Source organism: Papio anubis, chromosome 8 (genome assembly GCF_008728515.1).
Source record: "Papio anubis isolate 15944 chromosome 8, Panubis1.0, whole genome shotgun sequence".
In the NCBI taxonomy this organism is placed as follows: domain Eukaryota; kingdom Metazoa; phylum Chordata; class Mammalia; order Primates; family Cercopithecidae; genus Papio; species Papio anubis.
Genome location: NC_044983.1, coordinates 107,207,299 through 107,279,387, shown reverse-complemented (window position 1 = coordinate 107,279,387; position 72,089 = coordinate 107,207,299).

The window sequence follows — 72,089 nt, the reverse complement described above, 5'->3', positions numbered from 1 at the left end:
TTGTACATATTTATGCTTACAACATGATATTTTGATACATGTATACATCATTAAACAGCTAAATCAAGCTAATTAACACACACATTACTTCTCATACTTCTTTGTGGTAAGAATGCAAAATATACTATCAGTAATGTTCAGGTATAAAATACGTTGTTATTAACTATTAATCAGATATTTCAATGTGTAAGTTGCATACAACAAATTCAGCAATGTAAAATGTACAATTGTATGAGTTTGAAAGCATGATATGAAATATTTCTACCACTGCAAAATGTTTCTTCATGACCTTCTGGTGTCAATCTCTCCCCTCTACTGCTCCTGGTAACCATTGCTCTGCTTTCTGATAATACAGTTACCTTTTCCAGAATGTCACATAAATAAATCATAGAATTTTTAGTCTTGTGTCTGGCCTCATTCACTTAGCATTTTGAGTTCTATCCTTGTTGAGTGTATTAGTAGTTAATCAACATTTAATTGCTTTTAAAGCTGTGCAGAATTATATTGCAAGGATATACCACAATTTGTCAACTCACAAGTTGATAAACATAAAGCCTTTTTTTCAGTATTTGGATGTTATAAATAAAGCTGTTGTGAATATCCAGATATGAGCCTTCATGTGAACACATCTTTTCATTGACCTTGAGTAAATCCTTAAGGAAGGATTTCTGTGTCTTACAAGAAACTGCTAAAGTGTTCTGCAAAGTGTCTATATCATTTTGCATTCATACCAGCCACATGTGAAACTTCTTGAATTTTATCTTCACCAATATCTGTGGGTGTTAGCTATTTTGATTTATATTTAGTGGCATCTCATTGTGGTTCTACTTGGCATTTCTCTAATGAAGAGTAAGCATCCTTTTTTTAAATTTGTTTATTTCTTAATCTTATATATTTTTTCTAAGTATTTGCAGATTTTTCATTTAAATTTAGTTGTTCATATTCTCCTTGTTGAGTTCAGAGTCTCATATATTCTGAACAGGAGTCCTTTTGAAGAATATATTCACAGGAGTTATATCTGATGGTCTGATGCTTGTCTTTTGTATTGTAATTTGTTATTTTTTTAAATGCTATCAGATCCAGTTTTGAGGATGTGGCTAGAGGCAGATCTGTTCCACTTCTAGAGCAGCTGATTAAGTCCACATGACAATCACTTGCTTTATTGGACTCTTGTTTTCTGGAGTCACTATGCACCTGCAGTAATTGCCCCAAAGCCAGATAACAGACAATTAGGGGCAGCCTCTATGCCCAGAGCCAGTGAGATTATTTAAATTAGTCAATCCACCAGGAGCCTGTGCAACCTAGCTAATCCTATCCCACTTGCCATGCATAACCTGCTCCCGAAAGTCCCAGTTTGTTGTTAGCCTGTCCCTGGTGCAACCCTCTTTTTGGCCCTTCATGGCAGCCTTCCCTCATTTGGAGCTGTAACAAGCAGTTTTGCTATTTATTTATTCAAATATCACTGTGTTGTGTTCTATGATCAAAAGAATCTTCAAATCTTCTAATATACCTCTCATTCCACTAACGGTGTCTTGACAAGTAGTAGAATGAGTTTTCACTTCATCTTTCTAATGGTACAGATTTCTTTTGGGAAAGCATACTACCTATATTGGCTCCATGCATTTGGAGTGGACATGGTATAAATCTCAGGTGGAGGAACATGTCCTGATTGGGTGAAGCAAATCAGTATATTCCATGTCTTTGTGTAAACTTCACAGATGGGAAAGCGATGCTATTAGAACCACAGAAATGCAAGACAATGTTTTTGGGTTTTCACTGAAATAAATACTCACTGTCTATTTGGAAGGAGATAGAAGAAATTTTCTTCCTCTCTTCTTCATGTTCTTTCATTTCAAGGTCTCTGTTTCTTCAATTCTTTGATATTTGCAAATATAGTTTTGTGTGTGTGTGTGTGTGTGTGTGTGTGTGTGTAGAATGGCTGTGACTTGATTATTCATATTGCTCCATTGTTTTCTAACGAGTGTCAGAATGGAGACCTCTCATCTCACTGTGTTCCTTTTTACTTTGTAGCTAGGTAGTTATTTCTTCTGAAAGTATAAAGATTTTCTTCTTACTCTTGGAGTTAAATAATTTTATTAAAATAAACCTAAGTGTTTTCCTCTATTCATTTACCTTGCAAAGGCTTTTAGTGCCCAGAATCAGGTCTTGTTCCAGCTCAAGAATATTTTTTTCCTACTCATTTAATTCTCACCTCTCTAGCTGTTATTTGTTTTTCTCATTTCATTATTCTGTTTGGTGTGTGCTTTGGAAAATTTCTTTCATTTGAACGAATTCCTAATTTGAAACTCACTCAGTAACTTAATTTGGTGATCATTTTGTTTCCTGATTTTTAATTCAAATAAAATATTACACACAAACTTAAATAATTATCTCACTACCTATGTACCTATTATAGAAAACATTTTGTGCTATAATTGAATTGTCATATGTGTTCTTATTTATTTTGCTTTAAGTTATTCTCTCTCTCTTACAGCAGTCCTATCTTGCTATACTATGAGTATTCTGTTGTTTTTCCTTTTTTTTTTCTCTCTTTTCTTTTTGTTTCATAGTTCTGGTTAGGTTATTTTCCTTTGCCTCCTCATATGCCACACTTGGAGTTGAGATCTAGATCCAGAGATCCTTAACAGGTAAAAGTCTGATGAGATGAGAGAAGGGCAAAGCTCTGTCCTGTGAAGTGGTGGAATGCCAGTCATCAAGTTCACTCTATTTATTTTATGCTCATTGATTAAAGCTTTCTATTTTCTGGACTTACCTTCTGCAAAGGTGGTGGTATTATTTCCTCAATGATAGAGAGAATTCAGACCACCAGCTCTTCCCCACAGCTATCTAGGAGTCTGGGATACCAGCAAAACCATATATGGACATTCCCAGGTCAATCTCTACTTATAGAATTTCTCTCCCTGCCCCCTCCCCAACCCACCCCACCCAATCTGAGGATTTTCCATGTCTGGCTCTCATTTCATAGGGGAAAATATTTTTCATCAGTTCTCTGTCTATATTCATCATCTGGCAGAGCATGTTGCCTCCACAATCCTTCTGTGCCATGTTCCTGCCAATCCACAATCACAAAACTTAGGGGACCTGGTTGCTGATTGAATTGAAATTGAGAGTAGAGGGCAGCCAGTAGACTGCCACAGGGCCATGTTCCCTGATCTCCTCAGATGTTAACTCATTTTTCTCTCCAGATAGAATTTCTAGTGTTGGTTGTCTGAATGGGTAGGAAAAAGAATCCCATCAAAGTGAAGGAAATGTCATGAACAAGATTAAAAGTGACCTGGTCTGTGTAGAAGTCACAGAAACTATCTCTTTTATTATCACTTGTTAAAGTTAGGTTTAGTAGAACCAGATTGTGAAGATTTTTGTTAAAAAGGATATGGAGTTTCATTTTGATCTAGTTAGTGATGGGTTTTCACTGAAGGCAGTTAAGAAAAAAGAATCTCAAAGAAAATGTATGAGTTGGAATCAGAGAAGAAAATTGTCAGAAAGATTAATCACTATGTTATTTTAATTAGGTGGAAACTGGTGAGGGTAGAGTGGGAAAAACTGTTAGTGGTGACCAGTGTCCACACACAGTTCCCAGCCTGCCTAGAGGTGAGGTCTGCCATGTGACTAGCAGAACAAAGCAATGTGAATGGAAGGACAGCGTGTCACTTCTGGGAAGGGCAATACAGTATCTGGGCTGCCACTGCTCCACTCTCCTTTTTTGGTCTTCTGGGTAGATGGCGCCATAGTGATCCTTAAGCCCTGTGTCAACTCTACCCACAGGAGTGCTCAGCACTTAACACACTGTGGCATGAGGGACAAATCAGCTTTGGTTGTGTCTAGTCCCTAGATTGTGGTGTTTATTGTTCCAGCAAAGCCTGTCCTTTTCTGAATAATGCACAGAAGCTCATCCATGATGGTATCATTGTGGATGGGAAAGGGAATAAGCCAAAAAGAATGTTGCTGAAGTACAGGACAAGCTGACTGGCTGGCTGAACAGAAAGTATGAGCAAACTTTCTCTGTTCCCTGCTGGCTTTCACAGCTTCTGCTTCTTTCACCCTTGGAGTCCTGATGCTTCTTCCTGCTATTCACTTCCATTTCTATGGTGGATTTTTGGTTCTTTTTGGACTGTTTTAGTCCTTTGTTTGTATCCTGATAATGACAGTAATTATTCATGTGTTACCATTTTTGTTACCAAGTGTTGGCCCTTTCCATTCACTGATGAGCCTCAGAGACTGGAATTGCTTCAGCTCCAGCTGTCCTGACTGGATGCCTGCTCTTCACCAGTGTCTTTTTCCAGCTGTCCTCACAGTAACAAACTGTAAACAAAATGCCTAGGAAGCTGTCCTAAATTTCAAAAGTGATTTTCTAACTTTTCATTTTTCAATACTTGAGTTCAGTTTTCATTTAAGCTATGAAAAATATATTGCTATGAACATTAAAAATGTAAATACATAATTGTTACCAAAATAAAGAAAAATAATCATGATCCATGGTAAAAATCTATATTGCATTTTCTCCAAACATTTTGCTACACATGTTTTATGAAAATTATAATATAACACAGTCTCATTATTTTTCAAGAAATATACAATTAAGAATGTTAATTCAAATTTTAGAACTGATCAGAGTATAATAAAAACTGATTTTGAAGTTTAAAATTTTATAATAAAAATAATTACTAGGTACTTAGTTGGTTTGATTTCTTAATATAATTCTTTTCTTAGTCAGATGCATGCAGCTGATACAGAATTGTCAACATAGTAAAATCATCCTTTTAATGAAACTAAAATTAAAGAATAATATATAATACTTTTTGGGGCTTACTATGTGCTAGAAAAGCACATAACTTATAATTCTCTCATTTATACCTTAAATCAACATTATAAATAAGCTATTATTATATCCCTTTTTTCATATAAGAAATGTGAAGCATAGATATTTATAAATGTTTGGCTCAGGACCATTGCACAATGTGTCCAGGAATTTCCTGAACCACATTGTGGTTGTTTTCTCAATTCCAGAATGTATAGTTCAAACAAATATATTCAGAAACATGCAAAATCCATACAATGGTTCCTTGACCCATGAGGTGGGTTATAGTGGCAGGAATAGCCAAGGGAAGCTGCTAACACTGCATTTATCCATCAAAATAAGCAAATTCAATACTGCATTCCCAGAAGCACTACTGAGGTTATTCTTTCCATCAAGGGCAAAATGGCACAAGGATGATGACGCCCCTCATATCCCCACCCTCCTTTACTTCACCTATTTTACCTGTGGTGAAAGCATATGGTCCTTGGAGAATGACAGTGGATCATTATAAACTTATTTGGGTGTTGATTCCAGCTACAGCCACTGTCCCAGATATGGTTTTGTTGCTAGGGCAAATTAACACATCTTCTGGCATATGGTATGCAGTTATTCATCTCATGAACACTTTCTTTATACTTGTTTTAAAAAGACCACGGAGGACAGTTTCCTTTCAGAAAAGTCAGCAATACAAAATCATGATATTGCCTTATGACTGTAATAATATACCAACTGTAAGTTACAGTGTAACATACAGAGATCTCAATCACCTTATATGCCACAAGGCATCATACTAGTTCATTATACTAATAACAAAATGTTCATTGGACCAGGAGAGAAGGATGTTACAACTACTTTAGACTTTTCATTAAAAAAAAAAAAAAAAAAAAAAGCATACCGGAAATAAATCTCACAAAAATTCAGGAGTCTATATCTCAATGAAACTTCTGGGTATCTAGTTATCTTGTCTGTGTCATTTATTGTTTACAAGATGAAAGACAATTTGTTTCACCTGCCTGTCCCACCACTAAGAAAGAGGTCACACCTCTTTGACTTTTGGAAGCAGCATATTCCTTGTTGGTGTTGGCTATTCACAACCAATCACCAGGTAACCTATCAGGTTGCCCATTTTGAGTGACATCCAGGTAAGAGAAGATGCCCAAACAAGTACAAGTTTCTATATAAGCTGCTCCATCATTGGGCCATATGATCAGCATCTATGATGGCGCTTGTGGTGTCTGCAGCAGTTAGCAATACCATATGAAACTAATGGCAGGTTCCTAAAGGTGAATCATACCGCAGACCTTTGAGAATTTGGAACAGTGCTGTGCTATCATCTACAGATAACTATTCTCCTTTTGAGATGCAGCTTCTTAGCTTGCTACTGCACTAATAGAGACTGAAATCTGGCCATCATGAACTAGATGTTTTCTGACCTACCAAAAATAATGCTAGGCATGCTCAGCAGTACTCCTACATCAAATGGAAGTGGCATATTCAGGATCAGACTCAAAACAGCCCTCAGGGCACAAAATAGTTGCATAAGTACGTGTTCTCAGTGCCTACTCCTGACAAATTGCTTTTTCTCTCTTGACCACTTATGACCTTATTAAGAGTCCCTTATCACCAGTTGGCTGAGGAGGGAAAAATGAGTATGGTGTTATAGATGGATATGCATAATAATCTGGTAAAACCCGATATCAGGTGATGTCAGTATTACTGTAGTCCCAATGCAGAGTGACTATGAATGACAAAAGAAAAGTGGGGGAGGTATCCCCCCATTGGAGAGAACTTCAAGTAGTGGCACCTGGTATTTGCTTTGCCTGAATGACATTATGGCCAGAGATATGATCCACACTGGTTCAGGCCTAGTGATCAATAACTTGATGTGATGACCCAGGACATAGGACAAATACAATTCAAAAATGGAGGTTCGGCACAATGGCTCACACCTGTAATCCCAGCAGTTTGGGAGGCTGAGGTGGGCGGATCACCTGAGGTCGGGAGTACAAGACCAGCCTGACGAACATAGAGAAACCCCCCATTTCCACTAAAAAAAAACAAAAAACCAAAAAAAATTGCCAGACATGGTGACTCATTCCTGTAATCCCAGCCACTCAGGAGGCTGAGGCAGGAGAACTGCTTGAACCCGGGAGGCAGAGGTTGTGGTGAGCTGAGATCACACCATTCCACTCCAGCCTGGGCAACAAGAGTGACACTCAGTCTCAAAAATAAATAAAAATAACAAGGAGGTCGGGGTAAGAGGTATGTGGTTAAACCTCTCTGAATGGACACAGCAGTAAAGTATCTGTGTCTCACATAACGCTCACGAAGGAACAACCTCAACAGAGGAGAACTTTAATACTTAGAAGACAAGACCCATTGTGAAGATGTCGGTTATCTCCTCCCAGGAATCCTTGTGTAAAATGTGGTGAAACTCTTTCATTTGAACACTGAGGTGTTTTGTTTATTTTTTCCCTTCTTTCTTGGAAATACTATTTTCAATTTAGTTTTTGGCTTTCGCCTCTTTTCAAATAGTTCTTTCTTCATTTGGAACACTTGTTTTTAGGTAGATTCATTATTTTCCATATTTATGATCTTTTCTTTTTTGAGACAGGGCCCAGCTTTGTTGCCCAGGCTGTAGTGAAGTGGTGTGATCATGGCTTACTGCAGCCTCAACCTCCTGAGCTCAAGTGATCCTCTCACTTCAGCCTCCTGTAGCTGGGACTACAGGTGTGTGCCACCCATCTGACTGATTTTAATTTTATTTTTTTGTAGAGACGGGTTCTCACTATGTTTTCTAGGCTGGTCTTAAACTTCTGGGTTGAAGTAATGCTCCCCGTTTGCCCTTTCAAAATGTTGGGATCTTTGCTTATATTTCTTTCTTTCTTTGTTCTTTTTAGTTGCACTTTGGGAGAACTTTTTATATTATCATATAAATTTGCACTTTGTCACTTCTATTCTTTATTGTCTTCCATTAGACTCAACTCTGTCATTGCATTTTTACTTGTACATTTGAATTTCCTTTGAATTTTGCTCATTTGCTAACATATTTTAAATGATATTTGGCCTGTAGTCCTTATATATCTTCCAACTTTTTCTGGTCTTGTTTTGTAAAACCATGTCTTCGGACTTGCTAGAGGGAATTACAAATACATTTCTATTTAGTTGTGAGTATACAATGTTTAGTGGTGTTTGATTGCTCTTAGTCTACAAGGTGGTGAAAATAATTGTGATTTATTTTCCCTTTCCTATGTAACCTTATGCTGATTTTCTTTTTCTTGTACTCACTGTGTATTGAGGGTGCATCAGTCTTGGTTTAGTGCTTCCCAGAAAACAAAACAAAACAAAACAATAAGTGAGTATATAGCACTTGGCTCTTCTTGGGTACTGTTAGCATACCTGGAGAGCTAATTCAAGTACCTTCCCAGAATACTTACACTGTAGACATTTTTAGCCCTCATGTAAGTAAAATTCTTGTCTTTTAAAAATGATCATAACAGAGGGTGAGAAAATATCTTTATAAGAACAATAGAATGCATAATGGATACATATAGACTTAAAATCCTTAAGTAAGGCAGACAATCCTATGAAGGCATAAAAAATATAAGAATCTGATGTAAGAAAATCTAATGTTTAAATTCTGTTAAAATTTCTATAAATGCAAATTTAACCCATTTATGCCTGAGGTTGCAATGTTTTCAATTTTTACAATCAGACCTTGGCGATGACCTTGAGCAGCAGGATATAAATAATTCCCACATGCTCATCATTCCAATAATGGAACAGTAGGAATAAAACAAGAACATATATAAAAGATCAAATTGTTGCTTAACTCCTATTTTGATCCGTAAAATGAAATTTCTTTCTGCTTAAATGAATTTCAATCTAATTAGCAATACCAGATATTTTTGTGCACTTTGTAAATCAAATTACCAATAAAAGTACTTTTTCAGAGTAACATTTGTACAGTTTTTTCATAGCTATTGAACCATTTTACATTCCCACCAACCGTGTACAGGGGTTCCAATTTCTCTAAATTCTTAACACTTTTTAAAAATAATAGCTATCCTGTCAGGTATAAGGTAATATCTCATTGTGGTTTTGATTTGCTTTTCCTTGATGATTAGTAATGTTGAACATTGCTTTTATATCCCTGTTGACCATTTGTATGTCTTATTTGGAGAACTGTCTATTTAAATGGAAATGCTATATAAAACTGCATTCAAACAAGCCCTTGATAACACAGATACGTTACATTTATTTAAAAAATTAGATTATTTGTTGTATTGCCCATTTTTAAAGTCCTTTGCCCATTCAATTGCATTTTTTGTTTTTTTGCAATTGAGTTCCAGGAGTTTTTAAAGTATATTTTGGGCATTAAGTCTCTAATAGATACGTGGTTTGCCAATATTTGCTTCTATTCTATAGGTTGCCTTTTCACTTCATGGATTGTTCCCTTCTCTGTACAGCTTTTAGTATATATGTACAATGGAATATTATTTAGCCTTATAAAAGAAGGACACCTTGCTATATGTGGCAACATGGATTAACCTGGAGAAAATTATGCTCAATGAAATAAGCCAGTCACAGAACAAATACAGCATGATTCTACTTATAGAAGGTATTTTGGATAGCCAAACTCACAGAAGCAGAGATGGGAATGTTGTCTGGCAGGGGCTGATGGGAGGGGAAAATGGAGAGCTGTGTAATTAGTTATGTAAGATGTTTACTTTCCAGTAATTTGCTGTACAACAGAGTGCTATTACTTAATGATACTCTATTGTACACTTAGAAATTTGATGAGAGGGAAAAAGAAAAGAAATTTGATAGGAAGGTAAATCTTCTGTTATGTTTCTTACTTTAAAACTTTACTATTATGAGCTGGTGTGGTGGCTCACTCCTGTAATTCCAGAACTTTGGAAGGCCAATGCAAGAGGATTGTTTGAACCCAGGAGTTTGAGACCAATCTGGTTAACATAGTGAGACCCTGTCTCTACAAAAAGTTTAAAAATTTGCCAGATGACATTCCTATAGTCACAGCTACTCAGAAGGCTGAGGTGGAAAGCTTGATTGCTTGAGCCTGGGAGGTCAAGGCTGCAGTGAGCTGTGATTGTGCTATTGTACTCCAGCCTGGGTGATAGGGTAAGACTCTGTCTCAAAATAATAATAATAATAATAATTAAAAATAAAAATAAAATTAATTACAAAAATAAGATAAAAGTTTACAATTAGGAATTATAGGATACTACAGTAGTTACAAATGCAATAAATTAGTGTATATGTTTTATAAATGGAAATAATATTTATAAATAAATTATAAATAAATGTCAAAATGCAGAGTCTTTAACTTTTTTTTTGTTTGTTTTTTTTGGAGCCAGAGTCCCGCTCTGTCGCCCAGACTGGAGTGCAGTAGCACAGTCTTTGCTCACTGCAACCTCTGCCTCCTGGGTTCAGGCCGTTCTCCTGCCTCAGCCTCCTGAGTAGCTGGGACTACAAGCACATGCCACCATGCCCAGCTATTTTTGTTTTTGTTTTTTTTGTTTTTGTTTTTGTTTTGTATTTTTAGTAGAGATGGGGTTTCACCGTGTTAGCCAGATGGTCTTGATCTCCTGACCTCATGATCCAACTACCTCGGCCTCCCAAAGTGCTGGGATTACAGGTATGAGCCACTGCTCCCGGCTGTCTTTTAACTTTTTTTCAAAAACTGCCCACTAAAATATATGTTCCTATTGTAAAACCTTCCAAGCAATAATACAAAATATATATATATATATAAAAATTCTGTATATGTATCAAGCCTTCTTTATCCAGTCTCTCACTGATAGGTATTTAGGTTGATTTCATATCTTTGCTATTGTGAATAGTGCTGCAATGAACATACCTGCATGCATGTGTTTTTATAACAGAACAATCTATATTTCTTTGGGTATATACCTAGTAATGGGATTGCTGGGTGGAATGGTATTTCTGTTTTTAGGTATTTGAGGAATCACCACACTGTCTTTCACAATGGTTGAACTAATTTACACCAAAGGTGTGTAAGCATTCCTTTCTCTCTAAAACCTTGCCAGAATCTGTTGAGTTTTGACCTTTTAATACTACACAGCCATAAAAAAAGAATGAGATCATGTCCTTTGCAGGAACAGGGATGGAACCGGAGCCCATTATCCTTAGCAAACTAACACAGGAACAGAAAACCAAAACCACATTGTTCTCACTTATAGGTAAAAGCTAAATGATGAGAACACATGGACACATAGAGGGGAGCAACAGACTCTGGGGCCTACTGGAGGGTGAAGCATGATAGGTGGGAGAGGACCAGACAAAATAACTAATGAGTGCTAGGCCTAATACCTGGGCAATGAAATAATCTGTACAACAAACCCCATGACACAAGTTTACCTATGTAACAAACTTACACATGTAACCCTGAACTTAAAATAAATGTTTAAAAAAAAAAAAGGAAAAAAAAAACATGTTTACATATCTCTTATCTATCTGGTCAATTTGACTTCCCTCTCTAGAGACTCACAGTTTAGTATGTATCGTTAAGGGATTTAAAATAAATATATAAGAAACTGCAAATGAACACAAACATAAACCATTAAAAAATTAGATTGTATTTTACATATTGTTTATTGAATCACTACTAAATTTACAACATAATAGAAAATATTTGGTTAATTTTTTATGACTGAGCACTGTTTAAAAATATGAATGTTTTCTATATTTATACAATTTAACCATTCAGAGTTGAAGGATTTTGTTTGCTTGCTAATCTAATTTGTGCTACAGTGAACATGCTAGTATCTTTAACAAAATTTGCAAATAATTCTTTAAGAATGCATCCTCTAAATTTTTATTCTTAGTAAAATGTTATATTAATTTTAATCTTACCAAAAAATATATTTCAAAATAACATTGTCATTTACACTTTTTCCGATGCAATATCAAAATCCTCGTTTTTAAAAATTCTCACAAAATTTTATCACTTCTTTTCCTCACTCTGATGGGTGAAAAAAATTTGATATTGCTATTTTCAATATTCTGATTACTCTTAGGGGTAAATATCTTTCCATATTGACAATTAACATTTTTCTTTCATCTTTTCATTGCTAATATTCTCTAATTATTTTACAAAGATGTTTTTCTTTCTCATAAGTTTATAAAGTTTCTTTACATATTTTGCATATCTGATCTATTTTAAATCTTTTCTTATCCCTTTTGTTTTGATTTTATTTATGAAATATTTATACATACATAATTTTTAAATGCTATATTTTTTCTACTTTTTTCATAGTTTTTTTAATTTTGTATCTTGCCTCAATAACTTTCTTACCCTTAGATTATTTTTCTAATATGCCATCTTTTCTTCTAGAGTTTTTAAAGTTCTTCTCATTATATGTAAATATTTAATCAATTAGAAATTTATTTGGGGCTGAGCATGGTGGCTCATGCCTATAAACCCAGCACTTTGGGAAGCTGAGGCAAGTGATGACTTGAGGTCAGAAATTGGAGATCAGCCTGGTCAACGTGGCGAATTCTATACTACTAAAAATACAAAAATCAGCTGGGCGTGGCAGCACATGCCTGTAGTCTCAGCTATTCAGGAGGCTGAGGCACGAGAATTGCTTGAACCCTGGAGGTGGAAACTGCAGTGAGCTGAGATCAGGCCACTGCAAGCCAGCCTGGGTGACAGAGCAAAAATCTGTCTCAACAAAACAAAACAAAACAAAACAAAACAAAGAAATCCTATTACTGGGGCAATAATAGGATTTATGGATCTTACTTAATTTTTCACCCCCATTGTTATGCAATTGTCCCAAAGTTGTTTACTAAATTGCATCAAAGGTTTTAATATTAACTACTTATGAAAAATAATATGCCATCATACAATTTCACTGTAACTAAGCATGATTTAATTTAGTTTACAATTTAAGGAAGAATTCTGTAGCACAGGAAAACAATTCAAAGCAATTGCAATAGAGGCTAAAAAGTTTGACAATGATTTTAGTTGAAATTCTAAAATGAATTGATCTGCTGTACCTCCAGTGACTTTCTTGGAACAAGTTATTTCTAAGTAATTTTATTTTCTTTTTGATTTTGACTGTTGAGTTTAATATCCTTGATTTCAGGACTTAGTCTAAGTATTTGCACTCTCAACATTTAGTATAGTTTCTATAGTGGATGAGTATTCAGTAACTATTTACTAAAATAAACTGAAATTATAAACATAATTTATTTGAACCATATTTACTATCTTTTAAGTGAGTAATGATAAACCTAAATATCACTGTGATAACTAATTAGAGTTCAGGAAAACCAAGAATTCATCATGCAAAATAGGTATAATATCAACTGTTATATATAATTCTTATATATACATATATATTAGCAATAAATAACATCTTTAACGTCACTATTAGACAAGATGGTTTAGTTTTTAAAGCTGTGAGTTCTGTGTTCACATGTTGCGTGTATTACCATTCTGATGACATGACACTTGGATTGTTATCTTTCAATTGACATTTGTTTGAAGGCAATGGAAACCACTTTTCCAAATTCTATAATTCCTTCTGCATCTAATTCAAAGCCATGACCTCAATCAACACATCTGCTTAAATAAATATATCTCGTTAAAATAGTGGATAAGAACTCAAAATTCATATACGAACATGTATTAACTAGATAATTGGTTCACTAAACTAAAATAATAGGTTTCTTCTTAAAATGTTTTATATTGTTCTGGCTTGCACTGTTGAATGTTTAAGAACTAGTGCCATCTTTCATTTTTACTTATGCTTATGTGGTTTCAAAAATGAGCAAGGTAAATTTTCTTAAAATATGAGCCAATAATAGAGAATTATTCAAATAAAAAGCAAATATGCAAGCATATCTCATTGTTGATGTGCTAGCATACGGCCTTATGAGACCTGAGATAAATTGTGATTATAATGAAGTCAGAGTAATACAGATTTTAAAAATGATCCCACATTCAGCAGATTGCTAACCACTGCATAAATTTCACAACCAGTAATTCACTTTCTCTCATCTGAAAACCAGACAAAACTAAAATGAACTTTAGGAAAAGGAAATTAACTCTCTGTAAATTGTTGTAAAAAGTCATTATTAAAATTCTTCTTTCACAGTATCACATAAGTTCATTTTATGTGATTCTTATTGTTCAATTTAAGTAGAAAGTAGAAGCAATTGGCTGTAGTAGAAAAATATAGGTATGAGAAACATTCGGTTTTGGTATGACTTGATTTTATAGGTTCTAAGTTTTAATATGATTCTTGATACGTTATAACACCTGTGAATTTTAGTCCTAATATCACTTTCTTTCATTTCACTTGGTTAATTTGGGGACTGGATTATAGAAAATATTTAAAAGTCGATTAATTTATAAAGTGATAGGTATAAATTATTTGGATGTAATAATAATAGCTAACCTTTAAGGACAATTACTATATGTTTTTTTTTGTTGTTGTTTTTTTTTTTTTTTTTTTTTTTTTTGACGGGGTTTTGCCTTTTTCCCCCGGGGTGGGGGCGTGGGCGGATCTCCGCTCACTGCAAGCTCCGCCTCCCGGGTTCACGCCATTCTCCTGCCTCAGCCTCCTGAGTAGCTGGGACTACAGGCGCCTGTCACCTCGCCCGGCTAAGTTTTTGTATTTTTTAGTAGAGACGGGGTTTCACTGTGTTAGCCAGGATGGTCTCGATCTCCTGACCTCGTGATCCGCCCTTCTCGGCCTCCCAAAGTGCTGGGATTACAGGCTTGAGCCACCGCGCCCGGCCAACAATTACTATATGTATTGCAAGTATAAAATTATTTAATTTTTATGACAACCTTTTGAACTACTATTATCATTCTCATTTTATGGTTGAGACTATTGAAGTATTCCTCCAGTAGCTAAATCATGAAACATTCATGTTTTTTAGAAAAAAAAATTTAATGTACATTTCAAAACAGACTTTTATATATGTGCGGTTAATACTATTCAAAGAAATCTATAAATTCAATGCAATCCTTATCAAAATTCCAACAGCCTTTTTGGCCGGTCATCAAATTCATGTGGAATTGCAAAGTGCCCCAAATTGTCAAATAATCTTGAGAAAGAACCAAATTGAAGGACTAACTTTCCAAGGTTACTATAAATCTATAATAATCAAAATAGTGCGATACTGGCATAAAGATGGACATATAAACCAATTGAATTGTTGACTGTCCAGAAATAAGCCTATATATCTATGATCAACTGATTTTTGACAGGGATATCATGATCTTTCAATGGGGAAAGAACAATCTTTTTAACAAATGATTCTGGGACAACTGGATCCATGTACCAAAATCAAAACAAAACAAAACAAACAAAACTTCAACACCTACATCACACCATATATGAAAATGAACTCAAAATGGAAAAACAACCTAAATATAAGAGCTAAAGCTATGAAGTTCTAAGAATAGTATGTAGGGCTAAATCTTCATGACTTTTGGTATGGCAATGGATTCTTATTCTTATATATGATACCAAAAACAGCAACAAAAGACAAAATAAATAAACTAGACTTAATCAAAATTAAAAACTTAGTTCCATTACAGAACATTATCAAGTGAATATCATCTACAGAATCGGCCAAAATATTGCAAGTCACATATTAAATATGGTTTAATATCCAGAATATGTAAAGAACTCCTAAAACTTAGTAACAAAAAAAATTCAATTAAAATTGAATAAAAGACTTGAACTGATCTTTCTCCAAAGAAGATAAATACTGTGGATTACATTGTGCTCCTCCAAAACTGATATATTTCTAGTTCCCAGTGTGATTGTATTGGGACATAGGACCTGTAAGGATGTAACTGCAGCTCAGTGAAGTCATAGAGTGGGGCCTGTAGGATCTGTAGCCTTGTAAGAAAAGGCAGAGATAGTTATCTTTGTCTCCCTCTGCATGTGCACAATGAAAAGCTTCTGTAAGCATACTGCAAGATGATGGCTGTCTACAAACCAGAAGAAGATGCCTCAGAATAAAACTTACCTTGCAAGTATCTTGATCTTGGACTTTCTAGCCTCCAGAATTGTAAAAAATAAATTTCTGTTGTTTAAGCCAATCTGTGGTATTTTGCTATGGCAGCCCAAGCAGACTAATAACAGATTTTGGTACTGTGAAGTGAAGTGCTGCTGAAATAATTACCTAAAAATGTGGAAGCTGCTTTGGAACAGGGTAACTGGTAGATGCTGGAAGAATTTTGGAGTACGTGCTAGAAATATTGACGTTAGTGGCATTTCAGGTAAGAACTCAGAAAAAAAGAGAGATTGCTGGAGAGAAAGCCTGTCTTTTTAGAGAATATATAAATAATCCTGAATAGAATGTTAGTAGAAATATGGTCATTAAAGGCCATTTTGGTGAGGTCTCATAGTGAAATGAAAAACAAGTAATTGGAAACTGGAGAATAGGTGATCCTTGTATGAAAGTGGCAAAGGGGCTACATTGTGTTCTAGTGCTTTTTGGAAAGTAGTACTTGGAAGTGATAAAACTGGATATTTTAGTAGAGAAAATTTCTAAGCATATGTTGAATGTGAAGCTTAGGTTCATTTAATGGTTTACAGTAAAATTCAAGAAGAGAGAGATAAATTGAAGGAATTTATAAGCACAAAGGGACCAGAACTTGAGGACTGGAAAAGTTATCAGCCTAATCCCATTACAAAAACTGAGGAGGTTTTGGTTAAAGAGAATGCTGAAAGTGTGGCTGACAATTAGTATCAGTATGAACCACAAATTTAATCAGCCAGGGGTTGTGATGGAATTATACCAGTAAAAACACTGCCAGCAGACTAAGAAAACAGAGAAAATTGACAGAATGAAGGAGGGTTGGAAACATGCATTATCCTTCAAGAAAAGGTACCAATGACTCCAAAGGGGGTTCAGAGATCATCAGGACTGCCTTTGTGGTTTGAAAGAGCATTGACTGCAGTTTCAACAGTCCAGATGGTCTCCAACTGAAGCCTTGAATTTAGTCAGTGGGTCTGGAAGATGGAGTCTGGAGCAGAAGAAGATTATTCTCCAGTTTTAAGATCTAGCAAAATTTGCCTTTCTAGGTTTTGGATTTGCTTCTTTCTTTTCAATTCTCTTTTTGGAATGGAAATGTCTGTCTATGCCTGTCCCACCACTGTATTTTGGAAGCACATACCTTGGGTTTTGCAAGTTCACAACTGGCAAAAAGTTTTGCCTTAGAATTAATAATACCCCAAATTTTACCCATATATGACTTAGATGACATTTAGATGAGGCTTTGGACTTTAGGCTTTATACTTAATGCTGGAATGAGTTAAGACTTTTAAGTTTATTGAGATAAAGCGTATTTTCGTGTGATAATGATATAAATATTGGGAAGCTAGGGATGGAATGCTATGGACTAAATTGTGTTCTCCAAATTTATATACTGAAGCCCTAACCCTCAGTATGATTATATTTGGGATAAAGAAGTAATTACAGTTAAATGAGATTCTAAGGGTGGACCTGATAGGATTAGTTTCCTTACAAGAAGAGACAGGACCAGAGAATTCTCCCTCTCCCCCTCCCCCTTCCCCTCCCACTCCCTCTCCCTCTCCCTTTTTCCCTCCCCTCAAGAGCACTTAGAGGAAAGGCAAGAAAGCAACTGTCTGCAAGTCAGGGAGAGTTTCCTCACGAGAAAGCAAGCCCTGCAATACCTTGATCTTGGACTTTCAGGTCTCCAGATCTGTGAGAAAGTAAATTTCTGTTGTTTAAACATACAATCTGTGGTATGCTATTTTGTTGTGGTAGCCCAAGCAATCTAATACATTATGAAAAGCATATGATACCAGTATAATATAATACCAATGTAAATATCAATAAACATGTGATAAGATGCTCATTAGTCATGAAGGAAATGCAAATCAAAACCATAAATGAGATACCACTTATACCTGTGAGGATGACTATAATAAAACAAAACAGTAAAAATAACTGGTGGTGGTGAAAATGTGGACAAACTAGAACCCTTGTACATAGAAGATGGAAATATAAAAGGGTGCAGCCACTGTAAAAAGCAGTATTGTGGTCCCTAAAGAAGTTAAACATCGAATTACTATATTTAACTCTGACACATGCACCTAAAAGAATGAAAAATGGGGATACAAATAGATACTCGCATACCACTGTTGATTGCAGCATTATCCACAATATCCAAAGGTAGAAAGAACCCATTGTCCATCAAAAGATGAATGGAATAAAAAATGTGGTATCTATATATAATGGAATATTGTAAATATTCAGTTACAAAAATGAATAAAGTACTAGTACATGCTACAACACAAACATAAAACTAGGCAAAAAAGGACAAACATTACATTATTTCAGTTATATGAACTATCTGTAATGTACCAATTCATAAAAACAGAAAGTAGATTAGAGGTTACTAGGCAACGTGGAAAGGAGGGAATGAGGAATTACTGCTTCTAGTTACTGAGTTTCTATTTCAAACAATAAAAAATATTTGGAAATACATTATAGTGATGGTTGCAAAATATTGCACATGTAATTAATGTCACTGGATTGTACCCTTAAAATGATTAAAATGGCAAATTTTATGTTGTGTGTGTGTGTATATATATATAACATAAATATCTCAGCATAATTTAAAATTCTTTATTAAAAGTACTTGATATCCAATTGTTCAGGCCAAACACATTTAATGATAATTGATTTATCTTGTATTTCACCTTCAATACCTGGACAATTTACATTAGCAGTATGGTTAATGGGCCTATTTATTGCAGTTCTCTTTTTCATCACTATTTAACTCTCATTGTGGTTTCAAACTCACCTACATATTTACTGGTATTGTAGCACAGACTGGGAACTTGGCTAGGTTGCCATTTATTGGGTTTCTTAAGAGACATGAGAAATATTTTGCCTATTAAAAACAATGCTCCAAATTCCTGAGTCTATCCAACTTTACAAAAGTGAGAAAGGTATTTATAGTACCTGATTTAGAAACAATATAAAATTACAGTAATCAAAATAATGAAATATTGGTGACAGGAGATTAATGAAACATAATAGGGTTCAGAATTAGACAACTGCTTTTAAAGAAGGTACCTAGGAATTCAGCGAGAAAAGCAAAGTGTTTTCAATAAACATTTCTGGAGGAAATTGATATCCCTATGAGGAAAAACTTAATGAATTCTTACATCATCCTATACACAAAAATATTCTCAAATGGATTGCAGACCTAAGTATAAAAATGAAAATTATGATACTTCTAGAAAAAAATATAAGATACAATCTTTGTGACCTAATGGTTACCAAAGATTTATTAGAAAGGATATAAAAAAGCATGAACCATAAAAGTGAATTTGAATAATTGGACTTTATTAAAATTAAAAAAAAAAAAAAAACTTTTTGAAAGCCCCCTAAAGGACCCGTGCAATGGTTCACATCTGTAATCCCAACACTTTGGGAGGCTGAGGCGGGTGGATCACCTGAAGTCAGAAGTTCGAGATCAGCCTGGCCAACAGTGAAACCCCATCTATACTAAAAATACAAAAAATTACCTCGGCATGGTGGTGAATGCCTGTAATCCCTGCTACTCAGGAGGCTGAGGCAGGAGAATTGCTTGAACACGAGAAGGCTTCAGACTGCAACCTCCGATTACATTTTCCACCTCTGGAAAGGTTGAAGGTTGAAACACCTTTGACTAAAACGCTGTATGCTGAGATTGCTAAGATCTATGGCAAGAATGAATATTCTCTCTGTGAAATTATGAAGAAGAAAAAAATGTTTGCCGGTTTTGCTGTCACACCTCAAACCGCAAAAGTTACGGCCACAGTGCATGAAAAGTGTTTAGTGAATATGTAGAAGGCATTGAAAGTGTGGGTGGAAAATATGAACAGACACATGTTCCAAGATGGCAATTTAGTTCATACTGCTACAGTTTCAGGCATCCACTGGGGATTTTGGAAAGTAACCCCTATGTATAAGGGGGAACTACTGTACTTCAAACTTTGCCATTCTCAACATGATGTTGAGTCCCTAAGGCCAGGTTTTAGCAGTTATAGTCATCGCTTCCTCACAGAAAAATATTCAGAGGTGGAAAAGGCAATTTCTCTTTGTTTTTGTATTTTTATCAGGTAGGAAAACAGTAATCAAACGTAATCGGAGGTTGCAGTGCGTCGAGATGGCGCCACTGCACTCCAGCCTGGGTAATGAGAATGAAACACCGTCTCAAAAAAAAAAAAAAAAAAAAAGCCACCTAAAACAAAAGTCAAGCCACATAATAAAAGAAGCTTTCATAATACATCTATCTGAAAAATGTCTTGTATGTCTTGTTTCCAGAATAGATAAACATTTAACATCTCAATAAAAGACAATTTAAAAAGTGGCAAATAATTTGCACAGTCACTTTAAAAAGAAGATATGATGGTAGCCAATAGCTGCAGGAAAAGATGCCCAATATCATTGGCAATCAAGACAATATGAATTAAGACTACTACACATGCATTGGACTGATTAATTAATAAGAGGTATTTTATTAACTACTGGCATGGAAATAGTACAACTGGAGCTCTCATGCATTGCTGTTGCAAATGTAAAGTGACACAAGCTGTCTGGGAAACTGTTTAGCTATTTCTTAAAAAGTTAAACATATACCGTTAAGGTAATACAGCCATTCCACTTCTAAGCATTTACTCTGGAGATATAAAACAGTGAAGTTTCACTGGGAATGTCATTCAATTGATGGCAAAATGTTTGTGTCCTCTCTTAAAAATCCTGTGACATAGCACCTTTCTGCACCACTCACCTCTTTCTCTACTGTTTACACCAAAACTTCTTTAAAAAACTTTTATTCACTGCCTCTCATCTCCCTTTTTCTCCTCAATCTACTTAGTCTACTTGTTTCACCATTCAACGCAAACTGCTAATCAAAAGCATTAACTTCATCTTGTCAAAGACAATGGCCAATTCTATATTACCCGAAGTATCAGCAATACTTATCACAATTAACCATCATTTTCTTCTTGAAACAATTTCCCCTCTAGAGTCGTTTTATCACCATCTTAATCACATTTTCCTCATCTATTTCTACTATTCATGTCCTCTTTACTGGCTTTACCTCATTTATAAGATCTATATGTGTTTTTGGGCCACAGTGATCTATCACTGCATTCTCTTACTGTACCACACTCTTCCTTGATGTCAAATACTACTAGTTCACAATTTTGAATTTGTTGTCTACAACATGGATCTTATCTCAGTATGAGAGTTATACTCAATTGTACCCGATTGACAGTTATACTCATTTATACTGAAAAATTCCATTTAGATGACCAAAATGTGTCTGAAATTTAAGCTGGTCAAAACATAATTATTCTGTTAATTACAAATCCGTTAACCCAAACTTACCTCTGTAACCAATGGCATGCCAAGAATAGAGTACTGGGAGCAGCCTTTCCTGAGTATTTTGTCTTGAGTAAAAAATATATTAAAATATTAGGCTGCCTGCTTCCTAAGGCTTTACTTGATGAGCTCCCACTCTGTAAGACAAATGGGACAACAACCACAAAATAAATATTAAAAACACACAAAATAAAATTCCTTCTCTTTTAAAACAATGATGTAGAAAAGACAAGTACAATGGGCCAATAAGAGATTGATTTGATTTTTATTCAGTATGGTGATTGTTAACATTTCAGAAAACCATGTTTCTTTTCTTCAGGATAACTTAGAAATTGTTCAATATACTGCAGTCTTGACAGGCTTCAATTATCTTGGTGTTACAGATGTTGGTATTTCTTTTCCTGAATTTCTTCCTAATATTTCTGACTATTCTTCATCTATTTACCTACCTGCCTAATGTGTGTGTGTGTGTGTGTGTGTGTGTGTGTGTGTGGGCATGTGTATTAGGCAGATAGGTAAATAGATACCTCCTACACACACACACACACACACACACACACACACACACACACAAGGCAGCTAGGTAAACGGATATAGATATCTCATACACACACACACACACACACACACAGAGCAGATAGGTAAATAGATATTTCTATAACTCTTTATCTCTATGACTTGGCCAGTTTTGTTAGGAAACATGCATCAAGTCCCTGATTTCAGAATGATTACCTCATTCTTGTAGCTTTTGTTTATGCTTTTCTGTTAAACTTTTGATGATCCTTGCCTGCTTAACTATTCCTTATAATTATTCATAACTATACTATGAGTCAGATAATCATGGAGATTCTAACAGATTTTGGACTAGCCCACACATAGAGTCATTATACAGATGGCTGTAAAGGTATGTTTGTCTTCTCTTTTTCTCTTTTAGTTTTATGACACTGAGTAAGTAATGTGAAGTCTCTGAAATTACTTTTAATTATTACAAAAATAGGAATAATAAAAAATAAATCTTAATGGTATAATTCCTTTTATAATGATGCATGGTGAAAAATATTGTAAACTTTTAAAATTTATGTTGAAAGCAATCATTGCTATTATGAAATTTCCAGAATAAAGCCAGAACCAGAAAATTATAATTTATTGATTAAAAAATACATTTATAAAATATTAGAAATTATACACAATTGTATTAAAACCTCAATTTGAAATGAAAAAAAAATGCTACAAGAGTAATGAACTATAAAATCCTGCAAAAAGCTGTGATATTCCCAAAATAACCTAAACATATTCATTGCATCAATGTAATTTTGTCTGTGGATTTCAGCCAAGCCTATACTGACACTTAAATTCTTATTTCAGATTAAAAATCTTAGAGAAATTCACTTTCTTTATTATGTTCTACTATAGTAATAATTTTAAGAATTTATTTAAAATGAAAAGATACATTTATACTATATTTTACTGCCACATGAATTCTTACAGATAGCTTAAATATTGTTTTAATGTAAGAAACAATGTTTCATGAATATTAATATACTTAGAATAAGCATCTATGATACTTTTCTTGGGAACATAACTTATGAGAAGCAGGATTACTAAAATGAGCCTAGTAAAATAGAATGATTTTTGTTGCAAGTAACTGAAACTTAAGGATGCTTAAATAATAAAATCACACCATAAGATGTCTGGAGATTGACTTTAGAGTAGCTAACACTTATTAAGGGTTCAGTCCCATTAGTCTAAAATAGAACTCCTTAAGTATGGTTTTGCTTTCTGTGATTTCAGTTACGTGTGGTCAACCTCAGTCTGAGCATATTAACTGGAAAATTACATAAATAAACAATTCGTAAGTTTTGAATTTCACACCGTTCTACATAGTGTGATCAAATATTGCGCCATCCTGTTCCGTCCTTCCTGTAACGCTAAACTCCTTTTGTGCCGCAAATCCACACTGTTACCTGCCTGCCAGTCACTTAGCCCTCTTGGTTATCGGATCACCTGTCACATGTAGCAGTGCTTGTGTTCAAATAACCCTTATTTTCACTTAATAATGGCCCGAAGCACAAAAGTAGTGAAGCTGATAATTAAAATAAGTCACAGAGAAGCCTTAAAGCACTTCCTTTAAATAAAAAGGTAAAAGTTGTGAAATTCATAAGGAAAAACCTGTATACTGAGATTGCTAAGATCTATGGCAAGAATGAATATTCTCTCTGTGAAATTATGAAGAAGAAAAAATAAATGTTTGCCAGTTTTGCTGTTACACCTCAAACTGCAAAAGTTACAACCACAGTGCATGAAAAGTGCTTAGTTAGTATGTAGAATGCATTGAAGGTATGGGTGAAAAATATGAACAGAAACATGTTCCAAGATGGCAATTTAGTTCATACTGCTACAGTTTCAGGCATCCACTGGGGATTTTGGAAAGTAACCCCTATGTATAAGGGGGAACTACTGTACTCCAAACTTTGCCATTCTCAACATGATGTTGAGTCCCTAAGGCCCGGTTTCAGCAGTTATAGGCATTGCTTCCTCACAGAAAAATATTCAGAGGTGAAAAGGCAATTTCTCTTTGATTTTCTATTTTTATCAAGTAGGAAAACAGTAATCAAATGTAAAGGAAGCAGACTTCCTTCCACCTGATTAATGAAGATTGAAATACAAGCTAGTCATCAGCACCAGTATAAGAATTGCCTTGATTATCTTGACTAGTCAATATCAACTACCTGTGGCTGGGGAGCGGCAAGCCAGGCTGCTATACCTGAATAAAATTAGGTGTTCTTAGCCAAGAAAGCGAGGAGAGTGGCCATTGCCTAGATGTGAGACTTCAGAGGCCTGCTGTCAGCTGAATTATGTTCCAAACCATTGAATGAGATTGCAGTGTTCAAAATGTATGTCTGCATACTCATCATGGAAAAGGACATAGTTATGTTACTATGATGAAGAATTAAAGATAAACAGCAGAGGAAGAGGAAAAGAAAAAGGAAATGAAGAGGGAGCAAGAAAAAAAGAGGGGCTAGAATTATATCACAATTGAGTAAAAGGTTAAATTTCAAATAAATAGTCTTAATGAGAAGTTTCCAACTTGTCCTCAGGCCATGGAGGGACACAGAGTCACTACAGAAAATTCTCAAATTGGCAAGTTCTACTTGTTATCTTCTAAATTAATAAAAAATTATCTTACATATTTATATACTAATAGATATATAGAGATTAACACAATTCAAATTACTTGAAATGTATTACTGAAACAATTATAGCTTTTGTTTTAAAACAGCTTATCATTACCACGTTGAGGTCTGTGAACAGTTTTGTTTTTGTAACTTTAACAAATTAAAAATGGGGACCACTGATATAGACAATGTTTAATACAGAGTTAGCAGGAATTTCAAAATGAAAACCAAAGCACAGTAACCATTGCACCTTCACTTGGATCACCTAGTCTAAAGGTCTCTCAAGATAAGTTCTCCTGTGGTATCCAGACTCTTCATTAGGTGAGTCGCTGGACCCATAAGGACCCACATTCTCCTTCTTGATTTCTGCAGTGAGAGTTAAAATTATGCAGAAATGTGAGTCATCCCTAAATCTTCAAAATGCGGTGCATGTAATGTAGGAGATCTCATCTGATGGGTGGAAAATATCCCAAAGCACAAGATTATTACCAGCAAATAAATGTATATTGGAAAAGAGAGAATTTTGGAGTTTACTCATATGTGGGCTTAAGATTTTTTGATTGAGCTCTCAGGATCTCCTGTCAGGATCAGAAAATGAAGAAATTACTTTGTACCAGAGAGATGTGAACAAAATGTTACAAAGTATGAAGGATTTAAGTGGAATGTAGAATGATGAATATTATATTGGTGTGCTATAAAATAAGGTAAGGCATTCAGGTAGGTGAAGGAATAATTTTGAAGTGGGGCAAGTTCAAGAGCCTGCAATGGCAGAAAGAAAAGCAACGAAAAATGGAATTACTGGAAAACAGATAAGAAAAGTATCTTGTAACCAAACTGTAAATGAGTTTGGTGAGCCACCTCTCCTCTTATTAAATACCTACATTATTAAAGGTAATAAGAGTCTCAACCAGATAGGGGGTCATAATAAAAAGGGAATGGAGGTTCTGATGTGATTTCAGGCCATGGGCTGCAGAATTAGACTGCCTTGCTATGAATCTAAAATGCTCCACTGCATGACCATTGGCCCATTGTTTAACTTACTCTGTGTCTCAGTTTCCTCACCTATCAAAGCAGGAGAATGATTTTATATACCTTACTGGTTTATGAGGGTTAAATGAGCTACTAAATATAGAGTGCTTAGGGGATTACCCAGAAGTTAATATATGCTCAATAAATGTAAGCTAATATTATTTCCAGCTCCGTTAAGTTTAACTATGAGTGGGGAGAAAGAAACACACGATGAAAGTATTTGAGGTCATTTACCTTTGAAATATACAGCTCAATATTTGGACAAATACATTATCATTTAGCCTATCTTATTATCATTGTTTATTTAATTCAGATTTTTTTCAATATGTCAGTATGGGACAACTCTTTTATTCAAAAGCCATATCAATATATTTTATATATCAACGTACATCTTTTCAAAGTGATTAATTTCCAAAGAAAACACAATTGTTTTAAAAATGGGCTCATTGTATTTTATACTCATCACATATTTTTCTTCAGATAGAATGATAACAGCAAGCAGGATTATGTAAATGCAGGACTTTGAAAGCAGCTCAGTTCAGCGGTCTCACTGAGGGTCATGCATTAACAATTTTATGAAGAACCCTATGACAAGAAAGGGATTTAAAATAATAGATGACAGCATTCAATTGAATACTTTTCTTCAGGAGGAATTTCTGAAGTTCTTATTTTGAGAGCACTTTGTAAGAAAAGGCATGTTGTATATTTTTCTTGTCAACTTACATTTGCGGTAGACAAGGCAGATACACCTTTTGGCAATGTGATCTGTTCGTAAACAGGGTAAAAACAAATAGGCAAGAACAAGACTCTAAGTAATTATCAATAGATAAAGTGACATTGCTACTCATGTAAGCATGTGATTAGCAGGAACTGCATAATGTGATAAATAGCAAGGAATAATATAGTCACAGAAGGATAACAAAAGTGCATATCGCTATAATTATCGTTTACTTCTTGAATATCTTGTCAAAGAATATTCATACTATTTAGACATAAGTGGGGAAGAAAATATAATGAACACCATTTATAGAGCTACTATCTTGTGCCAGGCACTATTACTCTTTTATATGCATTAGCTGCTTTAATTTCCACAAATACTTGTGTTGGTATTGTGGTTCCCATTTTGTTGATTAAGACTGAGGCTTCGATTTCAGGTCTTTTTAAATTTAGGGTCTATGCTTTTAATTACTAACCTCATGAGATTATAGAATATGGTCTTTTGCACTGGAACTATGAGAAGTGCTTGATAAAATACAGATAGATAGGACTGAATGCAGAATTTCAAAGTCAGTTTCATCACCTATAAAATCAGGAGGTTGGAACTGGAACTGTCTTTTCAACATGCTCCTAGGTGATTCAGATATTCAATAAAATCTGGGAAATGTTGCTTTATTGACTAGCAAAGCCAATTGATCCTGACTCAATTCCTAAATCACATATCATAAAGAAAATGTTACAGATTAATAAACTAAATTTTGGAGGGGTCATTAATTTGAAATTTTAATAAACTACATATGATGTATTAAATAATGGTCAAATTAATTCCTAGATATTTATAAATAATGTTCTACTACAGCTAGCAAATAATTGGCTGATCTTTAAGAATAAGTATCTGTGGATTTATTTTCCTATTCTATGATGAGGACAGTGATGGTTGTTTACAGGAACTAGAAAAAAGTTTAGGACATAATCTCTGCCTTTGAGTTTTTTACAAATTGAATTGCTCTTTTTTGGTTCTATAATGGAAGTCTTCTGCTTGTTGACAAAAAGAGAGGAGACTTATGCCTCATTTAGTTAGCCTAATTTTTCTGCTTGAAGAACGTCAGCATTAGTCTGAACCTTTATTTATTTTGTATATTCTTTATTTTACATTTAATCTTTATCTGAAAGTGGCAAGCCTCATTTACCACATGCATAATAAACTACTATAATGTATACAACTATCAAGAATCATAAAATATATTAAGAGTTCAGCACAAAATTATTTTTGGTGGCTTTAGGATAAATATCATACTGAAACATCCTAAAATATTGTTTATGGTTTTAGAACTATTACTATGATTAAACTTCATAATGCATTATATGCAAATCACAGTTGGGAAGCTAATAAAATTGGTGTTTTCATGTATCATAGTGAAAGTAGAGCTGAGTCACATCAAACTAAAGTTAGCAAATCCAGAGCTACCTGAGATCATATAGAATGCAATATAAAGAAAAACAATCTATATACATGCTAAACATAAGATAGTTTCCTGTATTTTTGTTTTTTCTCTCAGGATATTATTATAGTAGCTCTATCTAGTGGTCACATACAAATATTACACTTAGCTAATACACAGAAATCAAGAAACACACTCTAATGTGCTACTGTTACTGTTAATTCACTTTTTGCAAACTGAATGCCAAATAATTTAAAGATACATAAATTTTACCTCATCTCATTCATTGCTATTCCTTATTTTAAAATTCTTTTTTTTAACTTAAATTGTGGTAGAAACACTTAGCATGAGACCTACCTTCTTAACAAATGTTAAAGTATACAATACAGAATGCTTACCTGTAGTCACAATGTTACACAGCAGCTCTCTAGAACTTACTCATCTTGTATAACTGAAACTTTGTCTCCCTTGAATGGCAGCTCTCCATTTTCCCATTCCCTCTGCCCCTGATAAAAACCATTGTACTCTCTGCTTTTATGTGTTAGACTATGACAGAGTCATTTTTAAGCCAGGCTTATTTATTAAAATTGAGGATTTGGGTTTGTATTTTCCTGCCATTTATTTTGATGCAAAACATAACTTAAACAATGAAAAATTTTTAAAAATTTAAGAAGTTATATTTTAAACTTACAAGTTAGAGGAGAATATAAAATGTGATCTTAAAAATTTTGATGATATATAACCATAGTGGGGTCTATTATTTATGAAAAAATATTGAAAAATATTTTTACCAGGCCAAAAGTATGCCTTCCAATGAAATGATATTTTGCTGTGTGATAAAATGTTACTTGTTATCCAAAAGCTATGACATATTATATAAGTAACCCATAATCTAATTTTAATGCCTTTATGTAAACAATGGCTTTTTAGCTATTGTCATAAAAGATTAATCAAATCCTAATGACTTCAAACAACAATATTTTATTGATTTCATGAGTCTGTGTGTCATCAAGATGGTTCTGATCTGGGCCAGATGTCGTCCTCAGCTAAGCCCATTCATGCATCTATGGTCAGTTGCTAGATCACCTGCCAGGTCAGCTGGGGACTGAATGGTCCAGTAAAGTCTCAGCTGGTAAAATTCATCTCTCATCTTCCTTTAGGCCAGCCTGGGATTCTTCACACAACGTCTGGGTAGAGTTTCAAGAGAAAGGACAGAAATTTACAAAAGCCCTTTGAGGCCCAGAGCTGGAAATGGCACCACATTACTTGTGCTGCCTTTTATGACGAAAAGAAGTCACAAGGCACGTGAAGGGAAAGAAAAGAGACCCCTCTCTTGATGTGAGCAGTTGCAGATTCACATTGCAAAGGGTATGGATATAGGAGAACAGACTTATGGTCAGATTTTCAATCTACTATGAGTTTTAAGGAATTTTTAAAATATAACTTTTTTTCATTTAGAGTAAGAGTTTCACAGATATTCTATTTGTATAACTTAACACGAGGCCTTTTTTAAGTTCATGAACAAATTTTTATATCTTTCTTGCTAAATTTTAGGAGTTATAATTATCTCTGTTTGGTAGGGATGGGTCAATAAATAGCTTTGTTTATAAATAAAATAAGATTAATTGCAACTTAATTTATTTTAGCTCTATGCCCCAAAAGAATACTCCTCAGTGAAAATAAAAGCTTTAGGCTAACGTATGTTCTCACTTATAAGTGGAAGCTGAATGACGAGAACACATGGACACATCGGGGGGACCAACACACACCGGGCCCCGTCAGAGGTGAGGGGTTAGAGGGATGGGGAGCATCAGGAATAATAGCTAAGGGATGCTGGGTTTAATACCTGGGTGATGAAATGGTCTATACAGCAAACCACCATGGCACATATTTACCTATGTGAAAAATCTACACATCCTGCACATCGTGTACCCCTGAACTTAATATAAAAGTTGGAGAAAGAAAAAAAAGAAAGGTTTGGGCTAAGAATCCCTTGGTCCTATTGATACATTTATCAGTAGCATTGTCTCACGAAAATCATTTCCCTTCACTAGTTCCTTGCTAACACATTTGTACAATGAAATAATAGAGTTGAGTATCCTCCAACATTTCTTCTAAATCTTCTAACTTTTTTTTTAGTGTTTCTTCTAGTATTCTCTGTGACAAACATGTACACACACACAAACACAAACATGCACACTATTCTGCTAAATGCAATCAAGAATATTCTAACTAGTAATTAATTTCCATTCAGTTAAAAACATCTGGCCGGGCGCGGTGGCTCAAGCCTGTAATCCCAGCACTTTGGGAGGCCGAGGCGGGTGGATCACGAGGTCAGGAGATCGAGACCATCCTGGCTAACATGGTGAAACCCCGTCTCTACTAAAAATACAAAAAACTAGCCGGGCGTGGTGGCGGGCGCCTGTAGTCCCAGCTACTCGGAGGCTGAGGCAGGAGAATGGCGTGAACCTGGGAGGCGGAGCTTGCAGTGAGCCGAGATCGCGCCACTGCACTCCAGCCTGGGTGACACAGTGCGAGACTCTGTCTCAAAAAAAAAAAAAAAAAAAAATCTAAATATTGCCTAGACTAGAATGGGCACCTATCAGTCAAAGAAAAAGTAATTATTTTAAAAATACCTTTCTGACATTTATCATCCTGATTCATATTCTTTTAACATGTATTTTCAAGTCAACATTCCCTAAAAACAAACAAGCAAAACCCCCAAACACCCCATTATTCCCTATATCATTTGAAATGGCTCTGTAAAAGACATACTAGTATATTTCGCTTCCAATTATTCACAATAACAAAAATGCTACAATGAGCATCTATCTATCTCTCCAGTACCTTTATCATCTATCCATTTAATTTATCTAGAATGCCTACCAGAGGAGGAATTATTGGGCCAGAAATACATGTTGTTTTGTGTCAGATATGCACTCGCAGATAAGCAAGCTCACACCAAGTGTTTCACATCAAAGAGTAAAGACACATAGCACCAAACACAGATTCTAGCAATCCTAAGGTAAATGGGCTCTGTACGCCTTTAGCCTTTAATAACTTAAACTCTTGCGGAGTGTGTTCGTGAATAACCTGCTGTGGATTATTTGGATCAGGCCTTACGAAAATAGGAAAAGCACAAGGTCCTAAGGGGTCTCCAGCTATGGCAGCAGAGCGTAAAATTCTTTCTTTTGGGGTTTCTACTTCTGCTACGGAAGGAGGCAGTACAGATGTTTCTGCAATTGGAGGAGGCAGTATAGGCCAATTTTTATCCTTCCTCTCTTGTTTTTTTATTTTCAGTTGGAGCTGTGGGTGGGACAACAGATTCTTTCAGATTTTTAGATTCAGCCTACTGTACCACAGAATAATAATGAGATAATGGCAGAAGTACAGTACAAACTGAACTCCAAGTGGAGAAAACAAAAGAATCAACTTTAAGATCTTTTTGATGAGCCTGTTTTAATCCTTCTCTTGCTCCCAATTTTCCGCATCAAGAGTGCTTGCCTGTGGAAACCGTGGGTTATGCGTAATAACCTCTTGTGGCTTCTGCAGGAGGTTAGTGTCTGCGAATTAACCTGAGCTCGACACTGTCTCAACAGACCTTTAAACAACTGCACATAATGTTTTTCTTTAATAGACAAATTCTTCTGCTTATTACTCTGATTCAAAAAACTTCCTGTTCCCAGTACTTCTTTAAGGCACTGCTCCCAATACATCTTTATGGCACTGACCTTATATCCACTGCTGGCAGACTCGTCCTGGGGTCCCCATTTGTCTTGCCAATTTCAGTTCCTCTGCTCCAGCAGACCTTTCTTGTTCATGTCCTCGAAGTCCCGTGTTCAGGTGCCACTTGTTGAGCGCCGGATTCTGTCCCTGTTCGGGCGCCACTTTGTAACCTGCACGGACTTAGGGGGACTAAACAAAGGGGGGCAAACATAGAAATAAAAGGCAAGAGATAAAGGAGTATGCTTGGAAGAAGGGGTCAGGAGGCACTTTGCCTCTGGTGGACAAGGGCCCTGAGCTTTACACAGTCCTCCATATTAGGCAAAAGAGATAGTGAGAAGGATGGTGGAAGAAGGGTCAGCTGCTCAATCCAGAGTAGGCCTGCAGGACTGAATTCCTGAAACAACAGGCTCTAGATGTTACAGTAGATAACCTTGGCGCCAGGGAGTGATTGCCTCCAGCAAACCTTCTATTGGCGGGAGTAGTCGTGAGTTTGCTCACATCTTGCATTCATGATAAACAGTTTGCTGTTTGATCGTATAGCCTCTATTTGAATGCTGAGTTGGTCACATCTCATGAGCCTTTGGCTCCCTACACTTTTGCTCTAAAAAGCTGGGTTTATGGTACTAGTGTTGTTTTTGAAGTTTTGATAAAATGTAACACTGTAATGTAAGAGGATAAAATTAGGTGAATCCTAAATTGAGTGAGGAGTATTCAGGAATTCTGCACTAACTGTGCAACTTTACTGCAAATTTAATGTTATTCCCAAATAAAAAAGTTTAAATACTGCAAAAAGAGAAATCATGTTATCAATTGGAACTTTTATTTTTAAGTAAATAAAATATAGAAACATTGTGGTATATTGATACTGTTAATAGTTAACGATGAATTAGGCAGATTTATATGCATCAGTACAGATGAATCTCATGACATACAGTTTCAGAAAGCAAGTTGCAGAATATAATATTTAATTAAACTCCAGGAAATACTAAAACAATATTATATTAATATTTATATGTACATATGTGTACTTAGGAAATTTAAAAAATATGAACAGAATGTGCACTGAATTTATAGTAATAGTGATATGATATGTCTAGGGAGGGTAACATGCAGGAATTCAAACTAATTTGTTGTTTTGGTCCCTATCAGAAAAACTACAGCAAATTTATAAACAAAAGAAAATTTAAAAAATTATGCTTTAAAATTCCTACTGTAAGACCACCAAAGTGAGTTCCCATTAGTTAATTTTTATTCTCACCTCTTAGCTCTCTGTATTGTATTTAAATTTTTGTATTGTAGTAATGGAGAATACTTCATCACCAACTGTTTCGTTTTGGTCAGTGTCCTCTAACTCTCAAATCCACCTTCTCTTCTCTATCCTTATTATTCTCACTGCAATTTGAATCAAATTCTTACAAGACTGCTGCCTGTTGCTGTTGACCTAATTGTTCTTCTTGTGTTTGGCTGTGTCTGTGGCTGATCAATGTTCCTCAAGTGCCACAATGATTAAATTCTTCTCCTGCTTAACCACCTTAAATGACATCCAAGTGTCAACTCTATTAAATACAGATCCCTCACCTGATTTTCAAATAATTGCACAAAATGACTCAACCTAAACTTCCCTATTACCCACTTCTGCTGCATACTTTTATAATATTGCAGTTGTTCAGTACAACTAATAACTCCCAAACAAGTTTCATGCTTTGTCACTTTTATTTTTTTGTACCTGTTAATTCTTCAGTTTGCAATCACTTCTACAAACACTGCCTCCTGGAATCCAATGCAGCTTTCAAGGGAAAAACACCTATGTTGTATCCTTTTGTAATTATTTTCTGATCCTAATTTACCTTCTTCCTCACCACCCCCACCCAATTGTGACATATATTTCTCTTAGGTGCTGATAATACTTATCTTGTACATTTTAGTAACACATGGGTATAGACATATTTATACTTGCCTTAAAACTTTGTAAATGGTAACCCCTAAAGGTTAGGATTTATGCCAATTACATGAGTTGGTTTAGTTTAGGAAATGAATTAATCTTAATATGGACATATTTTGGTATATATTTTGTGGAATTGAAAAAAGGGCTGAAAATTTTCTTAAGGTGGAAAACTAATATTGTGGAGATTAAAATGTGGAATGTATTGAAAAGTAACCTGCTCCTTGAATAATCACCTCTGTAATTATTCTTTGAAGGAAATTTTAAAAATAGAACTTCACAAAGAAAATATACACCACTTTTGTATTAATGAATGTAGTTCAACAAAGCTTTTGGGCTGAATAAAAAATAATTGTTCAGGAAAGCTTTGTTTTAGGGAATACATATTAACAACAATAATTTAATGAATAATAATTATTTTTATATGTGATGTCATGCTTTTTACCATATCTTCTTGACAACAACAGAAAAGAAAATCTAATCTTTGCTCTTAACTAAATCTCCCTATTTTAGTGCACCATTATGCCTTTAATATCTTTATGACCATATTAAAATAAATAAATAGAAATTTCAAGTGGTCAAAATTAAAAATAAATGTGTTGTAGAAGTAGAAATGCTAATTGAATTCTAAAACTTAATTATGATGAATTATGCTTAAAAGATAATAGAAACTTCTTCCTCATCCCCTTGTATTTTTTGATTAAGTGGAGGAATGAAATGTGTTTCAGTTAAGTAAACAGGAGAGACTAGTCCAGCGTTTTCAATACTGTGTTCCTCAAAGTAACTTTAAACGTTAATAGATGGTAAATGAAAAAGAGGTTCTCAAGCAAATTTGGCAAATACTACATATAGTAGCCATCTCTTGGAAGGCTACAGTGTGAATTAGCATATATATAGCTCTTAGAATTCTTATTATAAATTTACTGTTTAAGTGTGTTTATCCTGGTATTTCCCAAATTTACAATATAGAATCATTTTTTATTCCTGCAGCAGGTGTATTAGCATATTTCTTAAAACACTTTGAAAATGCTATGCAAGATTCCCATCATTGGTCATTTGTGCATCAAATATTTACTGAATATTTCCTACAATCCAGGCATTTGTTAGACTGAATTTATATAAAAACAAAGGAATACTCCTTGCAGTCAAGGGCCATCTGAAGATAGGGAGGAAGACATCATAAGTCTTCATCATGTGATATCTGAGGATATATGTAAGTAGAGAGGACCATGTTGTGGACACCCAGCCACAGTGGCTCAAAACAGATTGCTAACTACCTACTAATCACTGATAGAAAGGGATAGGGCAAAGGAAATGTTATAGCATTTATTCTAAATATTGAAGCTGAGTTTTAAAGAATGAGAAGTTATACAAACAGGCACCATTTTAGCCTGTGAGAATGAGTGGAGGCTTAAAATAGTGTGGCTCATTTGGAAAACAGTAGGTGATTTGACATAGAATTTATAATGTGGCAGGAGAGAGTGGTTAGAAAAGACACTAAAGAGATAGGCATAAGGCAGATCCTTTCTGGAAAAGAAAGACTTGTGATCTAATGGATATCTGGGTCTACTGGAAGAATTTAACAATGACATCATCAGATATATATTTTGGAGTTCTGTAAATGGATTAGAATGAGGACAGCCTGGAGGCCACTGAATATGTAAACACATATCACAGAATTAAAATTTGTTTATGCATTTCTTATTTTAAAAATTCTCATTCCTACCCCAAAGCTTCATTCTATTTGCTGAACAACGTGTTATACATGGTTATCTCTGTTCTTTATAGGTAACATCTACATTTTAATATCCTTTCCCATCCTCACACACGTGCTTCCAGAACTGGGATATGGTGGGAATGAAATTGTTTTCTGGGAAAGACCTTGTCAAACACATAACAATTTGGGATTTAAATATGTGTAAGTATTTTAGGGAGCAAACAGTAATTCTCATCCAGGAAAACTGACTGAAGTGATCACAAACTTTAGAATTAATAACTTATTAAAATAAATAATACATAAATTAGAAGTTGTGTATATATGTGGGAGTGGGAGGTGGTTGTTACTTAGCCACAAGCCACATAACTGAGTTATAGATTCCAATTTTGGCAGTAGCAATCCAAGCAATGTTCTAGGGGAAGCTATCTTAGCTACTAGGTTTATATATAGTGGTCCTATTTAGTGTAAAAGTAGAGATGAATGGAAGGAGTGATGGTTAATAGATTTAATGAATTTGATGAATGTTTATACATACAACCTCATGGTTTTTTTGGTAGTCAGGTTTCTAGACTGAAAGTGGGCTCATAGTATATTTTGTTTTGACCCAACCACTATTTCTGAGCTACTCAGCCATCTTTTATTTTAGGAGACACCACGTGGATCCTCACTCTACTACTGGTTACTACCTGTCACTCGATCCTACTGCAAGGGATTTTGTCATAAAGGCTTTTGGACTCTCCTTGTCTGTATTTGAAGTGACTCTCATTTCTCTAACCATAATCTTTCTGTTGTCCCTCTCATAGTTGCTGTTTCTAACTTCCACTTAGCCACTTATACAGAATCCTGAGGGTCATTCTTGATTCCTTACTTTAACTTAACCTCTACCTAAGTAATCAAATGTAAAATTCTGCTAATTTTACCTTCTGGACATTACTTTAATCATCTTTTCTTTCACACGTAATATTTGAACAGCTTCATAATTGATTTTCTGGTTAACTTTTGTCACCATCAAATCTAGTATTCATTTCTTGATGAAGATGGTCAAAATAAAAGTTTGTTTTATCCACTTTCTTAAATCTGCATGTGACCTCTCCATTACCTATAAAAATGGTTGTCTAAGACTTTTCCTATATCTATCACCTTCTCCCTGTTACAACTTTCTATAAAACAATAACATAGAAAGCTCCTTGGGTGTTGATTTCACATGCATAAATCACAGAGCGAGACTATCAGGTTCAAAAACTGTGCGTACCTCTTACATAGCTTGTTACCACATATAACATAAATATAAATATGTAGGGTGTATTTTATGTATGTGTATATATATATATGTATAAGTTTTATCACTTATGCTGTAAAGCAGGATAAAAATAATAGTCTTTAGTTCATTGGGTTGTTACAAGAATTAAATGAGGTACCACATGAAAATTCTCAGAATTTCAATTTAAAATAATTTTATAATTTTAACAATAAATGTTAGCTATTATCATATTTATTTATCAACTTGTACACCACAATAATTGACACTGAAGACATTGTTATGCCAGGGGGGTCTAAGCCACATGTCATATTCAAAGAGTCTATACTAATTCTACAGTGTCTCATTGTGTATAGATTAAAGAATAGACCTTTTAAAGAGAAAAATATAAATGGACATAGACAAAGTTTCATTAAGATAAAAAAAAAAATGTACCATTGATATAGGTTGGATTTGTGTCCCTGCCCAAATCTCAATTCATGTCAAATTGTAATCTCCAATGTTAGAGGAGGTGATTGGATTCTGGGGGCAAACATCCCCCTTGCTATTCTTGTGATATAATGAGTGAGTAGTCCTGAGATCTGGTTATTTAAAAGTGTGTAGCACCTCCCCATTCCTCCTCTTCCTCCTGCTCCTGACATGTAAGACATGCCAGCTTCCCATGGGCCTTCCACCATAGTTGTAAGTTTCCTGAGGCCTCCATAGAAGCAGGAGCCTGTACAGCTAGCAGAACCATGAGCCAATTGAACTTTTTTTTTTTTTTTTTTTTTTTTTGAGACAGAGTCTCACTCTGTCATTCAGGCTGGAGTGCAGTGGTGTGATCTTGGCTCATGGCAACCTCCACCTCCTGCGCTCAAGCCAGTCTCCTGCCCTGTCTCAGCCTCCCAAGTAGCTGAGATTGCAGGCATGAGCCACCACGCCTACCTAATTTTTGTATTTTTGGTAGAGATGGGGTTTCACCATGTTGGCCAGGCTGGTCTTGAACTCCTAACCTTAAATGATTCACCTGACTCACCTTCCCAAAGTGCTGGGATTACAGGCGTGAGCCACCACACCCGGCCTGAACCTCTTTTCTTTATAAATTACCCACTTTCAGGTATTTCATTATAGCAATGTGAGAACAAACCCTTACCCACCCATTATCTCACCAAACGGTATGCCAGTACCAGAGTTCTTTTGAGCCCTTAGTGTGAAAATATCTTCCCTCTACAGGGAGGCATTTTTACACTAGGAGATAATGTTGATGGCTTGGACCATGGTAGTGGTAGTGGAGGTGGTGACAGGTGATTATATTATAAATATGTTTTGAGTGTAGAAATGACTGGATTTTTTTGACAGTTGGAATATGGGCTGAGAGAGAATGAAGAAAGTATAGGATGATTCCTGGGACTTCGTTCTGATGAACTTGAAGAACGACGTTTCCCTAAATTGACACAGACTCTTTCTAGGAATAGTTGGGGAATAGATCCGGTTGATCATGAATACTGTTTTGATAGAGCTCTTTGCTGTATTTATTTATGAAATCATATGATCTCTAAAATAGTCCTGGGAAGAAGGTTGTGATGAACAATAGTATGGAGGGAATTTGGTGTGAAACTATTATTGTTGCCTCTGTGTTAATTATCCTTGGTTATTATCAACTGTAAACAGCATTGTAGGTTTGGGAAAGTATTTCAAGATAATCGTTGTGGTAATTCAGCTTATTATTCCTAAGTCACAGCATTTTAGAATATCCTTTGACTAATTAAGCATCATCAGATTGAAAGTGTAGTAGTTAAGAGTACTGGCGCTAGAGTCAGGATACCAACACTTGACTCCTGGTTCACCAACTGTGTGACATTGGGCAGGTTATTGAACACATCTAGATCTCACATTACTCATTGGGATAAAGAGAAAAACTCTAGTTTCAAGTATTAGGATACAAGGATATAATATCCATAACACACTTAACACAGTGCCTGGCATTAAATACCCAATAAAGGTTAACTTTTAAATTATCATATTTTGGATTTTTACATTGTCACTTGTATATGTTCCTTCCTTATTTTACATAGTGAATTACTATTTCTTATTTAAGATACCTAGTCAGTTTATATTTTATTATGGTTTTCCTATTGAACATAATTTTATATTAGTTCTACACTTTCAATAATGTGGCTTCTATTATTTTTTCTTACCTACTTTAAATGTGAAATGTTCAGTAATTCAACACTCAGAAAGTCTATGTAAAAATGAATATTTTTGAGGAAACAATAAAGTAGTGTCTGTATATACATAGAAATAGTGTATATACATAGAAAGAGACTGGTTTGTTTTATAATTAGAATATGTTTATGTATAAAATAAAACTGAAGCCCCTTTCATAGGAAAGAGAGATTAAAAACAGCATAATAGTATTAGTCTATAAATAATAGGAAAAAAAGTAATCAAAAACTACTAAGCTAAGAAAGAAAGAAAGAAAGAGTATTCAATGTGAATTAAAATAAATTAATACCTTGAGACTCAACTACCTAATCATAAAGTAATCAGTATAAATTTGATTTTTATTGGATAGTAACAAAAGCCACCAATTTTACTTGTTACCTGTTTCTTGTAATACTGTTTGGGCTTTTGCTTTTATTCCAAACTTCAGATAAAATTAGTATTAAAGAACTTTTTAATTGAATCTCAAAAAGTATGCATAGGGAAAAAAGTAGACTGAAGTTATAATTGTAAATTTTCCACAAAAATAAGTTTTAAAACATACATTCAATTAAAATGCAGCTATATTCTTCAAGTAAGTGAATAAAAGCCATCCCAAAGAAGTAAAATGGTTCAGTATTTTCTTAAGAGTCCTTTGTTTAACAAAAATCACTTAGAATCATATTTCTATATAAGCTAAAAATTAGTTGTATAATAGTCTGAAATATGAAATGTTGTATTGACCTATAAAAGTGGTAATTTCTTATTTATCCCTAATAGACTAAATACGGGTTCTGTATTTTAACAAATATCTTTGTTGTATCCATATTTGAAAAAATTTGATCATCTGGCATCATTCACAAGTTATCACTAACCATAATTGTAGGAATAGTCCCAGTTAAAGTGAAACACACTTTGAAAACTGTATTCTTCCTCATTTTTCATAACTGATGTCCTAAAAAATAGAAGATTCACCCCAAAAGATGATTCAGATTCTCCATTTTATAGCTGTATGATTTGGGACAAACCACCTAATCTCTCTCTTCCATTCTGACTCCTTACCCCCCACCACTCATTTGTAAAATGAAAGAAAGAATCCCAGATCTACTGAATTCAGCTGATTTTACATGAGTGAAATATTACATTATATATGAAACTATTTGGTACACTCATTTAACACCATTTTCTGGTACCACATATAATGAGTCACTAGTAAAGAAAACACTGTAAACATATTTACTTATGGATTATATTGATCATCTACCTATTTTTAACAGATTTAGTACATCATGTTTCTAGTCTAAATGGATACATCTGCCTCAAATCACTCATAAGATCAATTATGAATGGTAAATTTTCTCAAAATACAACAGGATAAAGTTTCACAGATAAAAGGGCAGTAGCCGACAAGAGGAGTTAATTAACATGAGTCTTTAATACACTTTAATATTTAAATTTAGCATTAAATGAATCTTAACAAAAAGAAAATATATTTTAGATCACAAATCTAAGTATAACTAACTAACAATATTTTCTTCCATGTGCATTTTAAGTTCCTCCTTAAGTAACTGAGCAGCTTAACTTCAAAATGCATTTTAACTTTTTCGCCTTTCTATTTTCTCCTTAGTTTTGAGACATAACCTGAAGCAAACTGCAGAAGCCTTTTCCTATGATCTTAAAATAGACTCCCCACCTACCCTTTCCCACAGGGTACTCTCATATTTATCAAATTATATGCTAGTATCTAATTATGTGCTTAGCTAGAAGTTCCAAGGGCCAATCTTGAGACAGACAGGGCAAACCTGGAGACCCAGCTGCAAAATTCCAGAGATGACCCCAAGGTGGCTTGGCAACCACCTTGCCATTGTTGAGATGATGCCAGTCTGCGCTCCAGATGGTCTGTGACTCAAGATAGCCACCAAACAAGATACACAGACCTTCTACTCAGCACAACTCCTACATGCCTCCTATATCAAGTTTCCCTTTTTAAACCCTTGCCTTCTCCGCAGAAATTCAAAGTGGTTACTTTGGATGTGAATCCTGCCATTTTCCTATTGCTAGTTTTGGTAAATAAAGTCACTTTCTTTCCACCATACCTTGCTTTTGTTATTGGGCTCTGCAAGCACTGAGCAGCCAGACCTGAGTTGAGTTATACTTATGCAGTTATACCCGTTGACTAATGTAGAAATAAATGTGGTGCTTTCTTTGGGTTTTAATTTTGCCTAATTTATCTCAGACTTGTTGCTGAAGATACCAGGAGCCTAGCAGCACCAAGGGACAAAATCAGAACCAAAAAGTCCCCAACAAAAACGTGTTCTCTCTAGACAAAGGACTAGAAAAGAAAAACTTTTAGAAAATAACCACTTTAGCCAAACATGACAGAAAAACCCTTCTCCACTCCTAACTGTGCTATCCAAGGTTGAGTGGGGAATTAAGAATTCCACACTTGCTGGACTATAACAAGAAACCCTAGGGCCCTGCCAATGTAGGGATAAAGAAGTTTAAGTTCAGAAAGCCAGAACTTGAATCCTTGCTAGGCTATAACAAGCCTCATTCCCCTTCCCAGTGAAGTCAGTGAAGACCATACAGGAAGCTTGGACTTCCACCCCACCAGACAGTAATGAAGCACCTCTGCTTCTTCCTACTGGGGTATTGTCAGAGAAGGTCTAGTGCAGAGACAGGGCTTCCACCACCACCCTGCAGCAATGAGTCCTCCACTCCCTACTGTCAGTGGAGGCCACCTCAGGGCTAACAGTGGTTTTCCCTTAGATACTATAATTATACAGTTTTATTGTTTTGTTGTTTGTTTTTAATCTTACTTATTACTATTTTTGTTTTCTGGTAGAATTTTCCCCAAGGAATATGTACTATTTTTACCATCAGACAAAATAGTAGTTGGGGAGTAGATCTGGTTGATCATTAATGTTTTCATAGAGTTCTTCACTGTATTTATTCATGAAATCATAGGATTCCTACAACAGCCCTGGGAAGAAGGCTGTGATGAATCATAGTATGGAAGGAATTTGAGGGAAATCATTGCTGTTGCATCTGTGTTAGTTACCTTTGGTTATTATCAACTGTAAGCAGAATTTATAAAAATAAGAAAATTGAATCTGCCCTTGAAAAAACATCTAGTTTATGTAATATACATTTTTTGGAATAGTAGTAATCAACTGTTGGATCGATTCCATTTTATATTAAATAAGGACAGTAAGTTACCAGAATTTAGTCTAATTCTTATATAATTTGTGATAGTTTCCTACATAATAACCAATAACCAATCAAACAACCAAACTTCACAAATAAGTATGTATTGTGAAGGACCCACTGACAGAGAAAGAGCTTGCCTAAAAGTATGTGAAAAACTAAAGATATATAGTACCTAATGAAGCAATAGGAAATGTGTTTGAAATGTGGGGAAGAGAGAAATTAAAAAAATAAGCACTGAGGCTAAACAACAAAATACATACTAAAGATATAATTAAGTTGAAGGCAGTTATGTCAGGGCAAAGGGGTCTGACTTTGCATTTCCTGCAGTTATTCTTAATTTTCCTTTTTAATTCATATGTCTAGAAGAGACTCAATATAGTGCTCTTGCTGATATTCCAATGTCATGTTGAATAACATTGGTGTCTCTATATTTGTATTAACATACATATCTGTGGTCTCTGTTTTCCTTTCAGTCCGTGAATTTGATTTTTTAATTTATTTGCTCTTTTTCTTTTGTCTATAATTATGGTGTTCTCCTCCAAACCCCTCAATTCAAATCTGTTTGTGGGCAAAACAAACAGTGCTTAATATAGTAGTTAATTCTATTCCACTGTGATCCAGGAAAAAGCTGATACTGCTCAGTGCCTACACTGCATTCAAGTGTGAGTAATGTAATCCCTCCCCTACACATACGCTGTATTTTGAATATATATTGTACTCCTCTTTATAAATGATAATAATCTGACAAAGAGCCAATATTCTATTTTAGGAAAATTGCCATGCAAATATATATTCTTAATATTTTTTTGAAGAGGAGGTTATTCTCAGTCTATACCCTATTAATTATAATAACCCAGAAATTTTTTCATATGAGCTTTTTTCACACGACCGGTTTTTAAATAGCAAACTACAGCATATTTCCCACTGTTGTTACTTTCTACCCCTCCAATTTTTACTTTTCATTTATCTTAAAAGGAGACATATATTTTATTTTACAGTTTTAAGGGTGTGTGTATAGTGGGGAGTGGTAGTGGCTAACTGTGACTCTTGGGATCACACATTAACTGACTAAAAAGTTTAGGGAGGTATTTTTTTTTCTTGAGTTCAACAGATATGGTGAATCTTTCCTAAATTAATAAAATAAAGCAATACAAAAGAAGGATTAGGTAGAAAAATCACCCAATTTTACTACCTAGAATAAGAAAACTCCTTCAGCTAGTTTTTAAAGCACTTCTCATATAAATTATATTCACAGATCTTCAAAACGCCTACTCCTGCTTTTCATCTACATTGTTCTGCAGTTATTAATACTAGTTATGAATGGTGGTTAAGAGTTACAGTTCAAAATCTTACTGAATAATTTGTTGGAATAAATTACATGTTCTTTCAGGAAGAAAAGCTACTTGTTTTTATGGAATACTGACTAAAGAAGAGAATTTTAGTCTTGTCAGTTCAAGACTACAGAGATATAAAGTTTATCAGAATTAAGAAAGTGTTAAATCTGCTTTGATGAGATTCTGTGAAGGTGGATAGATAAATCTACATTACTTCCAGATACTAAGTGAGGATTAGATATGAAACTAGTTTCCTATGGGTCCTGTGAATTTATGAAATTAAGATTCATTTAGACCGTGATTAAGTTAACTACTGTGTTTATCGGGTGTTCTGGAAAGCAGACACTGAGATGGGGTTACGAGTGCAAGAATTTTATGAGGATAGGGCAGGGAAAGTCTTCAGACTATGTGGCAGAGCTGACCCCTGGGAAAGGGAAGGAAAAGGGGGAAGAAGCAGGATTGAGCATGTGAAGCCTTAGATTATAATGCAGATATGACATATTCTCAGCTACACAATGGGAAACTCCAAAGCAAAGACTGAGGATTATAGGAGTCCTGGATTAGGCAGAAATGTCCAGGCCTTAGTAATTCCAATGAGCTCAGTATTTGGCTAATCTGTGCAGCTCATTGGTGATTTCTTTCATTACTGAAGACCTTGGCAGCAAACCTGCATGTGTGGCAAAGTCCATCTCTTGCACTACACAGACCCACTTTTGCATATATTTTGACAGCAGTCTCTCCAAAGTACCAATAGAGGACTTTGAGGAAAAACTTAAAAGAGAATGGATAGTGAGATAAATTACAACAGTCACCACTACAGTGAGTCTTAGGATGTGACTGGTACTCATTACCTCTGTTCTCCATTAAAAATTCTTAGTTCCCTATGTTCTTAGCTATCACCTCCACTGGTCTCAGTGACTTACCTGGTAGTGTCATTTAAAATTTCATTTCTAAGGGAACTGAGCTCCTGGAAATCGTTTGCTTGTTGAGTCAGAATTGATGCATTTATCCCTTGATGTTCACATAGTTTGAATGTGTACCCTGAAAGTTAATGTGCTAGAAATTTAATTGCCAATGTAATAGTGTTAACAGGGCCTTTATGAAGTGATTAGGTCATGGGGAACCACCCTCATTAATAGATTCATGCTGTTATCACAAGAGTGGGTTAATTATCATCAGAGTGGCTTTATTATTAATATTAATATTATTATTATTATTATTATTATTATTATTATTGAGATGGAGTCTCACTCTGTTGCCCAGGCTAGAGTGCAGTGGTGTGATCTCGGCTTACTGCAAGCTCCACCTCCCAGGTTCATACTATTCTCCTATCTCACCCTCCCGAGTAGCTGGGACTACAGGCGCCCACTGCCACGCCTGGCTAATTTTTTGTATTTTTTTTGTAGAGACGGGGTTTCACCGTGTTAGCCAGGATGGTCTCGATCTCCTGACCTCGTGATCTGCCCACCTCAGCCTCCTAAAGTGTTGGGATTACAGGCGTGAGCCACCATGCCTGGCCCAGAGTGGCTTTATTTTTAAAGTGAGTTTTTCTTTTCTTTCTTTTTTTTTTCCCCACACGCACACTCTCTTGTGTTTTTCCTATCAGCCATGTGATGACACAGTAGGAAGGCCCTCACCAGATGTCAGCACCATGTTCTTAGATGTACTAGCCTCTAGAACTATGAGAAATACATTTATTGTCTATATAAATCATCCAGTCAGTATTACTCTGTTTAGCAGAAGAAAATGGGCTTAATCAGGAAATTGGCCTTCAAAAGTATGACTGTTGTTATAACAAATACCTGAAAACGTGAAAACAGTTTTGGAATTGGGTAATGGGTAGACACTAGAATACTTTGGAGGAATACGCCAGAAATAGCCTGTATTGCAGTGAACAGAACATTTAGAGAGATTCTGGTGAATGCTCAGAAGAAGAGGAGAGCCGTAGGGTCTGAATCTTCTTAGACATTACTCAAGTGGTCATGATGAGAATGATTGACTTCTATCAACATAGAAATATGGGCAGTACTGACCATTCTGTTGGGATCTAAGACAGAATGCAGAACAAGGTATTGAAAACTGTGGTGAGTATCATTCCTGTTATACAGCAGTGAAGAGCTTCGATGAATTGTGTCCATGCCTGAGGGCTTTATAGAAGGTAGAATTTAAGAGTGACAAAGTAAAATATCTGGTAGAAGAAATGTTTTTTAAGCAGCAATGTGTTCAGGTTGCTGTGTGGTTACTTGTAAGGACGTACGGTGAGGTGAAAGAGCAAAGGAATGACTTAAAGACATACTATGCGATTAAAAGAGAAATGGGGGAAAAATTAGAAAATTCACAGCCTAATTATCATAAAGAGTAGAAAACCATGCTTGGGAGAGAATCACAGGAAGAGAATACTAAGGATGTGTCTGAGAAATTATTTGCTGAAAAGATTAGTGTAGAAATAAGGGAGCTGGATGCTATTTATCAGCACAGTGTGTCCTGTGGAAAGATCCTGAAGGCATTTCCAAGATCTTCAGGGCTGCCCCTTCAATCACAGGCCAAGAGCTCTAAAAAAGCAGAATGGTTTTGGGAGATGGGTCTAGGGTACCCTCTATGGGCTCACTGCCAAGAGTTGCCTCAGAACTCTGGTGTAGCATCCCGTGACTGCCCCAGCTATGGCTCAAGTACCCTCAGCTGTGACTCAGTCTTCCACTCTAGGAGATACAAGCCATAGATTTTGGCAATATTTACATGGTACTAATTCTGAAGGCACAAAGAATGCAAGAAATGAGGGGGTATGGCTTTCTCGATCCAGATTTCAAATAATTTGCAGACTGAATGAAAGCCCAGGCAGAAAACAGCCACAGAAATGGAGCCACCACAGAGAGCCCCTACTAGGGAAATGTTGAGCAGGAATATAGACCTGGAGCTGATACAGAGAGTGCCCAGTAGGGCAATGCCTAGAGGGGCCATGAAAGTAGAGCCACCCCAAAGTCCCCAGAACAGTAGAACTATCACGGTGCAACTACAGCCTTGGAAGGCTGCATGCATGAGACATCCTGTGGGGGTCTGTCCTGCAGACCCCAGTTTGCCCAACAGATGAATAACATACCCAGACACCAATATTTAGTGAAAGAGCAGCTAGGGGTCCGAGCTGTTCACAGATACCAAGGAAAGTGCTATAAAGAGTCAGCAGCCATGACCTCGACTTGCTGGCCACGCTGGCATTTATTCAGAACATGTTAAATGACAAAGGTCTCAAGTAAACACCACTAGAAGGTAATTACCATTGCTGACTCCCCAAGTAGAGAGCAATCATGCACCCACAGATGGTCAAAGGGTAGTCTTAGGATGACATGAGTAAACAAGCTATTTAGATACACTCCTCTACATTCCTATGTCAAATTACCCTTTCTATAGCTCAAAGAGGATTAGGCTGCCTTCAGCCATAACTCTATCCTCAGGCTTTTGCAAAAACCTTCTGGCCTTCCAAGAAGGTTTGTGTTTATTTCTTCCACCATCCTGACTGAACCCCTAAAACATCCAGCCCATTAGAGCTGTTGTGTGGGCCGAGCCCAGCAAAGCCTAAGAATGAGGCTGCCTAAAGCCTTGGTGACCCAACTCTCACCCCAGTGTGTCTAGGATGCAAGATATGGAGTCAAAGGAGATTATTCTGTAGCTTTAAAACTTAGAGCCAGTTACCCTTCTTTTCTTGCCTATTTCTCCCTTTTGGAATGAGAATGTCTATTCTATGCTTGTTCTACCATTGCATATGGAAGTAGATAATTTGTTGTGATTTCACAGGCTCACAGCTGAAGGAATGTGCCTCAAGGTGAATCATGCCTTGAGTCTCACCTCTATCTAATTTAGATGAGACTGGGACTTTTAAGTTGATGCTGGAGTAATTTAAGACCTTTGAGACTATTTGGGATGGAATTACTACATTTTGCATGTGAGAAGGACACAAATTTTGGATGATAGGGATGTAACACTGTGGTTTAAATGTGTCCCACAAGAGTGCATGTGTTAGAAACCTAATTGCCAATATAACAGGATTAAAAAGTGGTGCCTTTAACAAGTGCGAAGTCATGGGAACTCCAAACTTATGAATAGATTAATGCCATTATAATGGGAGTGGGTTAGTTACTGGAGGAGTGATTTACTTATAAAAGTGAGCTCTCTGTCACAAGTGCTTTTTTGCCCTTCTGCCTATTTGCATGATATGCCATTGCAGGAAGACTCTCACCAGATGCCAGCACCATTCTCTTAGACTTCTCAGCATCCAGAACTATGAGAAAGAAATGTATTTTCTTTAAAAATTACTCATTCCAAGGTATTATGTTTTGGGAAGAGAAAATGAACTGAGACAGGAAGGAAATGGAATAATGTCATTAATATAGGAGCGGGTTAGTTCCCAAGGGGATGATCTGAGTTTCACATAAAGCCTTTCTTCTCCCAGTTGTTTAATGACAGTCCCACCTCCTTCTGCTAATCAGGTTAAATTATTCTGTATTAGATTGTGACCCTCCCTCTTGCCTGTAGAATCCTGAACATAAGAAGACAAAACTACTTAGATGGCAGCCATAGCTTATAACTCAATAGATCTCTTGTATGTCACTTGAAAGGCTCCATTTTGGGACTGGAGGCTAATCCTGCAGATCTCAGAGTTATAAGGATAGGAAGCATAAGTCCCTCAGTTATCAAGAAGAATAATTAGTAAGCGAAGCACTTGTTCTTCTATTCCTTGGTCTCAGACCCATGCATTCTTCCTACCAGGTACACAGGATCATACAGAGTTCTCTGATTCCATGTGTAATGTTATCTTGGAGGATATGGCCTTTAAGAAGGCACTTCAGCTGCACCTGCAGCAGGCCATTCCAATGCTCTCTTAGGACACTTTTTTCTGGATGGTAAAATATATGAGAAAACCAGTGAATTCTCTGGTCATAGGCCTGCTCCCATGCTTCCACTGTTTTAAAACCAGTCCCTATCTTGATGCTATTTTATGGAATCCTATGCCTTTGGATGAAGTCTCTGTAAGCCCCAAGATAATGGTACTGTTGAAGCTCTTCAGGTCATTTCCCTTTGGCTGCCACTTTGACTTGAAGAGCACTAAAAGCCTTTCTGGTAATTATGTGTTACAACCTGACCCCCTATGGCTTTGGGGTCATAACTCACACTGCTATCAATTATCCAAATTCATTGACAGCCTTTTCTACCATCAGTTCTGGCTTGCAGAGGAGAGCAACCTTAGAACTCTTTAGTGCTCCTCTCATCAACACATGTCTAATAGTTTTGGTGAACAGTGTTACTTGTTATCATCCTATGCTACATCATCTTTTGGTGAGTCTTCTAGCCTCAAAAAATGTATCCATTTCAGCATGCCCAACTCCCTGAGCCTTTAATTCCTTCCTTTGCCATTTGTGGTTGCATTACTGGCATTTCAACCTCATTCAGCATAGGTCACACTTTCTCCAGGTTTCTGGAAGCCACTCTCATGAAGAATTTGCATAGTGCTCTAGGATACTTATTGGATATTAAATTCTGTGTCTCAAGTGTGTGAGCTCATGTAAATATTCTCCTTATCTAATCCTGTATTCCAGCTCTCTTGATCAAACATCTTCAACATTTAGTACCACATGTAGTCCCCTGACTTCCATTAATGTGAGCTAATTCTTGTAGATCTTCCAGGGTGCAGTATTTTCCTACTTTATCAGGCCTGGATATTCCTGGTTGAGTTTTGCTGGCACTGAATCATAGTTATACTTCTGGCAGCCAAGAGACAAGGTGAGGTTGATGGGGTTTCCTATGGACTTGATAGGAGAACCCTCTCGGGTGTCTCCTAGAGAATGATGTTGGCTTAGGCTCTGGAGAGTCCTATCTTTTAATAGGGAGGCTACCTCTCCTCAGTTTTTGAGAATCAGAAGAGTCTGAAAGTCAAAATCCCTAGGGCACGTATCTTTATGTCTCCATCCTGTGTTTGAGGGGTTCCAGTTTTTCCAAACAATACTGGTATAACCAACTTGCTTCAGTTAAGTTGAATTGTCTTAATTATTAAATCCTGGGCTTAACTTAAGTAACCTTCATATGCCTTCCTACCATAATCAGTAAGGGCAACTTTATGAACTACCAAACAGGTTCTTAGGTCATTACTGTTAGTTTTTCGCTTTTTAAAAAATTTCCCTGAACTTTTTATTATTCCTCCATCAAGCATCAATCCTACTTAATAACAACCAGTTAATTCCATTGTTCTGGCATACATAATTCCCCCTACATTTTTCAAACTTTTAATTCACCACAAGGACAAGGTTATTAACCTCCCCTGAAGCATTCCTCAAGTCACTAAGTCACTATCAGTGAGAATTATAGCAACTGACTCACCACATTGTGTTAAGGATTATCCACGTCTCACAAAACCCGTGATGTTCTTGTTGTCAGTAAAGCAAAGAGTAATGTACTCCCCAAACCCCACTTGTGACAATATTTTGTTAAAGTCTCCAAAAAAGGAGATGCAAATACAAAATTTTGAATGCAAGAGGTCTATTGTAGGGTTATGCCTATAAAAATGAAGGAAGGATTAAGCAGGATTTGGTAGGATAAGATTGTGATGCAAATGTGTCTTTGCCAACCAAGTGGAAAGCTTTAAGGCAGGAGTATCCAATCTTTTGGCTTCCCTGGGCCATACTGGAAGAAAAGTTGTCTTCAGTCACACATAAAATAAACTAACAGTAATGATAGCTGAGAAGCTAAAAAATGTTGCAAAAATATTCTTATACTGTTTTAAGAAAGTTTATGAATTTGCGTTGGGCCGCATTCAAAGCCACCCTGGGCCACATGTGGCCTGTGCACCCCAGGTTGGACAAGCTTACATTAAGGCAAAGACTAAGTGGCAAAAAGGCTGTGTGGTAGACAGCAATATTCAGGTCCCAGTACTCCTGATATACTCAATTATTACTTCGGGTTGTCAGGGAACAGCGTGGCCTCAGCTAAGAAACTGCAAGTATGGCTATGTGTTGTACCTTTTTAGAGATTTGGGAATGCTAGTTTTCTTGGCCTTGTTGAAAGCAATCAGGCAGGAGGCAAAGCAGGGCCTTATTTTGTTGCCCCCGATGTCATTAATAGCTGAAGGTTATCAGCGAACTACACCCCTTGAAGCTAATTGACAAGTATTTTCTTGATGAGATATCTGAGCAGAGCACCTTTGTGACTGGCACATCTATAATCATGAACAACCTGGTTAGAAGATGATTAGTTGCATTTTACATGAAAAATCACTAAATTTTACAATTTTGTTAATTGTTGTGACATTTGCAACCCAGGTTAGGGAAATCCACTAAGTGTAATTCTATTATTATAACTGTTTTCTATACTTATTTAACTCTAAATAAATAACATAGCACAAGGAAAATTACTATTTTTAATGTATTTAATTTAAATAATCCACATAGGAAAAGGAAACACCTGTGGCAGTTGATTATCCAAGGCACAGTAATCTTAAAAATACAAAAAAAAAAAAAGGGTCCCATGTGTTTCACCATGCTTTTCCAAGAACCTAAAATATTTGTTATGTATGTGTAGAGCAATTACCCTATTTTTAATATTTGTCTCTCTTCTATTAGCATGAGATTGACTATAAACATGAAATAGAGAACTAATAGCTTTTAAATGATAGTAAAATAGCCCATAACTGAAATCAAGCATTGACTTTAACAGCTTTTTATTTCATTTTAACAAGCACTTTTCCAACTTGTTATATAATAAGCAGAGTGCTAGCACTGGATAATTAAATGAGATCTTTGCCTTCAATGAGATTTTATTCTATGTTCTATAAGATAATTCCTGACTGCTATGGGGCTTCACATAGAGACCTTAGGTGGCAGGGAAAATGAGCAAGACTTAAGAAAAAAGATAGGATTTGAGAGAAGACAGGATAGATCTATCAGATTTCGATTAAAGAAATAAAGTAGGAAGCCTGCTCAGAGAAAGGACAAAGACATATAAATTGCAAATGAGAAAATTCTTAGAGAATTAAAACAAAAACAAAAACAAAAAACACCCTTGTTTCCTTATATTCTAAAAAAAGTTACTGTGTGAAACAAAATTAAAACACGGGTTAAAGTCAGAACACTGAATGATAGGCTAAGCATCTTTCTACAGTGCGTATTTGAAATGGTACCTTTTTGTTGCAAATATGTAATCCGAGGTTGATAGATCCCATTTTAAAATTGTTTGAAAGAGAAAAGATTTAACTGGTTCTAAATTCAAGTTATATCATTTTTGGAGTGAAGGGTGCAGCCCTATAACAGAAACCTTCTAAACATATAAAGAACAGATATGCCCTTTCCTTTGTGCAGCTTAAAGTCACTAAGGAGACTAAGTGACAGATTTTGGAACTAGATCATAGGAGAGTTAGGAGTAGATAAATAAAGCTAAAACCATACCATTAGTTTAAAGTTGGAATGTGTATGAGTCCGTTTTCATGCTGCTAATAAAGACACAGCCGAGACTGGGAAGAAAAAGAGGTTTAACTGGACTTACAGTTCCACATGTCTGGGGAGGCCTCAGAATCATAGCAGGAGGCAAAAGGTACTTCTAACATGGCAGCAGCAAGAGAAAGTAAGGAAGATGCACAAGCAGAACCCCCTGATAAAACTGTCAGATCTCGTGAGACTTATTCACTACCATGAGAACAGTATACGGGAAATTGCCCCCATGATTCAAACTATCTCCCACCAGGCACCTCCCACAACACGTGGGAATTATGGGAGTACAATTCAAGATGAGATTTGGTTGGTGACACAGCCAAACCATAACAGAATGCAATATAAAAAACAGAGAAAGATGTTGTGTTTATACCACAAAACAAAGAACTAAGAGCACTAGGAAGAACTAAATCCCATGAGCAAATATAAGCATTACTAATAAAATATTTAACACTTTTTCTGTATCTAGTTAGAGCCTACACCACTTACAGGTTTTAAAATATTATTTCTATGCAACTTGTTAAAATTTGTTATGTATTGGAATTAATTAGGAATAATGTGAGGGTTTGTGCTGTTTAAAAATGGGAGGAGGCACGCCTGTAATCCCAGCACTTTGGGAGGCCGAGGCGGGTGGATCACGAGGTCAGGAGATCAAGACCATCCTGGCTAACATGGTGAAACCGCATCTCTACTAAAACTACAAAAAAAATTAGCCAGGTGTAGTGGCGGGCGCCTGTAGTCCCAGGTACTGCAGAGGCTGAGGCAGGAGAATGGCATGAACCCAGGAGGCGGAGCTTGCAGTGAGCAGAGATCCTGCCACTGCACGCTAGTCTGGGTGACAGAGCGAGACTCCGCCAAAAAAAAAAAAAAAAAAAAAAAATGGGAGGAGGACAGTGCATAGTGCAAAAGCCAGAGAAGGATGTATTCAGAAGTTTGTTAGTGGTAAAGTAAAACTTCTGATTTTAGAATTTTGAAATTTTTTGCCAGTATTTCAAATAAAATATTTACTTCTTTATAAATAGAGTTATTACTACTTTGTTAATTTACTCATGATTGAAATAAACTTACCAAGTTTCATCTACTACTCAAATAAGGCACAACTGGTTATATGCTTGCATCTTCCAGAAATAAAAGCAGATAATCTTAAAGATTTTTTTTAAAAAAACCTCATTAAAATTGTCCTGAAATTGTAACTATTTTAGAATAAGTAGAAAGTCTCAACTGGTTATTCAATCTTAGGTTAACACAGAAAATAAGTTAAAACAAGTACAATGGTGCTATGACAGCAACGGTTTATTGCAGGAATTTTCAGTTTCCATGCTTTAATGTTTAATGTGGTGTGTCACTGTTGATATCTCACAATAAAAACCCATTCTTTATCCTTCAAAATAAAAAGTAATATATATAAAAACTTGGCTAAGATAGTCACACAATTAGAAAATAGAAAGGGAACAGATGACTTCAGCAATTACTGCATCTTGAGATGAAAAATACAATTTTCCTTATTATTAATAGAGGAGATTTGTGAAGGATTAAGATCACAGTGACAGGAGGTTTGAAGCCATGAGACATCATTATCAATACCTGAAGGACACTAGTGCTCATAAATAAATCCCAGGGTGTCCTCAATTTCAACTGAATGCTCCTGTCCAATCTTTGAAAACATTAGTTATCAAAACTATGCTTTTCAGAATATAATAACCAATGAGAAGAAAAAAAAATTACTTGAAACATGAACAATTTTTATCACTCTTTAATATCTGAAAATGTTCTTCTAATTGTTTTTCTATGCTAAAATTCCTAACACTAAAATTCTTAATGATCTCCCATAGTAGCTGCTGTCAGAACACCTACCTAAATACTTTTCATAGTCATACTGAGGCGTGAGTGGGAAGAAAAACTCAGGAAATAATCATTTATTAAGTATCTACTCTAATAATATTGACACTAGTTAATGTTTATTGAATGCTTGCAATGTGCCAGACACTTCAAATAGAAAATTTTATTTAATATTCATAATAACCTTATTGTTTTCTAATTTGAATACTGAGATTAACCTCCCAAAGGTTACAAAATTAGAGATTAATCAAGCTCAGCTGAAATTCAAATATGGAGAATCACACTCACTTGTCCAGGTTTTTGAACACAGACAATATAGCTGTACTATATGCTATATGCTAGATAGTCATCTTCATGTATATTATGTATTTAATACTTTAGATAAGCCTATACAATAAATACTTTTTTAAAAAATTACCTTTACAGAAGAACTACTGGAAATTCAGGGCAGTTTCACACTCTTGAAATTGAGATTCACAGTTGTATTATGTTATGCTGTGTACTAAGGTTCAATTTTTTATTCAAAAATAAGGAGAAAAACTTATGTTACAAAAATCATATTGGTTTATATTTGATTATGTAATTGTCTCCCTTTCCTAATTATGTCTGTGCCACTAAGGCATTATGCATTGTATTAGGATTCTCCAGTGACAAAACCGATAGGAAATATATATCTTATATATATACAAATATATATATATATTTACACACATATATATTTTACACATAAAATATATTTTACACACATATTTACACACAAATGTATATATACACACACACACAAATATATATATATACACATACACACAAAAATATATATATATATATTTGTGAGAGAAAGAGAAAGAGAGAGAGAAAGAAAGAGACATGAGAAGGGATTTATTAGAGGACTTGTTAGAGGAATTCACTCATGTGATTATGGAGGCTAAGAAATCTCACAGTGGGTCTTTGGGAAGCTAGAAATCCAGGGAAGCTAGTAGCGTGACTCAGTCCAAGTCAGAAGGCTTAAGAACCTTCAGTCGGGGAGACCCAATGGTAGAACTCTCAGTCCAAGGCCAAAGGCCTGAGAACCTGGGTGGAAGTGGAGATTTGGAGATGAGGGAGATCTTGGTGCAAGTCCCAGAGCCCAAAGACTAAAGAACCTAGATTTTTGATGTCCAAGGGTAACGTCTCCCTGTTCCAGAAAAGAGAATGCAATGTACCTTTCCTCTACACTTTAGTTCTACCCAATCTTCAGCTAATTGGGTGGTCCCTGCCCACACTGGAGGTGGATCTTTCTTATTCAGTGCACTGACTCAAAGTCCAATATCTTTCACAAACTCCCTCACAGATACACCTAGAAATAATGCTTTACCAGCTATATTTATATATTTTAACACAGTCATGTTGAAACCCAAATTAACTATCACACATACCATGAATAGAAAATAAATTCATTTACTTACTTTTAATCACCTCCTACAATGCAGGCATTATGCAGGTTAACAGGACAAATACAGACATAAAGATCTTCCTTTAATAGTGCTCGAGAGTTTAATAGAGAATTTTAAGTCGGTTCTTCCTGGAAAGATAGCAAAATATGTAATTGGAATAAAGGAGAGACACACATATTTCAGAATAAGACTGTCAAGGAAAGATTTCAAAAGAGGTGACCTGGAGTTGAGTTTTGAAGGATAGAGAGAAGCATGTCAAATAAAGAAATTAAAGGAGGGCATTTCAGGCAGACAGAATAATTTGGACATAAGAAGACATCTGGCAGGCAATAAGACTGAGAAGTAAGTAATGCCAAAATAGCCCAGGGCCTTTTATACCATTCTAAGAGCCTTAGACTACATACTGTATGAAACAAGTAGATAGCCCTCAATGGTTTTTCAGCAGATAGTTACATAATCACATGTGTTTTTACATTGTCACTTTCATGGCAATGTAGAGCATAGATGGGGGAAAAAATAAAAAGCATGGCTCAACAATTCCAGGAAGAAATAGCTCCCAGGCACATATAATGACAGTGAGGATGGAGTACATGGGTTAGATTTGTGAATGACTTCGTAATGGAGATTTGACTTGTTTGAAATTGGAAGAAAGAGACCAAAATTGTATCCCATTTTTTCACCTGGGCAGCTAGCTTGGTTGTGACATAATTAATGACTTATGGAAAAAGAAGTCATCTCTAACAAATACATACCATCTCATGAATGTGATTCTTCATGGAATCACAAAAATATATAAAAAGAAAAGCATGGTTCATTCAATTTCTTTTTTGAGAATCACTCTATGACTTTTCCTCAAATAAATTAATTGATCAAAAATTATGTGTGTGGGGGATTACCAACAGGTATGAAACATGAACCTGCCATCAAAATCCTTACAATTTTTTCTTTGGTCTGAGTCTAGTATTATAATCTTCATAATATGAAATTACCTTAATGTGTCTTGGCTACATTTATACAAACAGCATAGGTATATTTAAAAGAGGATATTCAAAGAGGTTATGCACCTAGAAACAAATGAAATTGAGATTATAGAAATTAGACTCCACCATGTGGTACAGAGTTTTCAGGTTTGGATTGAGGCTAACAGGTAGCTGGAGGTCCCTGTTAAAATTTAATTATACCACCATCTACAGCTCCAGTGAGCAGAATAAAAATCAGATTTAAATAATGCACAATACCCATATGGAAATCTTCTGTACTACTGCCATCTGGAGATATTTTTTTGATGTGAAAAAAGAAATTTGTAGTTGAGTTTAGAATCCTACATAATTGTGTTGTATAATACTTGGTTATGTCACTGAACACTTAATTTTCACAATAAAAGACATTTTCCTCATGAATTTCTATATTACCATACTCAGCAAAAGAGGGACGTTTGTTGTTGTGGTTGTTGTTGTTTTTGAGACAAAGTCTCACTCTGTCACCCATGCTGGAGTGCAGTGACACGATCTTGGCTCACTGCAACCTCTGCCTCCTGGGTTCAAGCAATTCTTCTGCCTCAGCCTCCCGAGTAGTTGGGATTATAGGTGCATGCCACCATGTCCGACTAATTTTTTTGTATTTTAGTAGAGATGGGGTTTCACTGTGTTGCCCAGGCTAGTCTCGAACTTCTGAGCTCAGGCAATCCACCCGCCTCGGCCTCCCAAAGTTCTAGGATTACAGGTGTGAGCCACCACACCCTGACTGTTTTGTTTTTTTTTTTTAATTACATATTCTCTGTATGTGCTTATCACAAATTTTCTATTTTGTTGGCAGATTTAAAAATAGTATTTACCATTCCTCCTAATTTTTCAGGTTTAGTAATTGTAGAATTTTTTGTGGGTTCTGCTGTTGGAATTTTGTTGTTTGTTTTGATTAAATGTTTAGTTTATTTCCTTGACACAACATTTTAAAAAGTAAATCACTTCTCTTAAATAGTAGAAAAAATTGAGTAAGGAAATTGGGACTCCAAAATGGTTTGTTTATGGATTTGTTGATTTATTTTTGTTTTCCTTTAGCAGGGAGAGGGCTAAGAAAGACATGTATTCAATATACTTCTATATTTATAATAATAAATTTAGAAAAAATAACTCATCAGGAGTATTAGGCCACCTTTACATTAAAGTTCACTTGAAGATTCACTGACAGTATCCTTGCTCATGTATATACTAATTTAAATATTTACATTCTGTTTTAATTTAGAACAAAGGTCTATGCTTAAATTTAGACGTGGCAGAACAGCTAACATAAATGAGTATTTAAGAAGGTACAGGGCCAGGGGCAATGGTGGGAATTGGGAACTTGCCATTAAGGCGTAAAATTCTCTGTGTGTGTTTGTATGTGACCACTGTCCAACACTAAATAAAATTGTCTATTGGCAGAATTAGCTGAGAAGTATTTTAAAAGATTTTTTATATAAAGCTTTAGAATCCCAAGATCAAACAATTCCAGAATTTTAGAAGTGATATTTTTTCTTTTAAAAAACATTTACTGATTTCTTGAAGCTTTAAAAAAAAAACTAAATTATGTTATTTATAACATTTGCAGCAAAGAAAAAATAAAAGCATGAAAGCTGGAATGAGTTATTCACAAAATTCTTTCAGAACAGTGTTTGCTTTTTACATTTACTATGATGGCTTTATAATAAGAGTAAAAAGCCATAAAAAGTATACAACTAGAAAAATAGGAAAATAAGAAAATTCGGAGTACAACAATCATGGAATCATCATGTAGTAAAATCATACTCTTCATGCCCTTTGAATATAACAACCTATGTTTTCCCTTTCTGCCTGAGCAACTCTTTTGAATTCCCAGATAAAAATGTAAGCACTGCGATAGTAATTTATAACCTACATGAAATTGTTTGATTATACTGATAAAAGAAATAAGCTTTAGATATTTTACAACATAGAGATCCAGTTTTCAGGGGTACCATGAATATGTCCTCCAGTATGACTCCTTACATAATCGTGAATATATATCAGCAGAGATGTTAAGGTTAAAAGTCTTAGGAATAAAAATACATTTATTATCAATTAAAAGATTAATTAATCTTGAAAAAAAAAAAAAAAGCAGTCACATAGGGTCACTGGAAGATACAAGAAGGATTGATTGATTGATTGTCCAGACTTCATCACATCTAACACAATGTTGAAGTGGATCCCAAATTATTTAGAATTGTAGTATTTGAAGTGCTTTTAGAACACAGAAGTAAAAATTGTTTTTAAGAACGCTAAAAAGGTGATTACCAAAATGTAGCTACTGATTCAAACCGGAAAAAAAAAATTATGATAAAGCAGGCTATGTGCTATTGCTAGTAGAAAGCCCAAAAATAATGTTTTGAAAGTATGAATCCCGAGTATTGGCTTAGTGATCCTCTAATGATTTCTAATCTTAGCTGGGTAAATAAAAGGTCCAAGGCAGAATTGAGACAGGAGTTAACTAGTCAAATAACAAGAACAGCAACAATCTGGCCAACCACCCCTCTTCCCTCAAACCAAGGTCCAATATATTGGTAATCTAAAGATATTTAAAATAGTTTTCTGTCTGAGAAGTGTGTAATAAGATTTGTTCTTAATTATTGATTGAACACAAGCCACAGCCAAGCACTATGCTAGGCACTAATGAGACGATGCAAACAAGACAAACATGGTTTGACCATAATTTCAAAAGTAAAAATGCATATGCGATATATGACTGACAAAGAAAGATAATTAAAAAGGCTTGCTTAATTATGCAAGATTTCTTTAATCAATTTTCTCTTAGTTTAACCCTGGGTTATTTGAAAACCACTAATAAAAAATAAATGATTGAGCTCATCTTTCTGGAATCTATTCTAATATAAGTCTTCAAGATTTATAACTGTTTTTATAATTAAAAGCTTAAGAAGCAGAGAATTTTTAAATATTCTGATGTTTTATATATGAACCAAAACAAATGTATGCTGCTTTTGACTTTTGCATTTATGCACTAAGCAAATAGTAAAACGATCTTTTCAGTGTTTTTTAACTGAGTTCATCAGAGTCAAAATCGAGCTTTCTCTGATCAGTAATTAGAGAAGTCATTTGAAAAGTTGATAAACAGAAAGAGTCATCTCCAAATTTTTATCAACTTTTCAAAAAATATTACAAATCTACAGCTTTAAAAGTCAAGTATATTAACCACATGGTTCATAACTATTGTCCCACAATTCTTAGCAGCCAGTGTAAAAGCAAACATGGTTACATGCATAAATTAACGTACCCCAATAAGGTACAAGAGAAGCCAGTTGCATAAATAAGCATAATCATTCTTGGTAGTACAGACTCTTGACACATTTCTCCTAAATATCCTCCTAAAGAAGATACTCTATAAAAGTAACCTTTATAAAACTTTGAGATTACAAATTGAATTATTTCTGAAATTCTTAGAGAAATCTTATTTGCTAGCTAAAAAGGGAACTAGCAAACCAAACATAAAGATAATAAACAGAAGCTCAAATTAATAATAATTTACAACTAACAATAAAAAATTGTATATTTATTATAATAGTATTCATACAAAGATGATTTAGGTGAAAATGATAAAGAATAAAAAAGCTACAATTGTGAAAAGATTACTATGGGTGGAAATTTTGTTATAAACTCAATAAATAAACCCATGAAGAAAATTAATATACACTTAGTCCTGATTCAATAAAAATTTTAATAAGGTGGATATACCCCAAATTATACCAAAAGAATTCATTTGACTGGAAAAAGAGGAGCATTATTTAAGAGTAGAGGAAAAAGATAGGATTCACTAAAGATTGCTGTGTAATCATTAAGTCAAATCTAAAATATGATTTGCATTATTTAAAAATAACATAAAATGGCCAATGTAAAACAATTTAAATTTATAAATCAAAACTTTATTCTAAAAAAAATTAGTATTGACCAAGGGGATAAAAACAAGTCGTTCTCTTATCTATTCATTAGACTCACATCTTCACTAAATGTAAGTTGAGTATCCCTTATCCAAAATGCTTAGGATCAGAAGGATTTAAGATTTCATATTTTTCAGATTTTTAAATATTACGTAATACCTACTGCTTCTGCACCCCAAATCCAAAAATCCAAAATCTGAAATGCTCCAATGAGTATTTTTTTAAGTGTCATGTCAGTGCTGAAAAAGTTTTGAATTTCAGATCATTTGAAACTTTGGATTTTCAGGCTTGGGATCCTCAAACTATATTAAAAACAGCTCAAGAAAGATTTGGAAGATAAAAACATGTTTACAAACAATAATTCTCACACATAAAGATCCAAATACTATAGATAGTTCAGTCTGTGCACTATATTTTAAATTAAATAAAATATGCCTTAGCCTCTACAATGGGCTGTAGGCAAACTTGTTACCTATTAAGTAACTAAAAATATTTCCTTTTTGAAATTCTCTCTATCCTCCATTTCTCAAGAATTGTTACTCTGGCATCTTTCTATATCTTCTCTCTTCTCATTAATCCCTAGCCCTTTTCAGTAACACTGCCTAAGGCTATACTCTTAAAAACTTTTCCCACACTAGTCCAAAGAAAATTTACGTAAATCTATAGAATATTTCATATTATGCTAATCAAAATTGCATCTTCTTTCTGGTTTTTTTTTTTTTTTTTTTTGAGATGGAGTCTCGCTCTGTCGCCCAGGCTGGAGTGCAGTGGCCGGATCTCAGCTCACTGCAAGCTCCGCCTCCCGGGTTTTACGCCATTCTCCTCCCTTAGCTTCCCAAGTAGCAGAGACTACAGGCGCCAGCCACCTCGTCCCGCTAGTTTTTTGTATTTTTTAGTAGAGACGGGGTTTCACTGTGTTCGCCAGGATGGTCTCAATTTCCTGACCTCGTGATCTGCCCATCTTGGCCTCCCAAAGTGCTGGGATTAATTATAAGTATATATATATTTTTTATATATATATATAAAATTAGGTTTAGAAATGTAATTTATAAAGCATGACATCAGCCTGATGGCAAAATAAGAATTTCCAGCACTCGTTCTTGCATAAAACCATCAATTTGAACAACAATCTATTTATGAAAATATTTTCACAAATGCTAAGGAAACAATGTGACAGATTAGAGTATCTGGGCCTAGCACAGAAATAACAAAAGATGCATTGAAGAGTATAGGAAGAATGCTTTGACAAACCCATGTCACCATTCCCTCAAGCCTGAGCAGTGCACCCCAGAGAGAGATACCTTCTAATGGGAGAAGGCAAACTAAGTGAGCACCTGACTTCACCGAAGACCCCAGAACCAGGCCTGTGCCCACCAGCCAGCCCCCAAGAACACAGGCTACAGAATAGCCCCTGCAAATCCAGACCCCAGACCTTCCCTCATGCCGGGTTGACAACCTCAGACCCAGGCTTCAGGCTTTCCCCAGGAGATCCAGGCATTATGCCCACCCAAGTAGACCCCAGTGCTAGACTGGTCTCTGTAAAGCCAGGCTGCAGGACCACCCCAGAGCCAGGACAGCCCATACAGCCCCAGGCTCTAGGCTGGCTCCTGTGGCCCTAGACTCTAATAGACCTAGAATTCAGGCCTGTTCCAATAGACCCCAGTGCTGAGCTGGCCCCTAAGAACCCAGGCTCCAAGTACCCCCCACCGACTGACCCAGAAACTGGGCCTACCTCAGGGGACTCTGCATCCAAGTAGCTGATGCTACCTGGCCCAGGTGTAGGCCCATCCCTTCATACCCAAACAGCAGGTGCATCCCAGTAACAGGCTGGTCCCAGCTGACTCAGGCTCAAGGCCTGTCCCGGAGATGAGTTAGCACCCAAGAACCCAGACTTCAGGCTACCCACTGTGGAACCAGACTCTAGGCCTGCCTAGATTCAGGTTCCGTAAACCCAGCTCCAGGCATGCCTGCATAGACCAAGTCACTAGGCCTGCCCCAGTGGATCCCAACACCTGGGCCAGCCCCCTTGGACTTAAGCTCCAGGTCTGCACTCACAAAGCTTAGTGCTGGGCCAGCCTGCTTGCTAATCCAGGCACAAGGCCAGTCTACTTCAGAACTCCAGCAGCAAACCCAACCATGGACCCTACTAGCTGGTATACTCAGAATCTCCGGATGGGCTCTTTGACTCTTCCTGCCAAAGCCAGTATGTAAAGACTGGAAGGGATGCCCACTCCTTCAAACACAGACATCAATGTAAGGCTAAAAAGACCACAACTAATCAGGGTAACTTGACAACCAAAGGAATAAAATAAATCACTACTAACTGACTCTATAGAAATGACTCTATAGCGCTACAGACTGCCTTATGAAGAATTAAAAATAAACAGTTTAAAGATGTTCAATGAGCTACAAGATAACACAAAAATAAAAAATAAAAAATCAAGAAAACAATACATGAACAAAATTAGAAGTTCAAGAAAGAGACACCATAAAAAAGAACCAAACAGAAATTCTGGAGAGGAAGAATAAAGAACTGAACTGAAGAATTCCATAGAGAGCTTCAAGAGCAGACTTGATCAACCAGAAACAGAAATCAGCGATCTCAAAGACAGGTCATTTCAAAGTATATATTCTTGACAACCACTGATACAAGGTAAGTGCACACAGAATCTTTTATAGATGGAAGTCCAGTGGCAGCTCAGAAAATGTTTGGGGACAGATTGGGAGACTAAAAAAAGCTTCAGTAGGTGGGGCAGGCTTGGAGGAGAGAAGCAGTTGCTAAGAGGGAAAAAGGTACAAAGTCCCGCTCAGTGACAACATGGATGACCTGGAGGACATCATCTTAAGTGAAATAAACCAGGCACAGAAAAACAAATATTGCATGATCTTGCTTATATGTGGGATATAAAAAAATCAAACTCATAGAAGCAGAGAGTAGAATGTTGGTTACCAGGGTCAGGGGATTGGGGGAGAGAACACAAGGAAAGAGAATATATTGATCAAATAGTAAAAAGTTCCAGTTAGAGAGAAAGAATAAGTTTTACTGATCTATTGCACAGCATCATGACCATAGTTAACAGTAATGTATTGTACAGTTCAAAATTGTTAACAGTAGATTTTAAATGTTCAATACACTCATGCACACATGCACACGACAAGTAAGTGAAGTGATGGATATATTAATGTACTTGCTTTAATCATTCCACGAGGTAGACAGATATCAAAATTTTACATTGTATTTTATAAATACAATTATTTGTCAACTAATTTTTTAAATAATATAAAGTATAACAAACTAAAAATGAGTCCCGCTCACACCTTTCTTCCCTAGTGAATAAAATCGTTAAGTTACTGGAGGAAGGGTATTAAACAGTCACCACAAGGACGACACAGGTGAAGACCAACTGCTGCTGAGGGAGGGGGGAAAAACACAAAACAAACAAACAAAAAGAACTCCTCCTAGGAAAGGGATAGGAAATGGTCCTGGGCCCAGGATTCAATTCCAATGTTATTAGAAGTCTCTTAATACTAGACAAGATGAAGTAACATGAAGAAAGCCCACTTCCTAAGACACAGCGAAGCAGGGCCAAGAGAAAAGAGAGAGAAACTTCTATCTCCCCATAGGAACAGGATAGCAGGCACTGAGTAACATGCAAAGAATGGTTTCCAAATGAAGAACGAGAAAGAAAGAGACGATAGGGAATGGGCAGACAGATTGGGCTTAAAGCTGAAGATGTAGTAGAAACATTGTGAAAGTCCTTCATCAACTTCCCCCATCCTAAGGACAAGGCTCTTGGCATTGGGGAGGTCCTGGGGTCTGGGTTTGCAGAGGCTGTTCTGAAGCCTGAGTTCCTGGGGTCTGGTCTGGTTCAGAATTCTTCAGTGAAGTGAAGTGCTCATTTCACTATCCTCACACACAGTATCTCTCTCTGCGGTTCAGTGTTCAGACTTGGGGAAATGGTGACATGGCTAATGTCAAAGTGTCCTTCCTAGACTCCGAAGTCACTCTAGAGGAACTTTAAGCTCTGGTGTGAAGAAGGTAACCATATCGACAAGAAAACCAAACCTACCTCAACTCCTGAGTCAGTTGTCTCAAACTACCCACTCTAATCCATTAATAGCTTAGCAGAGTAAGAGAATAGATAGAGAGAAAGAAGAAAGGCAAGAAGCATGAGACATTTAGTGACTTATGGCATTTGTGGGTCTTTGGGAATCCTGGGTGGACATCACTTCGTTCTGGAAGTTTGTTCTTTGAGTTTCTTGGGGAAAAAAAAGAAAAAAAAAAGTATTTCCTTTATAATGTTGTCTACTTCCAGAGAATCCTGCTTTAGATCTCCAAGTGTAAATGTGTTCAGATTATGGTAATATGATGTATTGGGAGTTTGGAAATGTGGATCTGGGGATCTATGCCTTATTACTTAAATACTGTTAGTATTCAAGTGTAATTAAAATCTAAATCCTTTCCAGTGAGGTTTCAAAACCAGTCTTATATTGGTATTGTTTCCAGTAAACAAGGACTCCAGAAGCTCATGTAGAGGTTCTTGTAGTTTATTTATTAGAAAAGCCATCTATAGCTATTAGTCATAAATTTGGTTTATAGCATTAAATCTTTACAGTATCTGGTCATATCAACCTGTAATAGAACAGAATCAAGGACAGGGGTGTGATCCGGACCAGGAACACTGGGTGCTGAACTCATGGGGATAGTATATGAATTACTTTTGGACTTCACTAAGTGACCATGAGAAATAACAGCAAAGCTTTGGCCACAGCAACTGATATTCTTAGATAGTTTTGTGAGTTTGTTTTTCATATGCCATTCATTCCATTTCTCTGAAAATTGAAATGGTAATGAAACAGAAACTTCTGTGTGACACAGCTCTTCAAAATTCCTTAATGACATCTGAATTAATAGATGAGGGATTTTTTTTTTTTTTTGCGTGTGCGTGTGCGTGTGTGTGTGCTTCAGTTTAAACAGCTCCATTTTGACGATAAAGCTTCTATCCATCCAGAAAATACAAAACAGTAAAAACATATCAATAACCAGTATGATGCGTGATATAAAAATGGTGCAACTGGATCCTGAGACATTGGTTCTTGAGTTCTTAGCACTGTAACACTTTTGTCAGGGTTATGAGGTAGGTAGATGGACCATGTGCCAGAAACATCCTTAGCAATTTTGAGAAAAAAAGTAGCATGAGCAAAGACACGCAGTGGGAAATAAATTGAATATTAAAAGTAAAGCCGGCCAGGCGCAGTGGCTCATGCCTGTAATCCCAGCATTTTGGGAGACCGAGGCAGGTAGATCACCTGAGGTCAGGAGTTCGAAACCAGCCTAGCCAACATGGTGAAATCCTGTCTCTACTGAAAATACAAAAAATTAGCTCGGTGTGGTAGTGGGCACCAGTAATCCCAGCTACTCAGGAGGCTGAACTAGGAAAATCACTTGAACATGGGAGGCGGAAGTTGCAGTGAGCCCAGATCACACTATTTCACTCTAGCATGGGAAGCAAGAGTGAAACTTGGTCTCAAAAAAAAAAAAAAAAGTAAAGCCTTGCTCTAAAGATTATCTGTTTAGTGCATGAGATAAATCTGAACCAAAGCTGTAATTAGTAAGAATGTTACTGTATTTGTATTTTAGCAGAGATTCTCAACTAAGGTGGGAAGAGAAGGTGTGATATTCCCCAAGAGAATTTTGGAAGTAGGTGAAACCATGTTTTGGTTGTTACAATGAGGGAAATAGATCAACTGGTATTTAGTGATTTGAAGCCAAGAATGCTGAATATTTAGCAGTGCACAGCACAGAGCTGCACAATAAAAGATTAGCCCAAATGCCAATACTGCCTTCACTGATAAAGAGTAACAGACTGAATCCTAGGCACCTTAGAAGGCACACTAGTGAAAATACGGTTGGAGAGAGGAATTTTGCTCTAGATGTACAAATCACAACTTGTAGCACAATTTATATTTTCCACATGTAAAACATCTCTCCTGACTACTTCAGAAGCAAAACTAATTTAACATTGGCAGACAAATAGTCTGGTTTCACTGCTAGACTAACAGCCAAATAGGCTTAAGAATAATGGTTTTAATTGATGCAATGACTTTCAGGAAAATCAAAGCATATGTGTGCAGAGGGTGTTGAGTGCTTGGGGGGAAGATTTATCTTCGTAATCATATTTTCCTTTGCCTAACCTTAAAACTATTTTGAATATACTAGCACATACAGATTAATAAAAAAGCGCACTCCAGAAATATTTAGGAGTTGATGGAATTGAACATAATATTAAAAACTCTCCATAAAGTCCTAGAAAAGTAATGAATACTTGATATTATGCATAAAGTATATTCATTTACTTAGAAACATAGTTTTTTATTATGACAGCAGGTCACAACATCTCTTCCCTTGTAAATGAAAAATGTTGGTATTTCATAAAGGCTTTTTATAAAAATTTTGGGCTTTTACAAAAATGTTGTGTTTAAAATTTACCCTTTAATGATGCAAGTTCATAGAATCTTTGACTTTCTGGTCAGTAGTTATTATATTACTATAACTAAAATATAAAAGTACATAAAAAGCATTTATATGAAGCTCCAAAAAGACAAAACTGTAGAGACAAAACATAGGCTAGTGCTTGTACGGGGCCTAGTTCATGGTGGATAGAAGATTGAGAGCAAGTGTTCATGGATATCATTTTGGGGGGCAAAAATGTTCTAATACTGGTTATGGTAATGGTTGTGAATATACTGAAAATCACTGAACTGCATGGTTTAAATGGGTAATCTTATATTTTGTAAGTTATAATTCAGTAAAGCTGTTTTTAAAAGTCGATAAGAAAAATTGAACTAAGCATTGATATAATACTTTGGTGTCCAGATGGGCAACAGTACTGTGGTCCAAGTGCAGCCACAGCCTGGAAGGTCCATTGTGGAACTGTTGCTTAGCAGAGATCTTATTTGCCTTCCAGATTATTTCTGCTGATGATATTCTGGTTTCATTTTAAAAATCTTCTAGAAGAAACCGTGAATATCTACACCCTACACACCCTTTCTAGACTAGAGCTGGCAACTCTTTGAGAATGTGGATAAGTGCCTCTTCTTGCTGCCACAGAGCTCTGGGTAGTTTGCTTTTAACACCTTTGCTGGCAACTTCCAGAATTCCCAGTTCATCTGGCGTGCAGCACCTGGATGACAGAATGCAGAGCCACGATAGGAGAATTGTCCAGGCAAATAAAAATTGCCCCATGCTGGGATCAATCCTCCAGATGCCAATCAATGCATCATATCTCTCATCACCATTCCCAGCCTTGCCTGGGACCCATGGAATCCACCCCTCAGAATCCAAAATACCGCAGGGGTGGGAGTATGGAATGGAGGGTTGAGGGACTGAAAGGTGTGGTGGGATGAGGGCAATGTGGTTAACCGCTTTACAGGCAGCTCTGTAATCAGTTTTAAACCAGCTGCGGGTTTAGTGCGAATCTAGGCCCTTCCCACCATCTAGGTACCAGACATCCTGCTGGGTCCAACACTTGAAGGGAATGGTGACAGCAGTTACCCTGTTCTTGCCTCTCCCTGATGGCTCCACCATGCCTGGCACTGAGCCACCAATCATGGCTCCCCAGCTACCAAAATGACCTCAGTGGAAGTTCCTCCTCTAGGTGACCAAGGTGCTCTCCAGTCATGCAAGAGCACCCCAACCTCTTTCCATGACCTGATGGGATCCTGACCTGCCCTAGATCCCAGAGAGGTCCCACCTCATGCCTGGCCTGAAGGATGCTGGGAAAATGCTTGTCATTTCCATGGATGCCCTGGTCCTATCACCAACATGGCTGCCATCTGAACTGAGTGGGCCCTGGCCTCCTAGCCATGTATTGAGATCTTCACAGGTGGCAGTACCCTTGAAATGAAAGCCAAGGAGACCCAACCACCTCTAAAGCCCATTGTCATACTTCCCTTGCTCATTTCTGGCCTTGGCATGCTTAACTCCTTTGGGAGAGCTCCCATTGCTTAAGTTTAGTTCCAGCTCAGAGGTGGAGATAGGGAGGGACTGGCAATGGTCTCTTTGCTTGGTCCACCATACTTATTCTGTGGCCTGTAGGACAGTAACTTCTTCTTCTAAATTGTCAGCAGTTTGGTCAATAGCTACTGACCAGTTCTACTGACCAGTGGAAGAGTTTTTATACTTTTGGATTTTCATAGTTTTAAAACAAAAGGATATTTTAGATCAATTTTAGGTTTATGATTTGTGTAATGTAGATACAGAATAAGATACAAACTTCTCACATTGTCTTATTAATATTTTGCGATACAATTAATATAGTTTGGCTGTGTCTCCACCCAAATCTCATCTTGAATTATAGTTCCCATAATCCCCACTTATGGTGGGAGGGAATCAATAGGAGGTAATCAAATCATGGGGCAGTTTTCCCATTCAATTCTCCTGATAGTGAGTAAGTTCTCTTGAGATCTGATGGTTTTATAAGGGACTTCTCCCTTTGCTCAGCTCTCGTTCTGCTGCCATGTGAAGAAGGATGTGTTTGCTTCCCCTTCCCCCATGATTGTTAGCTTCCTGAGGCCTCCTCAGCTATGCTGAACTGTGAGTCAATTAAACCTCTTTTCTTTGTAAATTACCCAGTCTCAGGTATATCTTATTGATTAGCAGTGTGAGAACAGATTAATGCAGAAATCACATGTAGTTAAACTAAATTTACAGAATAGTCATTTTAAGCATAATTATGTGACACCTGCTAAGTGTTTAGTTTTTAAAATGAAAAAGGAATGTTTCATTTGTTTGTTTCTTTGTTTTCAAACTAGCCAAATTAATCCTAAATATTGTTTGTAAGAACTGGTATGCAAAACACCAAGATATTTTCGGGAAACAAACAAAGGGTACTTAACAATGGATATCAAAAACTGTAAGTATGGATTTTAAGAGTCTGTAATAAATATAACAAGAAAAAATACTGTAAAATAATGGCACAGAATAGAGCACAGAAACTACACATGTGTACATACACATACACACAAAAACTATAACTGAACTAATAAATGATGACATTATATAAACTTGGATAAAGAACAAGACAAATTATTAAGTACCTAATATAATTATGAAATGCATAGAATTACAATGGCTTACCTAAGGAAAAAAAAAACTAAGTCAAAATCGTCAAGTTTACATATATTAAACAATTATGAATTTCTGAATAATGTCATAGAGAAATTTGAAAGATAGAATAAATTGGAAGAAATATTATTAGTATATTACAAAAATTGTGGGGAGATGGATAGCTGTAGAAATTTGTTTTTAATTTGTTTTCTTTCAATTTTATGTTTATATATGCAGATAGAGTGATTCTTATAAACTTATATTTGTTTTGTTTTATTTTAATGCCTTAGCTGTAAAAGGTTTGGCTGTAGGGCAGAGAAAAAATTATATGTAATACTTTTTATCTTATTAAGAAAGGTAATTTAATATATAATTGGAGGGGAGAATCATTCCACAAGCAGAAAAATGAAAAAACACAATGTACCTATGAAATGTTGCTAAACTGTAGAAGTAAATAGGATAGTTCAAAGCCGGGCATATTACCTCATGCCTGTAATCCCAGCACTTTGGGAGGCCAAGGCAAGCAGATCACTTGAAGTCAGGAGTTCAAGACCAGCCTGACCAACACGTTGAAGCCCTGTCTCTACTAAATATACAAAAATTATCTGGGCATGGTGGTGTACACCTACAGTCCCAGTTACTTGGGAGGCTAAGACAGGAGAATCACTTGAACTCAGGAGGCAGACATTGCAGTGAGCCCAGATCATGCCACTGCACTCCAGCCTGGGTGACAGAGTGAGATTCAGTCTCAAAAATTTCAAAAAATAGGGTAGTTCAATATAAAACCATAATTATATAAAACAATGCTTATTTTTGCACATGTACCCTAGAAGTTAAAGTATAATAATAATAAATAAATAAATAAATAAACAAATAAAAAACAATGCTTGTTTTAGTATGTTTTTAAATTTATAATATCCAGTGTGAGTAAGTATGTTAGGAAACATCCAGTCTCATATACTGAGTATAAGTTGGAAGAGGCTATTTAAATAATGTCAGATTCTGTCAAAGTTTAAAAGTTGTATTTCTTTCCTTTCAGTTATTCTACTATTAGAAATGTGTCCAATAGAAATATTTGTTTTTTATAGTAATGGAAAAAAATATTTTTAACATAAATTTAGTTTTAAAAAGAATGATTTAATAAAACTAACTTCTGCCAAAATCACTAGCTCTGTGACTTTGGGGAAGCTACTTAATATGTTTGCATTTCAATTTCCTTTTCTAAAGATAGTGCTGTTGTTTGAATGTATGTGTCCCTTCAAAATTCGTATGTTGGAACTGAAACCCCAAGGTAATGGCACCAGAAGATTGGGTCTTTGAGACGTGGTTAGGTCATGAGTGCTATGCCCTCATTAATGAGATTAGTGTCCTTAAAGGGCTCAAAGACACTGGCTAGGCCCTTTCTGCCCTTCCATCTCTTCTGTCATGTGAGGACACAGTATTCATACATTTCGCACTTCTGCCATGTGAGGACACAGCAACACAAGGCACCATCTTGGAAAAAGAGAGAGCCAGACTTCATCAGATAACAAATCTGCTGCCACTTGGATCTTGGCATTCTCAGCCACCAGAACTGTATGAAATAAATTTATTTTGTTTACAAATCACCTAGCCTAAGGTTCTTTGTTATAGCAGCAGGAACAGTCTAAGACAGGGAAAATAATAACATCTAACTGATAATGATTCTTTAAGATTGAGTTTATATATATATTTTATATATATATGTTTATATATATTTTATATATACATAAAATATATTATTTCACACTTATTACAAGAATCTGAGCTAGCTTCAACTGTAAATGTATGGATAACCTACACCGATGAAAGCTAATGCGTCAGAGGTGCTCATGTCCTTTGTGCCACATTGTATTTGGGGATCTGTTTACTACAGCTGCTTAGCTTTTATTCTAACTATTATTATTCCATTTTCATATGTTTGTATATGTATATTTCTTTTGTCAATGGATAAGATATTTAAAACATCAAACTGTTAATTGTTCCTCCTCAGAAGGAAAAACAATGATTTGGATGAAAGCAGACATGAATTGCGTAACACTACGTGCATTTGAAGACTTTGATTTTTGTTTTCTTAAAAAATCATTTTTATTTTTACAACATAGAAACAATGGAAAGAATGATAAAAAATAACACATTAGTTATCCAGAATTTCATAGAATTTATTTCATTTAATTTTTATAAACCCTAAAATTATATAGTGTTTCTGTATTTACTAGTGAGGACATTGGGAATCAGAGATTATTCTCATTGTGATTAGAATTAAAAGTATTCTAAGACTATATGTTGTATTAGACTGTTTTTGCATTGCTATAAAGAAATACCTGAGACTGGATCATTTATAAGAAAAGAGGTTTAATGGGCTTATAGTTCTACAAGGTGTAAAGGAAGCATCGTGCTGGCATGTGCTTCTGGTGAGGCCTCAGGAAACTTACAGTCATGGTGAAAGGTGAAGGAGGAGCAGTCCTCTCACATGACAGGAGTGGGAACCAGAGAGAGGAAGGGTGGGTGCTAGACTTTTAAACAACTAGGTCTTGGGAGAACTCCTTATCACAAGGACAGCACAAAGGGGATAGTGCTAAACCATTCATGAGAAATCTGTCTCTATTTTCTAATCACCTTCTACCAGGCCTATCTCCAACACTGGAGATGATGTTTCAACATGAGATTTGGCAGGGACAGATATCCAAACCATATCATATGTAAACTGGGATGTGAGTCTAGGTCATTTTGAATTTAGGGCCCATTGTCTTTCATTATGTGCTTAGTTTTTAAAGTTTTCTTTAAATTAACTCTGTGTTCTTAACTTAGTAGTAAATATATCTTTTATGTGGTAGTTTCATTTTGTGATAATGCCTTCATTTTAGTTATCTAATAAATGTGTTTGGACATCTTTATTGAATTATCACTTTGTGATTGACACTGTCCTACATCTTAAGAATTCAGAACAAAGTACTATTTTAATGCTGGCTCTCAAGACACTGACTGTGACAGCTCAATAATAATATATCGGTCCTAACTTAATAGATAAAAATGTTACATGTGTTGCTATTGACATTGCTATAATTCCAATTGATCTGATTCCAAGTTGCAAAATTCTGTAATAAAAAGCATTATAAATGAAAGACTGAATTGGTAAAAAGGAGAAAAATGGCATAAATGACCCCCAAGATAAGGAACATTGCTTGGAACATTTAAAAAATACACATTATTTTCTCCGTTGTGGGAATGTTTTCCCAATGCTGGGCATTTTTTAAAAACTAGCCATGACATTAGAGCTTTATTTAAACATAAGTATCCATGTTCA